Source organism: Felis catus, chromosome B4 (assembly GCF_018350175.1).
Source record: "Felis catus isolate Fca126 chromosome B4, F.catus_Fca126_mat1.0, whole genome shotgun sequence".
NCBI lineage: Eukaryota > Metazoa > Chordata > Mammalia > Carnivora > Felidae > Felis > Felis catus.
Window position 1 is genome coordinate 111,076,559 of NC_058374.1, and position 72,089 is coordinate 111,148,647.

The 72,089-nt window shown below is 37.8% G+C and overlaps 1 long non-coding RNA gene across 4 annotated transcripts; it reads right to left on the reverse strand.

Moving 5' to 3' along the window:
• Positions 1-411: 411 nt before the first annotated feature.
• On the reverse strand, positions 412-60,163 carry LOC123386668. Of its 4 annotated transcripts, XR_006600925.1 has the most exons (9): positions 60,023-60,163; positions 33,349-33,404; positions 24,771-24,833; positions 24,085-24,243; positions 22,472-22,598; positions 20,925-21,013; positions 20,531-20,605; positions 18,238-18,484; positions 412-659 (listed from the first exon to the last, which is right to left on the reverse strand). It is a non-coding gene; the product is annotated as an uncharacterized LOC123386668 (long non-coding RNA). The 4 variants fall into 4 exon arrangements; XR_006600923.1 differs by lacking the exon at positions 20,531-20,605; XR_006600924.1 differs by lacking the exon at positions 20,531-20,605 and having other exon boundaries at positions 60,053-60,151.
• Between the last annotated feature and the right edge of the window lie 11,926 nt (positions 60,164-72,089).

A 72,089-nucleotide genomic window follows, 5' to 3' on the forward strand; every position in this document is an offset into this window, starting at 1 on the left:
TCTCTATAAGCCAGTTTTCTACTGAGCAGTTTGAGTGAACTTCTTGGCATCTCTTACCTCATCTCATTAAACTTTCCATCTCCTTCGCTATACTAGAGCCATGCTGGCCTCCTTTCTGTTCTTCCAGTAGGCTAAGCCATTTTCTGCTTCAAAATTTTTGCATTTTCTCTTTCCCCTGGCTGGAATGCTCTTTCCCTAGCTCTTTGATTTTTTCAGATCTTAGCTTAAATAGCCTCTCTGTAGAGGGACCTCCTTTTAACACTTTGTCTAAATTTATTTTATTAATTCTCTAAATTCATCACTTGCTGGAAAGACTGTAAGCTCTATGAGCATATGGACCCTTGCCTATTATGTGTATCCCTAAATTGCCAGAACCTAGGACACTGCTTAGGTACTCAAAATCTATTTGAATAAAGATCTCCATCTATTTCATTCATGGAATTTAGTACAGTTCCTTTCTTGCTAACTTTTTGTTGCTGTGGTTGTTCAATGACTGTCTTCTCCACTAGAATGTAATCTTCATCAAGAGATGATAACCTTGTTATATCTCCAGTACTTAGTACGTAGCAGACACTAACTGAATCAATATTTACTAGTGATTGTTTCTTGAACTTAAGCAGAGACCGTCATTAATAAAGCATTCATCTTGACTCTCCCACCTGAAAAGTAGAAATTATACTAATTATTATTTGATAGGAATACCTATGTCTTGGCCAATATTTGCCATTTTGAAATAGTGATTAGAAGCGTTAATCATAAATACAAAATTGTTAGGTACAAATTCTGTAACCACATTCTAGCTTTCTTAGTCTCTACACTCCTACAGACTCCCTATATATTCGAAAAATACCAATATGTCATTATTCCTCTATTCTCTCACCCCTCAATGCCATTTTGCATTTTGTTCTTTCCATTCCTGTAGTCTCATTCCTCTCCTTTCTTTACCTAATGAATTCCTATTTACCTTAAACATAAATGTTCATTCTGTGGAAACCCTCCCCCAATTTTTTGCTCATCCTTTCCCTGCTTTCACATATTTTTACATATTCTTATGATAACACTTATTGCATTGTATTTATGTATATGTATATATATATGAATATGTATGTATCTGTGTGTATGTATCTTGTCCTTTCATTTCTGTTATCTTTCTCACCTCTGGGAACATCAGTATCTACTGTGTCACTGGCATGTAGTTGGTACCAACAGATGTTGGTGAAAACAGAGTTAATATGGCTGTCAAATCTTATCCAAAATGGGCCAGTGATATTTATTGTAATCAACCAATGGAAAAGGCAAAAAGAGTATCAGTTTATATTTTTATGTCATTTCTAATTTTCTATCCAAACACTTCCACAGCAGTTCCTTCATTTTAACCTCATAACATCTATAATAATAAATCATTACCATATTATAATGAAGCAAAGACAGATTAAGTCATTGATGTATGGTCAACAGCTAATAATTGGCATTAAAGAAAAAGACTTTTGTCTCCTGACTTTGAGCTACATACTCTTCCAACTGCACTAAGTATTCATTTTCAACCTTGGTTCAAGACAAAATTGTTAGCACTTGTACTGATATTACAGTGTTCTAAAAATGACAACTGGTTACCAAACAAGAAAAATAATACTAACTTTGAATAGTAACCAAAGAAACAAACAGAATTTTTTCCTATTAAATTAGCATCAAAGTAATACTTTTGTGAAGGGGATGTGGTAAAGTATTTTTTTTTACTAGTAGTAATAAAAATTGATTTAAAAATATCCCTTGGAAAGGAATTGACTGTATTCTATAAGAACCTTAAACTATTTAAATGCCCCCATAAACCCGCTTCTTGGAATATATATAATGAAAATAATAGGAGACGTAGTTTTATGTACTACTTTTACTGTAGATAATACAGCGTCGTTTATAATGGTAGTAAAAATTGAAACAACCTAAGTATACAACGAGGAAAGACTAAGTTATTTGAGTGTGAGGAAATGTTATGATGGCAATAATTACACTTACAAATCAATTTTAATTACAGGAAAAATTCTTATAATGTTAATTTTAATATGAATAAGATATGTTCTTATAGTCTCATACCTGTAGAAATACTCATAGAAATAAAATTTAAAATAGATTAAAAATGCAAGTAGTATTTTTTATTGTTGGGAAAAAGGGGATTTTAAATTATTTATTTGTATAATGGAGAAAGCAAAGTAAAAAACAGTTTTAACCTTTTTCAATATGTCATAAGTTCTAAAATACCACAGCTGCATACCCACTACAGCTGACAAGAAGGTTTGATGATAAAGAAAATTTTAACCTCCCTATTGTCTAAGAAATTTGATTGGTCGTTGAAACGTGGTCATTTCCATGGGAGAAAAAAGGGTCAGATTATGGAACTAGGAGGGAAAGTCAGGATTGTTACTGAGACATAAGGAGGCATGAGACCGTGGAAAAACAGATAAGAAAGAGACTTTCAAGCTGTAGAGTAAAACAAGCACCCATCTCCCCAAGAACATCAGATAATATTCAGAACAAAATTGTCCACCTGAATTATATAGAGTCCTGTGCCTTTTCTCTTATCACATTTATGCCTTCTCCAATTTTTATTGGCGTTCATATTAAACCTCCTAAATTTTCTATCTAGTGGCCAAGTAATGTGATCTTTGTAACTTCTCAGTGCCTAAAATGGTTAGTGCTTATCACACACTAAGCTCTTGAGAGTTTATGGAATTGAATTAGGTAAGCACTCCAATAAGGTTTTCAAAGCAAGGGGACTGACGATGACAGCAGATTTTTTAGGAAGGTGGGTGTGGTAGCGATGCATAAAACAATTCAAGTTCTGAGAGACTGAATTTAGGAAATGTAGATGAATCATGGCTATAGTATTTTTGGTACAGAGGGTCCTTTTAGGATGGGGTAGAGGAATGAACTAAAGCAAAAATGATAACCAACAAATTTAACAACCTGTGCAGCATGGCTACGGACCAGCCAGAAGAGAAGCTGGCTGAGTGAGGGTTGTGGGGGGGTCCTTAAAACAGGCTCAGGTATAAATCTGAAGCTGCTGGATCATGCAAGGTTGTTGGGGGGGGGGTGGCAAGAGAAAGGATAGGTGATGAGGTGGTGGTGAGTACTTAGAGAATTCAGCGCAGGGGTAGAAGAAAATATTTCAACATTTCAAACTCAGTATAGCATTCAAGTGCACACCACTTGATGTGTGCCTTGGATAGAAAGGAAGATTGCAAGGAGCATTTGGGAAAAGTGAGTTAAAAGGACTTAGAAAACAATGATGCGCAAGAGAGAAATATTAAAGAAGTTTCTAGCATATATTGGGGAGAATATTTTCCGCTTAACAAAAAAGAGGAACGGAGCTAGTTTTTATCGTTAAAATGGGATGGTTCTAGAAGTGTTTAAGTTTGAAATGATAGTAGGATATCTAAGTGGGACTAATCAAAGGAGGAGATATATGACTTAAAGGGAGAACTAGCATTTGAACATACTAAAATGGAGAATTACTGGGGTGCCTGGGTGGCTCAGTTAGTTAAGCGTCCAACTTTAGCTCAGGTCATGATGTCATACTCCGTGAGTTTGAGCCCCGCATCAGGCTCTGTGCTGACAGCTCAGAGCCTGGAGCCTGTTTCAGATTCTGTGTCTTCCTCTCTCTCTGCCCCTCCCCTGCTCGTGCTCTCTCTCTGTCTCAAAAATAAATAAAAACATTTAAAAATTTTTTTAAATAAAATAAAATAAAATGGAGAATTACTTCCACACAGAGATGCTAAGTCGGGAAGCTGAGGGAGGGGAACCCACTGGGGTCTGCAGAAAGAGGGAAGAAGAGATCTTAGCAGATAGCAACTCTGCTCAGGTTAGGGGCATTTGAAGAGTTGTTTTCTTCTGTATTTCTGACATTTCCATATTTTCTGTAATAATCATGGCATTCCTTTTATAAATAGGGGAAATATTTACTTTTAAATCTGATTTTATTTTCACCATAAAAATTATCTAGAGCAGTATAACTCAAAGTGTGATCTAAATCACAGAGTTAGCTAATTCAAATTAGTAGTAGTAGTAGTAGTAGTAGTAGTAGTAGTAGTATTTTGGTTTCAGGCTTAATGAATCAAGATCTCAGTGGATGGCACCCAGGAATCTGAATTTTCAACAAACTTCCTAGGGGATTTTTATGCACACTGAAGAACCAATGACCCAGAGCACAGTCAAACAGCACCTAGGTACGTTTCCTTATCTCTCTTGGCACTGATGCTAATCAGTCTGCATTGCTCCCATCTGGAGCTTGGGGCCTGGTTCAGCTTCACTGAGCACAGAGATTTCTTGAGTTCCCAAATTCTTTTTAGAATGTCTACCATGTTCCTGCCTGAGAGAGATTACTCAGTAAACTATCTTGGTTAATGTGTTCCAGGTAGACTTAGATAAATCAATTGGCCCATTAAAATCCTTTGCCCTATATTCTCTCCTTTTTTAATGTTTATTTATTTTTGAGAGAGAGAGAGAGAGAGAGAGGGAGGGAGAGAGAGAGAGAGAGAGAGAGAGAGAGGCAGAGAGAGAGGGAGACAGAATCCAAAGCAGGCTCCTGGCTCTGAGCTGTCAGCACAGAGGCCCACACAAGGCTTGAACCCACAAACAATAGGATCATGACCTGAGCCCAAGTCGGATGCTTAACCGACTGAGCCGCACAGGCGCCCCTTGAATTTTAAGTTATTCTCTTGACCTGTTATCCTGGTCTTAAGTCTCATGTTGGTACAAACTGAATCCTCTACTCTTTGAATTTCTCTATTAATAATGGTTAAAAGAAATGCCAAAACAAACCCGGCATACCGAAACATGCTCATCGCAAATAATGAGATGACCTTGCAGTGGATCAGGTCTGCCTGCCTTTGAATAAAATAATGAACAATCAGTGTTTAATGATTTCATTTATACACACACACAACACACACACTGCATATAGCCCTTGTCCAGGACCTATTATCCTTCATCCTAACCTGGAGGGGAAAAAATGTAAAAGATAATAAGAACTTTTCTAACACAATTATGATAAATCATTAAAAGCAATGTAATTCTTGCTTGGAAAAAAACAAGATTTAAATACAAATTTTTGAGAGGGTCATTCATTAAAATGTGTAAAATCACTCTTACTGGGAAAAAGCATTTTAAACAGCTCAGGTTTCCTTTTTTCTCCATCCAAATGTAGATATTCTCTTGAAGATTAAAACACTTTTTGAAATTGTATAGTTGGGAACTAAAGAGCAGTATTGAAATCACACATTGAGCTATGCTTGCAAATAGCTGTAAGGGTTATTTCCTCACATCAGTGCCCTCCAGCAAGATCAGAGACAAGGTTATATATTCCCAAATGGAACCAGTTAGCTGTGGTATCCAGCGTGTGGTACTAATGAAGCTGAGGTCAGGGTTCAGTTCCAAAACAAGCTGGTTAGCGTGACAAGAGCGATGGCCTCCCCAACCTGGCTGTGCAAAGCATTAGTCACCTAGGGATTTTTTTTTTTAATTTTTGTTTGTATTATAAGTTTCTGGGCCTTATTCCAGACCAACCAAATCACAATTTCTGGGAGCGGGGCAAGGAACCTATACTTTTAAAGAAATATCCATGTAATCCTTATACAGTCAGGATTTTGAAATTGATAAGCCCAGAAGAGCCAGCCTGAGCAAGAAATAACCCAGTATGACTACTTGGTGTTCTTTGAAACACAAAGCTGCAAATTCTAAAACTCGATATCAATTGGGAACCCTCAGAATTTCCAGAAAGGGTTTCCTTCTGCTCCCATGGGTTGGATTTCTCTGGCGAAGCCATGAAGACATGAAAACTTCAAGTCTTTTTGTTTTTTACATTTATTTATTTTTGATAGAGAGAGATAGAGCACAAGTGGGGAAGGGGCAGAGAGAGAAGGAGACACAGAATCCAAAGCAGGCTCCAGGCTCCCAGCTGTCAGCACAGAGGCTGACGTGGGGCTCGAACTCATGAACTGCAAGATCATGACTTGAGCCTACATCAACCAACTGAGCCACCCAGGTGCCCCTGAAAATTTCAAGTCTTAATGACAAAGAGCAGTCCTGGCATCTTAAAAAATAGCTCTTCTACATGCTTCTTTTCATGTACATTTCACTGAGCTTTTAAATGCTGACTGACAAAACTCCCCTTTCCTCATACAACCTAAGACACACGAAAGAGACCTCTCTCCCACCCCACCACCCCTCCCCATTCTGGGAAACAGACACCGACTGCAAATTCAATTCTCTAAGATACTCTGCTCCGAGAGCACTGATCATTTCCCCTGAACTTTCCCAGATATGCTTCTGAAGGAATGAGAAAGAAAGATATCTCTTCTGGAGAATGCGGAAGGTTTTTCATGGCTGGGGTACTTCCAAAACACAAAAATCAGTTCCTGGCTAAGACCAGAACAAACCGCAGTGTTGTTGAAGGTTTGTGAAACCAAACGGAATGATAGATCTATGTCTCTGTAGAGAAGTTGTGTTAGAACAGAGAGGAGAGGCTCAGTATGTACACAGTAGGGCAACAGCAGGTGGGCAAAATGAAAAGCCAGAAAATCTGGTAAATGGAGTAGAAAACAAAACACCAGCAAAATAAAAGAATTTGTCACTTTCTGGCCAGCTGTGCTAAGGAAAAGTATATATATTAGAACTGTATTTGTTACATATTTTAAGTCAAATGGATAACAAAAAGCTTTCAGACTTATACATAAATGAATTGAGATGAAGAAATGCAATTTATCTTAAGGCATAAAATAAAATTCAACTCTTTTTTTTATGGTTTTAAGGCAACTTTTTTTTTCAGTTTAGATTTGGAAAAGCTCGGTTTTAAAAGGTTCCTCCCACCTCTGAAGCTGGTATTAACCTCCTTTCTGTGAGAAATTGGATGTGTAAACTCCTCACCAGCAAAACCTTCAGACCTAACCCAACTGGCTCAGCAAATACTTTCTTAGATGCAAATAACACTACCCATTTCCACTGTCATCTAGCATGCTAAATCCAAAGCCAATGAGATCTGCCTTTGCAAATTTGGCAACTGCAATCGACATTTATCCACCATCCCGTCTGTTACATATTTCGATACTTTAATTGGGGGACTGGGGGAGAGCTGGCACACAGCATTACACACTTCGAAAGTCACCAGGCACCTAGCTCAAGAATCAATACTTATTTTTTTAATTAAAAAAAATGTTTAAGTGTATTTATTTACTTTGGGCACAAGAGAGAGAGTGCTGGGCAAGTGGGGGAGGAGCAGAGAGAATCCCAAGCGGGCTTCACCCAGCACAGAGCCTGACACTGGGCTTGAATCCGTGAGATCTCATGAACTATGAGAACCATGAGATCACAACGCCAGCTGAAATCAAGACTCGTCATCTGACTGAGCCTCTCAGGCACCCCAAGGGTCAATATTTTTAATTCAATGTCCTTCTCTAAAGAATCTTAACATTAAAGGAGCCCCCACTCTGTTATTAGAGCAAATTGGTGCATAAAATCATCTCTTTCCTGAATTCAGCAGGGTCCTTGACATGTCAGGCTACAAAAAGAGAAGCTTGGTTACTGTCATTTCGAGACAGCCAAATGGTTCACAAAAAAGGAGGAAGCTGTGGGTAGATGAAAGTCCTGCCTATAAGGTGGATGTTACTGCAGTGCCTTGTGGTTATATGATGTGTGCCCGAAGGATAAAGAATTTGGGTGTGAAGCGGTGGGGCAAGAGTTGCAAATTAAATAAGCCATGCTTTGGAGGTTGTTTCCTTTAGTGTGCTGCGGGAACATGCCCATGGCTCCAGGGAACTGTGTGACTAAGTCCAAACAAAGCACTCATGCCTCATGTTAAATGTAGCAGAGGAGAGGTTATTAAATATTTCATGGCAATTAATTACCTGAGATAGGCCTTTTTTTTCACAGCTTTGGTTTCAGGTATGTGGGAAAGTTGAAAATATTTAATTGCACCTAATTTGTTGCCGTAGTTTAGTCATCCACCTAAGCATTGTACTGAAGTCTGTAATCTGTGTGGAGAATTTGTAAGGGGGCTTCATTTTAACACCTCCAAAGGATGGGATTTTTTCTTTTTTTTTTTTACTTTTGTGCAATAATCATACTTGATCTTTGATCTGTCTTTGAAATTAAGACAATTATGAAAACCTGCCAAACATGTAATGGGTTAAGTACAATTTGGAACGAAAATCCTTCCTACTGCTTCTGCAGTCTTCTCTTAATTAGATCCAGCCATTTTCCTCATGTCCACCAACTTGGTCCAGCTCCTGAGAGAAATTCTTTCCCAGAAAGAAGCTAAAAGAGAGATAAAGGGGAGACATCCCTTCGCATCTGGCCTTTTTGGATATATTCTGCTGGCCACTCTTTTATCATCAATCACCAGAGATCTGATTACTCCTCCAAATATTGTTGGCTTACTGTTTGCTAGACCTCTTAGTTAACCAGTGCTTTCAAGCAATTTCACCTGCTGGCTTCAAGACAGTCTTCTCTTCAGACGCTCTCTACCTTTCTTCATAGCACTTGGCAATATCTAAAATCATATTATTTATTTATTTGATGACAACTATTTTTCATTTATCTTCTTTCATTAGAAACCCCATGAGAGAACAGAATAGAGCCTGTTCACTGTTAAATGTCCATGGCTATTCCAGGATCTAACACAGAGTTTGTGCTCAATAAGTATTGGATGGATGGATGGATGGATGGATGGATGGATGGATGGATGGGAAGCTGACTTTTTCTAGGTTCTATTCTGGACTGGTTCATATCCCTGATCAACCCTGATAGTATATACCCTTCATAGAATTCAGACTATATGGTATTTTTTAGGCACTTGCCTAAGTCTTTGTATATATAGTGCACACAAAGAGAGAGAGAGAGAGAGAGAGAGAGAGAGAGAGAGGGAGAGAGAGAAAGAGAGAGGCTTAAAGAATTTAAAATCTGCTAAGAAAGCCCAAGATGAAAGTAATATGAGAATAACATCTGAATGACAGTTGACCAGAAAAAGGCATCAATATGACAGCAGATGAGACTGGCTCAAGACCATGAGTCTTGGGAGAGGAGACTAAGCATCAGAGCTGACCCTCACGCCTTTGCCTTAGAGGCAACAAATAGAAAATAAGTCATTGATTTCCCAATCAAACTGAATCAATATCTTTCATTCAGTGGTACATCCAGGCCAAGCATAAATAAGAGCAACAGTAAGCATTTTAAGCCAAAAGTTTTAGCTAGATAGAAGCAAATATAGAAAGATGATGAAGGGCTCTTTCAGCCAGCATAAGATTTCACTTAATCTCCATAAGAAAACTATCAACAAAACGAGGCCCAATTTTATAGGGAACTAAAGCTCAGATGGGCTTATTAACCTGTTCCAGGTCACACAGTAATAAAAATGAGATTCAAACTCAGATAAGTGCTCTTTTTTACTATACCAGGAAAGGAAAATGAGTATCATTTTTCCTTTCATTCTGGCTGATTGGTAGCAACAACTTTAAGGCCAGTGTTGAGAAGCACTCTGAGATTACAGCAGGATCTGTGGCAAGAGCTGGTGAGGTCGGCCATGTCTGTTATGAGAATGGCAGCAAGGACTGGCAGCACCTATGCACTTAGCCATTATTGCCCATGTTGCTTCATCGTAAGACCTTCCAGACAGGGTTTCTAAGGTGTTTGGTAATTTAGGGGAGAAATTTACTATAGGAAGAATAACAAATAGGCTTGGTATAGGCAGTAAGCCTGATGAGGTATTTCTTTCATTTAAATAGACAAATTCATGCTTTATGGGGCAAGTAGTGAGAAACTCTGGCTGGGTATAAAATGAAGTACTTATTTTAAGTTTCCTTCATTTTTATGAATTATAATGGAGTACATACAAGTACAACAACTAAAACGTTACAAAGATCTATAAAGAGTTTAAATAATCTCCCTCCACTCCACCAATCTCTCCCATTCCTACTTTGACAAACTGGTGCATTTCCTTCCCCACACACACAACCAGCATGTAAGTCAGACAAAAAATATCTGTAGCCTTTATTCTTAATACTTTGTAACCTCAGGGCTGTTCCAAGCTCTTCTGATTTTAATGTGTTATGCATACTGAGCCAAATTTGTCATCTCACATTCTTAATCAGAAGCTGTCTGTTGCACTACCCTGTCTAATGAATTACACTCCTAGCCTGATTTTCAACACTGTCAGTACTTTGGCCTCTGCCTACTTTGCCAACCTTATCCGTCACATAGCCTATAAGGTTAATCCCTTTAGGTATCTAACAGATGTTGTATACATGATATGCCTAATAAATAGTCATACAATAGCTAAATGAATGTCTCTTTAAAGAATAACATGTTGATGGGTTTGAGTATGGGAGGTAAAGAGAAGATTGACATGTTATAAAAGATTTAAATTGGGCAAAGCCTGAAATAAAGATAAAAGACCCTGGACATTATTCTACAGGTAGGGTGTATAGTAGAAAGCATACACTATTAAAAGTCAGGAAGCCTGGGTTTAAATCCAGCTCTTCCATTTTTAAATTGTGTGATTCTAGATAAATAGCTTACCATTAATCCATTTAAATTTCTTCATTTATAAAGTGTGGTAATCAGAGGTTTTAGTTTTCGTTTTAATTAGGCAAAGAGGAATTTGAGAGAGGGAAGTGCTTTCTGAGTAGAGTCTTAGAAAAATAAATTCGATAGAAGCTGATTTAGAAAGAAAGAAAGAAAGAAAGAAAGAAAGAAAGAAAGAAAGAAAGAAAGAAAGAAAGAGAAAGAGAAAGAAAAAAAAGAAAAAGAAATTTGATGGTGAGAGGGGATGGGAAGGAAAAAGAGTCTCAAGAGAGAAAAATCATTTTGGAGATCCTTGCATTGGTCAAACTATGAAGTGATGGAGTTGGAGACATCAGAAATGACATTAAGGATAAAATAGAAGGATGAGGATGTAAGCAACTCTATGAATAAGGTATTGACAGACTTTGGATCTAATTGGAGAGAGAGGAAAGACTCAGAGAGCATTACGGTTTTGAGTTTAGGAGATGGGAAATAGCTTGAAGACAATGATTAATAGGTAATGTTGGGACTTTGATTAATAACCACATAGAGTGAAATGGAAGAAGCAGTAAATGCAAAGTGAGCAGGAAACTTTTAACCTTCTCCAATCCTTTCTATTCACCACCAGAGAAGGTCCCCAAGCAAAGTGACTGAAAGGTCAGAGACTTCATCATGGCTTCCCTTCCCACCTAATTGGTTTAGAAGACTTCTATTAAATAAATATTCTCTAGATCTTAGACTAGAGATCTAAGGGCCACAGTATTCTTGTAAATACATCACTCCTGTAAGGATGTCACCTCTGTAAACATGTGTGTCAAATATATTTGAGATTTCTCTGAACAAATATACATCAAGACAAAGGGTTATAATTGCAGCATTAATCTCTTTTTCCTGATAGCTTCCCTTCCCAGCATTGTTACTGACCTGCCCTCATGACCACCACCTGCCTTCCAATCAATTGCATTTGAATATTAAAGGTTTTGAATAAAAAATGGGATGCAAATGATGGGAAAAGACTTAGAATTTAATGTTATTTTGTAGCTTCTAAAATTTTTTGAAAGGCCCTTTAGAACTACACTGCTTAATATAATAATCTCTAGTCATATGTGTTTATTGAGCAGTTGATAAAATATGCTATTAAAACTAATTTTACCTATTACTTTTTACTTTTTAAATATGGGTATGAGAAAGTGTAAAACTACATATGGTAGTTTACATTTGTGGCTCACATTTCATATCTATTGGATGGTGCTAGTCTAGGAGTCAGCTTTATTCAGAGTTGAGGGCTAACTATCATTGTATGGGAACTTCCATGTGCCAAAATTCTCTAAAGCTCTGTCTGACAAATGATCCCTGCTTTCTATTTTCTTACATATTTAAATCCCACATGCTAGAGTCTAAGACTACAACAAGAAAATGGGTATTTATATCATATATATTGATGTCATACAGAAAGAAAGAATCACCACCACCCAGGAGAAAGATAAGGAGTTCTATTGTGATGTGAGTTTGAGGTGGGACATTCAAAGAGAATATATATATATAAAAGAATTGGAGAGGAGGAATTGAAATTCTGGAATGAAGGTAGGACCTGAGATGTTAAATTAGCTGAAAGGAAGCAAAAATGGTGAAGGACTCATCAAGGCCCGTGTGTAACTATCAACCTCTCCTAATACTCAATGTTCAGTCATATATATAAATTCATTTTTCAAAAATTTTAATCCTAGTATAGCTAACATACAGTGTTATATTAGTTTCACGTGTACAATATAGTGACTCAATAATTCCATACGCCACTCAGTGCTCATCATGACAAGTGTACTCCTTAATCCCCATCACCTATTTAACCTGTTCCCTAACCTCCCTCCCCTCTAGTAACCATCAGTTTGTTCCCAAAATTAAGTGTGTTCTCTATTTGTCTCTTTCTTTATCTTTTTTCCCCTTTGCTCATTTGTTTTGTTTCTTAAATTCCACATATGAGTGAAATCATATGGTATTTGTCTTTCTCTGACTTATTTTGCTTAGAATTATATTTTCTCTAGCTCAATCCATGTTATTGCAAATGGCAAGATTTCATTCTTTTTTTATGGCTGAATAACATTCCATTATACATAATCCACTTATCCATTCATCTATCAATGGACTGTTGAGCTGCTTCCATAACTTGGCTGCTGTAAATAATGCTGCAATAAACAGGGGTGCATGTATCCCTTTGGGTTAATATTTTTGTATTTGGGGGTTAAATACCCAGTAGTATGATTACTGGATCATACATAAGTTCTGTTTTTAACTTTCTGAAGAACCTCCAGAGGCTGCCCCAGCTTGCGTTCCCACCAACAGTGCAAGAGGGTCCCTTTTTCTCCACATCCTTGCTGACACCTGTTGTTTCTTGTGTTTTTGGCTTTAGCCATTATGACAGGCGTGAGATGATATCTTATTGTAGTTTAGATTTGCATTTCCCTGATGATGAATGATGCATAAATTCGTTTTCAATTGTTAACACTCAGTTTCTCAGGGATAAAGTAGGAATAATAATCTCTGTCTTTCAGTAACAATTACTGAGCCCCTATCAGGTGTCAGGCACTGTCCTCATGCTGAAAACACTATGATGAATGAACATGGCTCATCCCTGACCTCCAGATGCTTTTGCTCTAGTCAGGGAAGCAATAGAGAAATGGGTAGTAGCAAGCTAGTCCAAGTTGTCACAGTCTGGGGAGAAACTTAGAAGCAGCAAATTCAGTCTTGAGGGGTCAAACTTCTTCACCCTGATAATTTATATTTAGATTCTTCCTTCTTCTGAGGAGCCTTCACAGTCACCTTTCCACATTCCAAGTATTCACATTTTACCCCCTAGTACACAGCTTTACTAGCATCTACAATTTATAGAGTTATTATCTTTTCTTTTTTTCTCTCTCTCTATAAGACTATGAAATCCTTGAAGGAAGGATCTGTGTTTTCTATCTCTAGATCCTTAGAACATTTTAGTGCCAAATAAATATTTTCTCTTTCTCCTTTCTTTTTTCTTTATTAGAAGTAAGAGTTAAAGCCCCCAAAGCAGGAAGTCCTGAAGGAGAGGATAAATAATGCAAAATGTAGAGGGTTTAGGAGTGTTCTTTGGGAAATTTTTCGTTTTAGGAGAAGAGAGTTCCATGTCATGGAATTTCCCAAAAAGAGGGTGGTGGACAACACTATCAAATGCTGCAGAGATATCACTAGGAATGAGATTGCAAAATGACTGTTGGATTTGGTAGCTGTATTTCATTTATAGAATAATTAAATGACATCTTCAGTTTAGCAATGATAACTGTTTTTCTACCCATGAGCATTACAAAGACCTGAGGAATATATGAGATCCTTTGGCCAAATGAGAACAAAACTGTTTTGAAGTCTGGTAGATGCCTATGGTGAACACACAGTGAGCTCTTAGCATCAAGGAAAGTCAGGCAATTCTGTGGTTAGCATGAGCTGTGATGTGACTGAGCACTCTTAAGAAAATAGCTTCCATCTCTTCCTTTAGTTATTTCTAAAAGATGACTGATGCAAAGATTCAAGAGTATGGGAACCTCAATGAATCATACATCCTCTCTTCCTCCTCAGACTTCATTCTGACCCAAAGATCTTCACCCATCAAACAAAATGCTCTGTTGAGGAAAGATGCCTGAGCTCACAGAGGCCTGATGCGGAGTCCTGGCTTTGCTACTATTTAACCAAGAGCAAGTCATTTCTGAGGGTCTGTGTTTCTACATCTGCAAAATAGGTCTTCCTGATAAATTATAAACTCCTTGAGATTAAGCACCAACTTTCATTTATTTTTTTATCCTCAAACCTTACATAGTTTTTTACATAAACTAGGCACTAAGAACTTAAAAATGACTTTAGATCCCTAGTTTTAATGTTCAGTATCTGAAGTTCAGATATTTACTTAAAATTTTTAAATATTTTTTGACTAAGTAATAGCCAGATATATTTGTTCAATGCTATAGTCTCAACAAACTAGGGCCCAAGGGCCAAATCCAGCATTCTCCTATTTTTGTAAAGTTACTCTAGAACATAGTCACATCCATCGTTTACATGTGTCCTATAACTGCTTTCAGGCTACAAAAGCAGTGTTGAGTAGTTGTAATAGCGACTGCCCAGCCTGAAAAACCTTAAATATTTACTTACTATCTGACCTTTATGGAAAAAATTTGGCAACCCCTGATACAGACCATGGTTGACTTTGAATATCTAGAAAGCATGTTAGACAAGGTCCAGGTGGGACCCCGAAGACTGCCCTAAACCCATGGGTATTCTTCCTTTCGGAGAGTACTTGAGTCTACCTTTCAACAGAATGAGGTGTAGCAGTCAGTAAACATAAGTTTATTTAAGGATGTCCTTTATCTGCATGCTCAAGGAAGCTGCCCGAATGGAACACTGAGAAGTAAAAATCAAACTTAACCCTGAAGCACTGTCAATCCAATAATATCTGAAAAGTAGGCCAAACAGCACACATGGCAAAAGCTATTTTTGCCCAGCTAATTTCTCTTCATATCCAAGAGCAAACTATATCCTCAGCAACTCTAGGAAGCACTAATGGAAGCACACCTGGCATATTTAGATTGTATATTTTCATGACTGACTCTCCTTAAGACAATGGGATCCTCAAGGGATCATCTTTCCATTCCTAGCACACAGCACAAGTCTTGGCACAGCATGTGATAGATGTTCAATAAGCGCCTTTAAACCAAGCTAAACATATGGGTTTCAGGTAGGACAAAGATGGATCTACCTTGGCCTGAGTTGTTGAATTGATAGCAAATGAGTTGAAGCTTTTCCTTCCAGAATTAGGGAAAAATACTAACTTTCCCAGGCCTTTTTCCCCATGACCTCTCACCACTTTCCAATCTGATGACAAAATAATAACAAAACCATACAAAAACCAAGTATTCACTAAACTCCTACTCTGTGCAAGGCAAATGGAAGTAGACATAATTTCCTTTGGTCTCACGATATCGTTCTTTTTCCTCCCAGATTCCCTTGAGGTCAGTTAATATCTCCCATTATGCTGAGGGCATGCAGGCCTACCATCATTGACATGGCCAGACGAAAGGATTGGCTGAATAGTCATGAGGAAAAGAAGGCAATCAGGGTCCATATCATGCAGTATTCACCCAAGGAATCAGAGTAAAACACCAGTTGCCTTCAGTTCGCTGGGTGAAACATGCACCAGTTAATGATAGGACAGCTGGTTCAGATAAAAACTTCTAATTAATGAATCATTAAGGCGCACGCTTTAGGAACATGGAAAAATCACGAGCCATGCAGCATGCCCAGAAGCAATCTTCCAGTTATGTGGCTGTGCTTAAATGCCATACTAATTTCTGGGCACCTGCCATTTGTAATAGCACTGAGATAAATCACGATGAATTTATGAATGTGATTCTGCATCGCCCATTACACAAGCCCTCCCCTGGGAAAGTGAACCATCCTGAGAGCAACTCCTAATAAGTAGAAATTAAGTGTTATTGTCCCTTGCCACCAGGAGGAAAACAAAACAAAACAAAACATGTCTGGGGGAGAGGAGGAGGGATGGATAATTTAGTTGTACATAAATAGTGAGAAGGCACCTATTTTAAGCCTTTGCAGCCTGAAGAAGCACATTCCCCGTGCTCAAAGCCAGGAGCCCTCTCACACAGTAAATAATTCAGAACCCCCACAGCAAGTGCCTGGAGAGGAGGACTGCTTCCTGAAAGCTGCCTCCTTGGCTAGTCTCAGAAAAGCGATGGATCACCCTGTAGCTCAGACAGAATTCCTGCTGTCCACCTCAGGATTCTGACCAAAACCCTTAGCCAGCATACGTCAGGAGGAAATCAACACAATCCTGTCATTGTTTGTGCTATTTATAGCTTATTGTTTGAAAAAATTGGAAATAACTTAACTCCTCATGGCAAACTTGAGATCTCGTACATGAACTTGGCAGGCACTTTTACTGAAGCAAATTTAAAAACAACTTTAATATATTGTACACTGTTCCAAGGGAGTGGCAAACCAGAAACCCCTCCTTTCTAGTATGTTTTTCCCTGTCTCTCCAGTGTCTTTTTCTGATATTGACCCAGAGTAATTTTGATGAAAGGCTAGTTGGCTTGCTTTTTCCAACTAACCCCCAATTTTTCTGTGCAAAACCCAAGGAAGCAAAAGCTCAAATATCTCCTGTTTGATTAATCTTTGGTTTAGCCTGATCTCTGTAACGCTGAGATATTGATGTGAAAGATTAATGAGACATGGTCAGTACATAATGTACAAAATACAACAATGTGTGATCTATACAATGCCATCGAGACAAGATAATCATGCCCGAAGCAACCAAAGCTGCATTTTTGAGTGAGTGAGGTGATTTGTATTTGCTACTCAGATCTCAGCCCCCAGCCACTCAAAAGTCCTATTTTTCAGGATGTCCTTAATCACCAAAGGACTTTGGTAAAGGTGATTATCAAGAAGCATGGACTAGGATTTCAGCAATAACTTTAGGTCAGTATTCACACATGTATTTTAGCATGAAGGGTGATTTCTGCAAACTTTTAAAATTATCCAAGGTTGCTGACACATTATGGTTGAATACCAAGGTGCTATTACATTATTGGCCGTAGAAAAGAAATGAGATCAAATTCCTTTGGGCCTGAAAATGTATCTCCCACCTGAAATGGCTCTATAAACCTGCCAAGCAGGCAGAGGGTATTCTCACCCCCTGCCCTGACTCCTCCACACACGACCTTAAAAAGAACAAGCAGGAGATATTCTTTTATACTTTGTATTTGCTGGTTCTGCCAAATGGTTATTTGCCTCTAGGGGGCATTTCTAAAGACTGCAAAAGAAAGTATTTCAGCTCGTGCGGCTGTCAAACCAGATGGCTCAGAAATAGGAACAGAAAAGAAGAAGAAGAAAAAAGGTCACTTTGATCCAGTCAGCTTTTATTGCCGTTAGCAGAAAAAAGGTCAAGCTGGTTTCTGAACTGAATTGAGAGATGAGAAACAATGACTTTGTAAGTTATTTATTGAAAATTTTTTATCTAGCTTATTTTCCTGGATAGACGGTCTCTGACCTTTCATCTAAGACAAATGCCATAAAAACAAAATAAGTATTATTAGGAGGATATGCTCAACACCAAGGGTTAGTATTACAAGGTCATATTAATTCACGGAAGAATATAAGAAAGATTTCACCTTGACTGAGATAAGCACCTTTTATTTCTTTTAAGCCAGTGTTCATTTGGAATAGAAGGAAAGTGTTGCAATAGTCAGAAATTCACTATTGTATATCAAAAGAGCTATTTTGAATGAGCCCTTCAAAACCCTAGTATCAATATTATGATTTAGTGTTACAACAACTTTATTATCTTCCAGGTTCTGTTGCCCAATCTCTTCATTCTATTGCATTGGCCATCACTTTTAACATCTCACTTTGTTCTTCTTTAATATATTTTTATATTTCCATACTGCCTTTTATCTCCCAGCATATTGCAAACATCAAATAACTAAGCTACCCAACATCCCTGTGTGGGTAGAGGAATCCCATTATCCTCATTTTAAAGTTGGATAAAGCCGTCTCTGTGAGGTCAGGTGACTTGCCCAGCCAGCCAGTGGAGGCAGAAGTGGCCTCTCAGTTTATAATGTCTGGTTATCTATTTAACTAGTAGACATGAACACTTCTCACCTCTCATCTCCTCATGGCTGCACATTATGTGGAGTGAGGACATCAATACTGAGGTTTGTGTGAGGAATGAGTCAAATGTTTGCAAAACACATCCGCTTCTGCTTTCGAAGCAAACAAACAAAAAAATTGACTTCTGTTGGAAAACTTCAAGAGCCCCGTCCAATATGTCAGTCTTAACTCTGCTGTCTCAGTGGGTAACTTGGCACCGAAAAGTGATTTGGTGAAGACAAACTGATCTCACTCATACCTGTGAACAGGTAAAAAAGAAATGAGTTTTTACAAAGAAAGATCCAATGAAACCAAAAGTACTCTGCTAATAATCATAAAAACTACCATTCATTGAGTTCTTGAGCTGGGGGCTATGTGCATTTTCTCACTTAATGCTGACAACTCTGTAGGGGAGGACTATTCTTGTTCCTACTTGAGAGATGAGAAAATTAAAGCACATAGAAAGGTTAAGATGAATTGTATAAGATCAGACGGCTAATAAGCAAGGGAGTCTGGACTTGAATTTAGGCGTTCTGTCTCCAGAGTCAATGCTTTGGACTATTTTGCTATAATTATCTCATTGTCTGGGTGTGATGCCACTTACCTTTTCCTCCACGTTAAAAATTGCATATTCTCTCCAACCATACAGTAAATGTTACTAGGCATTGTGCCTGCACTCTACAGCACACCAGAAGGTCTAGGGAACATAAGAGTAAGGTGCACCATTTCCTCTCAGTAACTATATGCCCTTCAGCAGATGACGTGCTAATTTTTGTTTTTAATGACTACTCCTGTATTGTAATTTTGAGGGAAGTGATTAGGTCTCCTTCCCCTCCTCCTGCCCTCCCCCAGTCTCTCAAGACAGCCCCATACAATACTAGATGCATAGCACCTTTTTCAATTCAATTGGATTTGATGGTTTCTTTCTTATTTTCTCGTAATGCCCCCATCGATGATCTTGTAATTCTGAATGCTTTCTTTTTAATTCACCATTTTACTGATATTGGCAAATAAAAAAACCCATGGCTAATCTCACCAATTAGAATTTCTGTGCCTCTTGGGACCATTCATGGAGCTGCCTATACAGCTATGGTTATGGCAGGTACAGAGGCCGAGAACACAAGCAAGGACATCCAGCTGAGGATGAGTAGTCGAGGCCACTAGAATTCATATACTCTGATTCAGAGCCTATCTCTTCCCTTTCTACTCCTTTATCCCAATGACCAAAATAATCATGACTTCTATTGAATGTTTATATTGGGTTTGACACTATGCTCAGTGCTTTACATGCATTATCTTATTGACTCCTTCTCCAAACCCTAGAAACTGTTGTTCTCCTGTAAATATAAGAAAACTGAGCTACAGAGATATTAAATAACTCTAAACATGGCACTGCTCTAAGCGTTGATGCAGGCATTTGACCCAGTCTGAGTCCAGAGCCCAAGAGTAGAATCTGTACAGTATTGTTTCTCCATCTTTTGATTCCTGGAAAGCACCCTACTACGTAAGACATTTGTACACCAAGATCCTTTGGTGTATAAGATCTTAGAATAATTAAAGTTATTCTAGGCCATTTCAATTAGTAGCTAAAGCAAACACTAAAATGTAGCTTTTAAAAAAGCACCAGGTTTTCTTTTGCAACGCAAGGTCATGGGGTTGCATTGTGTTTGCAGCTATGAAATGACAGTGGCCAGACAGAAATCCCCACAGTGCCTGTGAAGAAGGTGAGGGGAAGTAGGTCATCTTAGATGGCATCTCAAGAACAATCACAGGCAAGAAGAAGCTGATCTCCTATATTTTCAAAATCGATTCCAATACTCTTTGTAGGTGGAACCCAGTCCCTGGAAGACAAGGGGAGAAATGGGAGGGAAGCTGATTAAAATTTATATATCTAAGATGTGTGGGTTCAGCCGATTAGCAATTAAAGAGATGGCCTTTAAGGCCCCAGGGGAGGTCCGAGTTCATCCTTGGTTATCTTTTACTCCTGAATAGCTGTATAAACTCCTGGGGAGCAGAAGAAAGCTTTTCTGCAAGACAAAGGCACAGGAGTTGCTTCTTTTCTCTATCAGATGGAAGAAAAGGAACTCTAGGAATCCTTTATAGTTAACTATTAAAATTGGTCTCTCCTTTTTGCTTTTTAAACTTCTTTAACCTCAGTCTCTAAGAGCAATCAAGCTTCTAAGAGCAATCAAAACTTCTCCCCAGGTGAGCTGGAAGCATCAAGGTGGTTCACCGTATTCTCTCCTCTTCTAAAGGCTGCATCCAGAACAATGGCTTAAAAGAAAACCAGCTTGCATTCATTTACCCAAAGAGGATCTCAGGACGAGGTTATGTTTTGAGCTTTGGTGTTGACCCCGAAATATAAGGAATTCTTCAAGGTCTGTAAAAGAGGATTCAGAGTAAAGAAGCTAAGATATGTATGAGCAGCTTTATCCCCATCCAAAGAGTATACCTCCTTCCAGACCCCTGTAGCCTAGAGGGGATTACCTGAGACAACAAAAGGGATCAAGGGGAAAAAAGGGGTGGTGGGGAATCAAAAGACAGGAGAAATAGATGTAGGGGAAGCTAGAACCAAAAGAAAACAGAAATGTGTAGAGGGGACTAGTAAAAAGAGAGAGAGAGAATTTTGGCAATCATTTCAGAAGAGTAGCAAGTATTAAAAAAGGCAGGAGGAAGAGAAAAAAAAAGAAATTAGTTACCTTAAATAACAGTTCACTTGTGTCAATGATGTTATTCAGCCAATTAGCCAAAAAAAGACCATTGTCCAGGAAATCTGCTAAACAGAATGCTAAACCAGAAAGCATTCACAGTTTAGGTAGGAAGGTAAACATGTAAATAAATAATGACTATGCATATCTTAATGTTATTCTTAGTTGCACATTTTGTTCTTCAAATGCAGCAGAACTGATCCCACAAAAGGGCTTTTGCACTTGCTGGTCCTTCTGTTTGAAATGCTCTCCACACTGACTTGTATGTGCCTGGCTACTGGCCATTATTTCTCATCTCCAACCGAGTTGGACCAGCACAGCCAGCCCCTTTCTACACTAACCCATCATAACATCTGAAATAGTCTTAATCTTTAAATTTTTCAACAGGTTTAAAATTTATCATTCTCCACTAGGACATATGCTCCTTGAGAAAAGGGACTCATTGTTCAGTCATTGATGAACTTATAAATATATCTACTGATTATTTGACTAACAGACTGACATGGTATAAGAATATTATAAAAGAGACAAGCATAGGATTCTGTGGGTCCATAGGGGAAGATGCAGAAAACTCCATCACAGATGGCTTCTCCTTAAGAGAAGAATCTCTGAAGATTTTGTTGTTGACAATTTAAGGTGGAACAGGGTGTTCAACAGTGGGCAAGGGAAGCAGAGCATTCCAGGCCAAGGGCACCTATAATGACAGTCATAAATGAACATTGCTCCTTCTGGGAACTGCATTCCATTAGGTATGTCTTCCAGATAATTCTGGAAGAATATGACACTATGGCAGAGTAGTTAAAAGCATGAGTTTTGAAGACGGATTTTGAAAGTAAACCCTGGCTCTTCTACTAAGTGATTAGGTAATGTTGGGAAAGTTATTAGTCTTCCCTGTGCCTCAGTTCTCTTATCTGTAAAATGAGGATTCATGTCATGTCTACCTGATGGGATTCTCAGGAGGATTAAGTCAGTTAATACAGGTACACTATTTAGAGGAAGGTAAGTACTCAGAAATGTGCCTATTATCATTACTGGCAGAGCGTGATGGGAAAAATAACGACAGCACTATGTGAAGGCCCGGTTTCACTGTAAACACTTTATGCAGATTAACTAATTTAATACATATACACTCATGAGGAAGGTACTCTTATCACCATCTTACAGATGAGGATACTGAGGGACAGAGAGGTTCAGTAATTTGTCCAGCATCACACAGCAGTTAATTGAATGGCCAGATCTAAACCTAGGTGGTCAGGCTTTTGAATCTCACCTTCCACCATTACACTATACCACCTCTTTAAACACCTAATTCATAGGGATCCTATGAGGAAAACTGAAATAAAGTATATAAGTGACTCATCGTGGGCCCTGGCATGTAGTAAGCACTCAATACAGGATGCATTTCTTTAATGTCTACAGAACAATAGATCTATAATTAGGATAAGTCAATATTTAGAAAATACAGTTACCTGTGGATTTACTGAAAGACCCAGTAGAACCTGGAGAAGACACTTAAGGAATATCTAAGCAATAATTACCTGATTGAATTACTGCTGAACAGTAGTTGAAAGGTGAAATCGCCATAAACACTTGTTTGACCTTGATTTCTGATGGGAGTACGGAAGGCTCCTTGTACATCAGTCTCTGCCCAGCTGTACTTCCCAACTAATTAATTTTAAAAAGATCTAAGTCAATTAATTATAAAGTAATGGGTTGTCCCTTCCAGCTGCCAATTTATCTACATTGCAAACTGTAGCTAATTACTTAGCTTAGCCTTATCTCTCCCATGGAAACATATTCTTTGCCTATTTACATTAATTTATATACATAAGTTTTGTGAATAACAAGTTATATGTTTTTCCATAATAAATTATGTGACTAGTCCTTTTGTGGACATTCGCCATAAAAACACCAGAATGACAGAGGGAAAGCACCTGTAACCTGCTTAATCAAAGTTAGTAAATAAACAAGCAAGCAAATTTGGCAGGAGTTCCATAAAGGAATATGCTAAACGCCTTCAAAATGCTGTATAAAACTAACCCCAAAGTGAGTGATTTGGCACTATTAAAAGAGTCTTGACCCAATGGAAGATGGAATAAAAGCAGAATTAAAGGTAGAATTCTATTTATTTCATGTGAAGCACTGGGTAAGCTGTAATGAAATGAATTTTCTTTTACAAGGAAGCTATGATTTCCCTTTGTCTCTCTCTTCCATTCTTGCCCTCTATCTTATAGAAGGTGTCGTCCCTTCTATCCAAACCTAAACACCTCCATCAAAGCTTGGAATCTCCTTCCCTCCCACCTCTCCTGAGACTCTGCTGCATAAACGATTTCCTGTTTGGTTTTGTTTTTGGTTTATCGTTTTGCGTTATCAAGTGTTGCCTCTCTTGGCTTCTCTTCAGCCTATAAATATGCTTATATCTTTCTGCTACTGAAAACCGTTTCCTCAAGGCCTAGCACTTCCTCTCCCCCAAGCTCCCCTCCCCCACTGCAAACTGCTTCCCTAGGCTTACTTTACTCTAGGGGGAGTCTAAACTCTTGTGTCCATTTCTGAATTTGTGTAAAGCCTTTCTAGGAAGATAAGCTGCTGTATACTGCTTGAGTGCAGCACTTTGCTCCTAATTGACATAAAGCCCTTTGCATAGTAAGTACCAACAAGCATTAGATGTTATAGTTGTCACTGTCTTTCTCAGTGATGGTATGTCCCAGTGCTTCACGGTACAGGCTCCAAAATCAGTCATTGCAGCTCAAATCCCGGCCTTACCTACTTGTAACAGTGTGACCTCAGGCAGGTCACTTAAATTTTGAAACTGTTGACTTCTTAAATATATAAAATGTAGATCATAGTTGTAACCACCTCATAAAGTTGATGAAAGAAACAAATTAAATGAAGTGAGGCATATACATGCTTAACACTAGGTTGAGAACATCGTAAATACTTAAATATGCCTTTTAAATAGCCAGTATAATACTGATAGTGTATATTTTTTATTCATTTCCCTCTTTTCTGAAGAGATATGAATTTCCTTTGGAGAATAACTTTTTCCAGAGCTCAGTCCAGGAGACTGGCTTCTAACTCTGAGGAAAATGGTGAAACATGTGATTCATTTCTGGCCAATCAAGCCAATGAACTCCCTTTCTGGGAATCTTACCCAGGCCTGGTTAATCAGAGCACTGAATCCTGCAGAGTTGTTTCTATCAGAAAGGATTCCCAGATTTGAGCAGGAATTATCAGTAAGAAATATTGTCTCCTTGCCACCCAAGAGGATGTGATATGGAGAGCTTCTGGACCATCTTGCCATCTTGTCAGTCTAGGAAGAAAGTCAACCCATAGAAAAGAGTGTAACTAATTCAACACACCTGATATTGTTTGAGGACCTAAATCCAACCAAGACTGATGCCAGTCCTGTTCCTATAGATTTCATTCATTTATCAATAGATTTATTTCTAGTGTAAGCTACTTTGCATTTTTCTGTCACTTGCAACTGAAACTGGTATAAATGCTTATCATATTTTAGTCAAGCTAGACATTGAAGGTGAGCACCCCTTTCACATATTATTTTGGTGCCTCAGTAGAGCTCAGTGGATGTTCAACAAGTAGATGTTGCACAGAGATTCATGATGATGGAGGGGTATAGTCTGCACCCAACCCTCATTATCATGCTCACCATTTAGGTGAGCTCACCATTTAGGACTGCATGACTGTACAGATCAATGTAAGGGTCAGCCTAAAATGGTAGTGGTCACAAAAAGTCACAGGAAAAGCTACTCCTTCAGTGGGAAGACCATAGCAATATAGGCCTATGTCCAGAAGCAAGAAAAATCTCAAACAACCTACTTTTCATAACTTTCCCAGGGCCTGGAAAATTGTTTGCATTTGAAATGCCATCTCTTCCAGCTGCTATAAAAGGAAACAAATAGCTGATTTAACAAAGTACTTAACTGAGCACACTAGAGAACATCTTATTAACTATGTCAATAAGAATTTTCAGACAAGGTAATACCTCCCGTGACAATGGGGAATTTCATGCTTCTGGTTTTAAAAGTACTTCTTTCATGACCTTTAAAAAATTACCTTCCAGGACTGATTATTTTCTCCAAAAGCAGTATTTTCCAACTTTATAATGGGAACTAGTGGGGTGAAAAGAATAATGAAAAAAATATACTTTTCAATCAACTTTTCAAATTTCATAGTTCTTGTGGAAATTGAGATCATTATAAGGTGGTCCTGTCTACCTAAACTATGCCTAAAAATAATTTGACAGTCCTATAACTGGCAAAAAAAAATTTTTTTTTTTTCGATTCCCTCTGCTGGACATCAGGATGAGAAGGGAAGGAGGCAGGCACATGGATAAGTAAAAATAATAAAGTATTCAAAGAGAATATGTGTTTAGTTGGGGAACGTGGGGCAGCTGGAGGAGGTGGAAAATGAGGGACATTAAACTATTTATGTGAATTGTTTGTGTGAATTGAAGGCATTCAAACTAATGTTTAAAAAATGTTATTTTGGTGCAGATGGCAACAGAAATACATTCTGAGAAAAAACTCTGTGCGCCATCAAAAGCCCTGCAGGCATATTCTCCTTCCTTCTGTTGCTTTGCAGCACCAGAACACAACAAAAAGAACTGGACCCAGTTAGAAAATCATGGCAACCAGTACAACTGCCACAGAAGGGCCCTACCGATGTTTGGCTCACTCTCTGGGCCTGAGAGGGTTTTCATTCCCTGAAAGCGTTGCTGTCAGACAAGAAGCCCGCCCCTCAAGAGCGAGAAAGGTTGTGTCTTTTCAAATCGGCAACTGCAGCTGCTGGTCTTTTGAGTCTTGACTAGTCAGGGCCCCTCCTCTTTCTTGTACAAGCTGGCATCATTTTAATTATTTGTGTAAATTTTGCCCTTCATTAGCTCCACCGTGCTGCGATGTAAGGGGAAAAAAAATCTGTAATTTGAGGATTCATTAAGCAGCTGTTGTTATTTATTCCGCACAGTAGCTGCCCGAAGTGTGCTGGTTTGCTGCATTGATATAAGAAACTATAATATCCCAGCCAGGTGGGGTTTTTTTGTTTGTTTGTTTGTTTCACTTTGAGGTCAAGCCACTAGGGAACATAAATATCCAGCTGGAGAATATTTGAATATTTGTTTCTCTTTAGAAGGGTGTTAATTCATTCAACAAATATCATTGACTATGAGAGAACTCATGATTCTGCACAATTGCCATTTCACAGAGAAAACTTTGTTGTGAGAAAATCTCTTTTTTCCTAAGTTAAGTGAAAAACACTCACAGCTGGTCCCTTCTAGTATACTGGCTTTTATTTATAATCCACATAAATACATACCATCTCTCTCCTGTTTTTAAAAGTTTATTTATTTATTTTGAGAAAGAGAGGGAGAGAGAGAGCACAAGTAGGGGAGGGGCAGAGAGAGGGAGAGAGAGACTCCCAAGCAGGCTTTATGCTAACAGCTTGGGGCCCGATGTGGGGCTCAAACTCTCAAAACTACGAGATCATGACCTCAGCCAAAACTAAGAGTCCTATGCTTAACCAACTGAGCCATCCAGGTGTCCCTCTGCTTTTTACTTTCAGAATCTTAGCAAGGAGAGAGAGAGAGAGAGAGGCAAACCTTTCTTCTGAACTATATAGCTACACAGTATTGTGTCCACTCCGCCTCTAGTGCAGGAAGTCAAACATGAGCAAACACAGTGGCTTTTGGGAAGTGTGAAATCAGATATCCCTTCCTCAGTACTCTGCAGTTTTATGTCAAAGATGAGTACCTAAGACCCCATCAGAGCCAGCCTCCTCCCTCCCCCAGCTGAAGGGCAGGAGAACTCTTCACCCAAAAGCGTCATCAAAAAAATTATTACCCTCTGCCCTGGCTTTGAATTTGGAGTTGAAGAGTAGTCTGTCTGGTCAATTTTTAATAGATAAGTCTAAGATTTTGTTAAAAAAAGAAATAAAGCTCCTTTCTGATTTTTAAATATATGAAAACAGTACCTTCATGTGGCATGTCAGCTTTCTAAAATAATACAAATTAGATTCATTTCTGAAGAAAAAATGGCATTAGGGAGCTTCCTGGGTAAGACTGGCTACCTGGGGCAAAACATTTTCTCCAAACATCAAGTGATCATCTCCACAAAAGATGCTAAAATGAGTATTCAACCAGGCAGCTAGATTTCTCTCTATTGGTGAGAAATTGGCACCAACTATGAGCTAAAAAAAAATTCTTCTATAGTTCCGGTCCCCCAAAGGTCACTCTTGGCCACATTTTGTCTCTGAAGACAGAGAACTGAAATACTATTTGTTCTTGTGAATTATTTTTTTGTTCCTTTATTGGGATTCAATAGAGTAAAAATAACCGCTGCCCATTATCCATTGCCTGTCGGCTCTACCTGGGCTGAGGTGGTGGGAAAGGACAGGAAGAGCTGTTACAGATGTTGAATAGAAGAAAGCCCTTTTTGGAATGTGTTTGCATGACTCATAAAGAACAGTTATTCTTAGCCTTCCCGTCACAAGAGATAAAGCTCTTTTGTCCTATAATACAGGCTCCTACTTAAAAGGAAAACCCAAGGTCCATTCAAAGCTAGAGCCCAGTAATAAGCTGCTATAATAGTACCTGCTGCAAACCCCTGGAGTTACATTATATCACTCTTTACAAGCCCAGAAGGTAATCCAAAATTTTATTGTGTTGTGCTTTTTCATTTAGATTTGTTAGAGTTGTGCCACCCGCAACAATAGGAACTGCTTAATGTGGTAACAATAATTTTAATTCAGTTATAAGAATCACCAATTTAACAGTACAATTTAATACAATTAAATATGCTATCCTATATAGAAGATTCATCACCTTTTTGGATCACCTCTCTAGAATCAGATCACATTATCAAACTTCAATGTAATATTGATTAAGTTTTAGATAAGCCTGTCTTGATTCCCAGAACCAATAAACCAATAACATTTGGTAATGATTTACTAAAGGATAGCACAGCTCTTTGATGGATTAAATAGCAAGAGGTCAATGGAGACTAAAAGGACTTTGAATTAAAACATATCTTATTTCCAGTTTGCTTCTGAACTGGTTTCTTGCACATTCTTAGATTTCTTTCCTTTTGGATGTATTCGGCTCACTGGTACACTCTTTCCCTTTGATCATTCTGTCCTGTTTTTTATTCTTTCAACATTTATTAAACATTGTTTGACACTCTGTGCCAACCTCCAGCTGGGCATTACAGGCAAAGTAATAGAAATGTTCCAGGAGCTCTCACCCTAGAGGGGAAGACAAATAAGGAAAATGTTGTAATAGATAGTGGTAAGAGCTATGAGGTAAGAAGCTCACAGGGCTGTGTGAAACTAGAAAATAGATGCCCAGAGCTCTCCTGGGCCTAATATGCCTTTAGTAAGAGATTATCACTCTAATTCATAGAGAAGTAGGGCACCACATACATCTATCAATGATTACTGGGGTCAGTGGAAGATAGGAGGGTGGTTCTTACATGCGCTTCTTCTTCTGACTAGAAAACTTCCTTGACTATTCTGTTTGGTGTCATTTTGCCAATGATCTCAAGAAGCCCTCTCTGATGTCCTGTTTCTCAAGTCTGGATTGGGGACAGTTTCCTTACCGGCTGCAATATCACCTTGAACTTACTCCTGCAGTACTTTTAATGGGGGTAATACTGAGTATACCCAATGATTTAGCTGTCTCAAAATACCATTTTATTTTATATTATTCACCTCTGGAATTCCTATTCTTATTGATAATAGTGGGATGGGAGGAAATTTGTCAACCGAAGATAATTCAGCCTCTTTCAGCTCAAAATAGTTTTCTTTGTGAAAATATTTTGTCAGTACAAAGCTCAAATTCTGTATCAGGGCTGTGTCTGCCTTCTCAAAAGGAGGGGTCTTCCTGGACTTGTTCTTCCCCCAGATGGCATACTAAAGGAGAAGCTCATTATATTCACAGTGTCAGGGCAGAGCTCTTGTCCACATGTTGTCCTCTGGGTCTCCATTGGCCTGAAAAAAAGTCTATCATCTACATCAACATACTGGTGTCCCTTGAAGTGTGGCTAACTCTTCAGTATTGTGCATACTTCATTGTTATCTCATGATGGAGTACTGAGTAGTTACAAAGTATTTATATGTACATAAGAAATGGAAAGAACCCCAATTTACCCACCACCCAATTCAGTAAGAAGAACTACGCCTTATTTTTGTCACGGTTGTCTCCCATTTGCCTTTCACCTTACCCATTCTCCCATAGGGGGGAGCATGATGTTGAATTTTGTTGTATCACTCTCTTACCTTTAGAGTTTTACCATGTACACTGGCATCTCTAATTATTTTTTTTAATGTTTATTTATTTTTGGGAGAGAGAGAGAAAGAAAGAAAGAAAGAGCGTGCGTGCACGTATGCGCATGCTCCCAAGTTGGGGAGGGGCAGAGAGAGAGGGAGACACCGAATCCGAAGCAGGCTCCATGCTCGGAGCTGTCAGCACAGAGCCTGACATGGGGCTTGAACTCACAAACCACCAGATCATGACCTGAGCCGAAGTTGGACGCTTAACTGACTGAGCCACGTGGTCACCCCTATGCTGGCATCTCTAAATTTATTTTTTCATTAAATGTTATGTTCCTAAGTATATCCAAATTGTTGTGAATAATTGTAATTTATTAATTTTTTTCTCAAGTACATAGTACTTTGTAACAGGAAGATGTCAGAATGTGTTTACCACGTCTACTAATAATGGGTATTTTGTTAGTTTCTAGATTTGAGTTCTTGCTGTTATTTGCTTGTTTTTTTTTTTTTTTTTGGTATTTATAAATAGTATCTCCTAGTGAATATATGCAAATATTTTTCTAGATTATATACCAAACAGTGAACAGTGAAATTGCTCTATCATAGGGTCTGTACATTTTCATCCTACTAAAAAATGTTTCCTTTTCCCCAAAGTTGTTATACCCATTAATACTCTCACAAACAGTGCATAAATGCTCTGGTTGTTCCATGGCTTCACCAATACCCAACATTTTTTCTTAGTTGCTAGACATGAAATACTATCTCATTAAAGATAGTATTTAAATTGCATTTTCCATGTTGCTAATGAGGATAAATATTAAGTTACTGGTCATTTATAATCCCTCTTCTGTAACATCAAGTCTTCTCAAGTCTTTTGTCCATTTTTCATTTCTTTTGGATTGTTTTTGGGGTTGGTGGTCTGTAGGAGTTATTTATATTTTTGGTATACATCCATTTTGCATTTTGTGTTGTGCAAATACATTTTCAAATCTGTGGTTTTTCTTTTCTTATGGCATGTTTCACTGAGCATAACTTCTAATTATAATATAGTCAACTTTGTATTTAATTGAGTAGGGATAATTTGAATATCTTATTTAATATATATTTCTTAAGTCAGAGTACCTTATATGGTCTTCTCAATGTTTTATTGTTTGACTTTTACATTTAGATCCTTAATTCATCTAAAATTAAGTGAACTTACCCTATCAATTTAATGCCTATTTGGAAGGAGAAGACTTTTTTGTAAGCTGTGGGGTAAGAAATCCTTTTTTTTTTTCTATATGAAAAACCAATTATCTAGCCCTGCTTAATAAAAAACATACTCTTTCCCCAAGGATCTCAGTACAATCCATACCATAAAACAATGGTCCATACTGTCAGAGGTATGTTTCTGTATACTTTTTTTTTTTGTCCAAATGGTTCATTTGTCTGTCTCTGTACCAATGTACACTATCTTAATTATTAAGAATTTATCAGTCTTGAAAACTGATAATGGAAGATCAATCATTGATCTTTTTCTTCAGGAGAATTCTGGCTTTTCTCAGGCTTTTCTTTTCAATCTGAAATTTAAATTAATTTGCCAAGTTTCACAAAAATATCCACTGAGATTTTGAAATTCATATAGTATTGAGGTTTTGAATTCATAAGTGATATATCTCTCTATGCAAGTTTTTAAAAAATATCTTTCAATAAAATTGTATTTTTTCTATTATGGTCTGGCACATGTTATACCTATTCTTCGATATTTAATATTTCTTGAGGGTGTTATACATGGCATACTATTATTACTATTACATTTTCTTCTTCTTTATTGCTTATGCTTAGAAAAGTAATTTTTAAATTTGGTTTTGTATCCAGAAACATTGATAAACTCTATGTTACAAATAATATTTTTTTTTCTTTGTTTGCAATTCTTACACCTCTCACTTCTTTTCCTGCCTTTTTGCCTTATCATAGAATTGAACAGAAGGGGTGCTTCAAGGCAGACTTGCCTTTTATTATCTGAAAAGGAAAATTTTTAATATTCTACTATTGAAATATTTTCTGAGTATTTTGTCTAGATGCTATTTATTCATTAGAGTTTATTATTCCTTACTGAGTGTTTTTATCAACTGGTGTTCAATTTCATCAAAAGCTTTTTGTCTCTCTATTGAGGTAATAAACTAATATTTTTAATTTAAGCCTTTTATATTAAAAACTACTATCACTGACTTGCTTATGGTAAACAAGGCTTGCATTGCTAGAATAAAATTGTTCACAATATATTTGCCTTTTAATATATTCCTAGTATTTTTTGCTAGTATTATGCATAGAATTTTTACATCATGTTCACGAATAAGATGGTTCTAAATATTGTCTTTCTCTTTCTGTTCTTGCCAGGTTTGGTACCCAAGGTTAACTTAGCTTTCTAGAATTTATTTAGGGGAAGATTTCTTTTTCCATATTATATTCTCTACAGTATTTTGTATGGGATCAAAGCCTTTGTTCCTTGAATGTTTGATAAAATCTTTGCTATATCTCTGGTTATAGCCTCCTTTTCTATTTCTAGCCTCTTTCATTTTCTTTGACCAAGCTTTCCAGAGGTTTCTCAGTTTTCTTATTATTTTTTTAAGGATTTGGTTTATTTAATATGTTCTTTAAAAAAATTTTTTTTGCTAACGTTTATTCACTTTTTGAGAGACAGAGACAGAGTGTGAGCAGGGCAGGGGGCAGAGAGAGAGGGGGACACAGAATCTGAAGCAGGCTCCAGGCTCTGAGCTGTCAACACAGAGCCCGATGCGAGGCTTGAACTCACGAACTGTGAGATCGTGACCTGAGCTGAAGTTGGACGCTTAACCGACTGAGCCACCCAGGCGCCCCTACTTAATATATTTTTGATGTTTCTTTTCTATTTTTTAAATTTTTCTTTCCATTTTTATGAGGGTGGCTTATCCTGTGTTTCAAATCATTTAAGATGGAATTGTGTGGTAAATTCTATTATTATTTGCAACCATTCCTGTCACCCTTCCCTATAAAAGGATCGTAATTCCTTGTCCACTTACTGTAGTCTAAACTCTATACTTGCTTTAGAAAATGGAACATGAGCAGAAGGGACAGGGTGCCAGTTCTTTTACTTCCCATTCTGGGTGGAAGCTTTAAGAGGCATTGAGAATTGTTGGCACAGAAGCCGAACTTTCAGTCACAGAATGGGAAGACAGCAGAGCAGAGCCCGTCTTATTTAAAGCATCTAGCTGAACTGTGGGTGACCCAACATTCTGTGCAACATGAGCAAAAAATGAATTTTTGTTATAAGCACTAAGATTTTGAGCTTATTTGTTACTATAGCAAAGTTGACTAAAACAGATACTGGTATCTTAAAGTGAGGCACTCCTGTAACAACAACAACAACAACAACAACAGAAATCTGTGTGTTAACTTTGGGACCAAAAGACAAGTCATAAAGGAACGATCATTGGAGGATGGAAAAGTAGTGAGCCACGGTGTGTAGTAGCAAAGCATTTAGCAGACTCTCATCTGCAATAACTTAACAGAAAATCTCCTTAAGAATGAGTGGCTTTGGGAAAAGAGGTTTCAAAATAGAATGTTACTAGTATGACTTGGTTATTATTCGCCCCCAGGATTGTTAGGTGAACTCAGAAGAGCACTGGACTGCTTTACAAGCAGGGGAAAAACAGAAATGAGGGCAACCAGGAATTATAGGAATTGCAAAGTTGAAAAACAGACCTGTTTCTAATTAGTAAAAGATAAACAGAAATGCTTTGAGCAACAAAGACATCATTAAGGCTCAGATGAAGATCCATGCCCCAAAACGAGCATTGACATTCATAATCTTTGTTAAAAACTCTAGAATATCATATAGTGGGAATAAAATGGCTTAGCAAAAAAGAGATACTTATAGTCTCCTTAAAGCCTATTAGGTTATCTGTAAATCTAGAAAGAAAGCCACATTTCAAAAGACCAGCAGTATAGCTATTTGCACATGTGGCTGATTAAAATTAAATACAATTTTAAAACCCACATTTTAAAGAAATATTTTACCAAAAGTGCCAATAGGCTGGATTAAAAAAGGCTTACTATTAAAGGATAAAACAGTTTTGGGATCCCCACTTGCCTACAAAGAAAAATATAAGCTTACCAAGATACTCAGCTTCTCGAGATGCGTATTATTCCAGTGCTCTTATGAGATGTGGTCTAGGAGGATAATAGAAAAGAAGGCTTTTTCAGAGAAACAATTTCAGCACCTAGGAAAACATTGGACTGAGCAAAATAAAGGCCTAATCAAGTAACATTTCCTTCCATTGGGAATGCTTGTTGAGCTATCAGTCACTGCCCCAGGATTATATATTTGAGGTAAGTGCGTTTCATTTGAAAGATCTCCAAATCTCCACCCAATAGAAAGACTATCATCAGACACTAGGTCTTGATTTTTTGCTGAGACTGAATGAGACATTCAGGATTTCTTCTTTAGAGGTGGGGGTGAATATAGTTGGACTGCAGAAGGAAGGAAACTAAATATTTTTTATCAAGGTAGCAGTCAGTAATATATTTTCTTGTAATGCTTTTCAATCCATTGACTTTTGGCTTGGGCATGGGCTTGCTTTGACAACATGCCAGTTCTGAGTAAAAGCTTTGAGGTACAAATGAGTTCCCACCAGCTTTCTGGTTCCTCACCTTAGCCATAAAAACAATAACAAACTGGTCCCCAAAGAGGGTCTTGTCAGCCTGGATCTTGGAATGAGAAGACACATGGAGCAGAGCCAGAGGCCAGAGCAACACTGGGGCCAAGCAGTAGCTGACACCAAGCTCCATATAATGTGAGAAAGGAAGAAATTTTTATCATTGTAGAACACTAAGTTTCATGATTGTTGGTTACCATAGACAAACTAACCAAAATAGATGCTTAGTTCATTTTTTTCACACTTTCTTCTCTTTTCCTAATTAAAGAAATTCAAGTTATAATAGTTTATTTAAGTACTACTTTAACTGTATTTTACAAGTTTTGATATACAGTATGTTTGTAACCATTCAGTTCTAAATATTTCTACTTCCTGCTTTCATTTTTTTGTCTCATGTCTAATTTAAAATGAGTTTCCTAATGTTCAAATATTTAGGAGACTTCTAATTATTTTTTTATTGATTTATAATTTGATTGTATTTTAGTAAGAAAAGGTGGCCCGTAGTATACCAATCCTTTGAAATCTCTTGAAGCTTTCATCAGGGCTCAGTGTGAATTAATTTTAGTAAATATCACAAGTGCAGTAGAAAAGAATGCATGCTGGTACAAAGATCAAAACCAAACAGACATGTAAAACAACAACAACAACACCCATTTGTATCCTCAAAGGATTGATAAATGTGCTTCACTTAGTTACGTTTTCCAATGTGCGTCTAGGAAGTTTCATTTGGAATCAGTATCTAGAAAACCCTTTGCCCAGAGAGCAGTTTAGTGATGATAAAACTTTTTAAAACATTTGTTCATTCAAACAAGGAGTTGGTTGGGGTGGGCGGAGATTGTTGGGAGCAAGGACTGAGATAAAGGACATGGACATATTCAAATGGAATAGGAATTTGGAAATACTCCCATAGCCTCTCCTCATCCATCACACCTCTCACTTGTCCCCCACCCAGCCTTTGAAATGTTACCAGTGAGTGCTTTTCCTTCTTTCCCTCTCTCCTTTCTTCTCTTCTTTCTCAATCATTTATTAAATACTTATTGTGTACCAGGCACTGTTGTGGATATGAAGATGAATGGGTCTTGGCCTCTACCTTCAAACTGTTGCACGTTTATTAAGACACCAATAACAATAATGAAAGGCAAACTAAACACAACACACAATGTGTTGGGGAGCAAATGAGAGACCAGCCAGAGTGCTCCAGGTGGAGGAAGAATACTAAGTACCCCCAGTTTGGGATAAGAATTTGTCTGTATCCTTACAAAAATAATCACTCTGCTTTCCCTGATTGGAATATGTATGACATCAGAAATGCACCTAAGATTATCACTGAATGCGTCAGTTTCCTAGAGGAAAGAATACTTGGATCCTTATCGTGTTTTTATGCCTGCCAATGCCATAAGGTTTCCTGTATGATTACACAAGCTCTCTTTTGTTCATTAACTCTCTACTCCAGTTATAGCATACATTAATAATCTGTATTCTTTATAAAAGTTCTTTCCAATAGAAATACATAGTGAGCCACATATTTAATTCAAAATCTTCTAGTAGTAATATTTCAAAAAGTAAACAGAAACAAAATTAATTTAGTGATATATGTTATTTAACTTAACATATTCCAAATATTGTCATTCAAATATGTAAAAACCAACACAAAAATATTGATGATATTTTATCATCTTTTTTGTTGTATTACATCTGAAATTCAGTGTGTATTTTACATTTACACCACATTTTGATTCACACTAGCCACATTTCAAGTATTCATTAGTCACATATAACTAACATCTAGCATATTGGATAGCTCAGATTGGATAATTAAAGCATAGACGAATTGTTAAATATTTATATTGTTTATAACATAGGTAGGAAGGAAGAAAATATAGTCATCAGTACAACCGTTTATGAAAGTCAAAGAGGTTTATACATTAAATGTCTAAATAAACTTGAGAACAACAACAACAAAAGTAAAGGCTATGTATAAAATTCAAGTTCAGGTTCACAAATAAACAGAGATCTTTTTAAGAGACTGATAAATTATTGTTTCTCCTATTCATATGAGATTATTTTTATTTTTAATTTACGTCAATGTGTTTTAAATTATCTTGTTTACAGGGTGGAGAGTTCTTAATGTAATAAGTCATCACAATAGCAAATGCAATGACTTTTTGGCCTTGTAGAGAGGAAATCCCATACTATAAGGGGCTGCAGGACTGCAGGGTGGGGCCCTGTTATTCTGCAGAACAAGCCAGGCAAGTTAATCAAGCCTTAATTCAGAGCCAAAATGAAAATAATGGCTGCTTGGGTTAAACTTCATGTGTTCTGAGAATGGGGCACATGTTTGATCAAGTCCTAAACTTCATTAATTGAGCAACTGACATATTCAGTGCACTTTGTTAATCCCTGGGATCAGTAGTTTCATCAACCAGTTACACAAACCAGTATCTCATCCACAACTAATAAAAATATTACAGAATGTTATCAGTTTTTGTTTTTGTTATTTATGGAGAACTAAAGAATAACTCAAGTTTCTTTGTGGTAATGAGCATACCAGACTTCAATGAATGCAGAATTATTGGAAAAGAAGTAGATAGGGGTAAAGGAAACACAATTCTGTGATCTCTGTGCTTTGAAGTCTGACTGTTAATGGAAGATATGAGAAAATACCGGAATTTATGACAGAGGGGTGGACTGAGGGAGCTAGATTCATGTGAGCCATGTGACAAAGGAAGATTTAAATTGAAATTGAACTTTGAGTCCATAGTCCTTTAAAGTTTACTGAGCTTGCATTTTTCATGCTAAAAATACTGTCATTATTACTTTGTTATTCTATACTTTGTGCAGTGAGTATAAGATTTAATATTCAATTTTATGAAACAAAACAAAAAAACAATACCCAAACTTCATCTAGATACTATGAAACACAACTTAAAAATCCATTTGCCAAACTTCCTTCAGGGGCTAGGTTGTTCACAGATTGAAGAATGGCTTTCGGAGATTAAAGTTTCCAACTCATTCCTGTTTTATAATAATAGTCATATTCAGTGACAGAATATTGGTACAACACTGCGAAATTCTACGCAGTGTGAGATAATTACCAGCATTACCCAGATGGTCCTCAATGAGCCCTAATTGAATGCAAAACATAAAGGTCATATGCTAAGTAGATATAAGATAAACATCATCACCACATCCATGTAGTAGCCTCCCAGGCTTCTATGACATATGAGTAATGTTTGAATTGCTGTCATCAATATTTTTTAAAAAGTACTTGGTGTCCTTCTAAGTTTTATAAAGTATGCAGTTTGCAAAGTGAGTCCAACCTTAAATGTACCCCCCAGCCCCTCTCACTAATTATTCATTAAGCTTATTTCCCAGCCGACTTCTCATTTCCATAACCTATTTTCCTCTTCACCTTTATACCTCTCTGCTCTAGTTTTTAATTTTTTTTCTTTCTTACTTTCAGTGCAAAAGTACATTATGTCCCTAGATAGCACATTTTTTTTTTATATTCAGGTTAATATTCTTAGACTAAAACATTTATCTATACCACTATTGGTCCCTGAAGCAATCCTGAAACGGCAATCCATTTAAAGCAAAACTCCAGTCTAGATGCAAAGGCACGATCCCTCAGCTATAAAAGGTGTACAAATTTCAATGTAATTCCTATTCGTGCTATTCATTCTAAAGTCTATGGAGCCCCTTACTTAACTATATTTACAGTGTAGGAGAACATGTAACCAAAAAGGTCATCTCTTCCTTTACATTTCCGGTAAAGTAAGTGGTTGAAGAAAGTAACAGCCTTGAACAGGGAATCTTGTCCCCAGGTATAAGCCTCCAGCTAAACATTGGCTGCTGGACCATGAAAAACACGTTCAACTTCTCTAAGCCTCTGTTTTCTCATATGTAAAATAGGAATAATAAAGTAACCACATTAACGGGTTCCTGGGTGGCTCAGTCAGTTAAGTGTCTGACTCTTGCTTTGGTGCTCAGGTCATGAGCTCACCGTTGGTGAAATGGAGCCCCTTGTTGGGCTCCACACTGACAAAGGACCCTCCTTGGGATTCTCTCTCTCCCTCTCTCTGCCCCTCCCCACTAGCACAGCATGTGTACTCTCTCACTCTCTCAAATAAACAAAAAGTGTTTTTTAATTAAAAAATAAAGTACCTACAATGTTCAAAAACACAGATTGAAAAAAGGATGATCAAGGGTGCCTCGTGGCTCAGTCGGTTAAGTGTCCAACTTCAGCTCAGGTCATGATCTCTCAGTTTGTGAGTTCAAGTCCTGCATCAGGCTCTGTGCTGACAGCTCAGAGCCTGGAGCCTGCTTCAGATTCTGTGTCTCCCTCTGTCTCTGCCCCTCTCCCACTCACACTCTGTGTCTCTGTCTCTCAAAAATAAATAAACACTAAAAAAAATTTTTTTAAGAGAAAAGGATGATCAGATGGCAGGCACTGTGGCTAGGGGCTGGGAAAGGGCTGTCGCAGTTTGAACAGAAAACAAAATTAATGCTTGATTCTTTCCCTTTATTTACCAGTTTGGCACATTACATTTGGTTGATAAATCTTTTCAATCTATTTTCATTGATAGCCTCCACCATTTTAGTCTCTCAATATTTATTTGTTGGAAAAATTGAGGGATTTGACTTTAGACTTTTCCTCAGTCTGGATTTTGCTAATTGTATCCCTGTGGTATAGTTAGTAGTTTCCCGTGTTCTCTGTCAGATTTAGATTTGATTTTTTTTACACTTTTCTATAGGTGATGTATTTTTCCATCAGGGGGTACACAGTCTTCAGGCACCTGGGTGGCTCAGTTGGTTAAGTGACTGATTCTTCATTTCAGCTGGGATCATGATCTCACCATTTGTGGACTCTGTGCTGACAGTGCAGAGCCTGCTTGGGATTCTCTCTGACCCTCCTTCTAAATAAATAAACTAAAACAAAAGGAGGTACACAGTCTTTCTTTTAATTTTATAAGCTGCCGATGATGCTCAAAGTCTGGATCACTGATGGGGATCAATGGGGTACAAGGGACAGTGAAAAAGATAACACCACAATTCTATCATTCCTTCATTTGTTTCCTAGAATATTTCTATAAAGGGAAATTTCCCCTCATCTACCACTTGGTTACCCAAAGGTATGAAATAGGAAAGGCACAGTAAATGCTTGAACCCACTCTATTCTCCTATTTCTAACCAGTTCTAAAAATGAGAGTAGGTTTCCTAGCATTCTAGGACCAATACATTTTGTTGGTGGCTATTGACTTATTTTTTGTTAAATATAATTTCTAAGTATTATTAAGAACCCATTGATTTAAATGTATTTGGTATTAAAGTTATTGTAGTTTGCATCCTTACTGATGATCAACTCATTTCATCTTTTTTTTTTCTGATAACACTGATTTACTGTCATGTATGGTTACTTGCACAGTTAACTAAAAAAATAATCAGGCAGGGTGCCTGAGTGGCTCAGTCAGTTGAGCATCTGACTCTTGACTTTGGCTCATGTCATGATCCCAGGGCCGTGGGATCAAGCCCCTCATTGGGCTCCACGCTGGGTGTGGAGCCTGCTTGGGATTCTTTCTCTTTGCCTCTGCCCGTCTCCCCTACTCACGTTCTCTATGTCTCTAAAATAAATTTAAAATAAAGAATAATCAGACAAAAATCAGTAAATATAAAGAAACTTTGAAAATAAGTTTACATACTAGCATATATGAAACACTGCTCAAACGACTATACATTTTTTTCTAGTATTATTAGAATTGTACCATCTGTTGCCAGTAGGATCCTCTTTATGTTAATTCCTGAATCCTTTTAACATGACCCTCATAGTGTTTGATAACCTCCTTGCTTATTAATATGGTAAAATGTTTCAAACTCATGTGGTACATTTTTTGTTCCAAGTACTTTGGTTTATTTTAGTGGGAAACGCTATTTCAAGAAAAAAGACTGAGTGAAAGGGGCATCATTGCTCTTTGGTTAGTCATAGTTTTTAGGCCTTTCCATTAGACTAAGTAAAAGTTCTGCACACAATATCACCAGGGGGGTAAGGGGTGGGTTCCCCTATACATCTAACAAGCAATTAATTTTTAGATACCATCTGGGTGTCTATAATTCAACTCAGTTCTGACACTATCTGACTAGAGATAGCATCAGAATCTACACTACAAGACTGCACCTCAACACAAATACTTCAGATACCACTCATAAGCCCAAGTCATCACCTGTACTCCTGACTGACCTGCTAAAGATTACAGGGTCCAACAACCCCTCCTTGCATTTGATTAATTTGCTAAAGTAGCTCAGAGAACTCAGAGAAGCATTTTGCTTACTAGGTCACTGGTTTATTATATACAGGTATAATGTGGGAACAACTAAATGGAAGAGATACATAGAGCAAGGTACAGGAAAGGGTTTGGAGCTTCCATGCCCCCTCCAAGTACACCATTCTTCCAAGTCTGCACAGGTTCACCAACCCAGAAGCTCTCTAAATCTTGTCCTTTGGGGAATTTATAGAGGCTTTATTACATAGGCACAATAAATCATTGGCCATTGACAATTGTTTCAACTTCCAACCTCACTCCCCTCCATGGAGGTTCGGATTGGGGTGAGGGGGTGGGATTGAAAGTCCCAACTCTTGGGGTGCCTGGGTGGCTCAGTCGGTTAGGCGTCCGATTTTGGCTCAGGTCATGATCTCATGGTTTGTGGGTTTGAGCCCCGTGTTGGTCTCTGTGCTGACATCTCAGAGCCTGGAGCCTGCTTTGGATTCTGTGTCTCCCTCTCTCTCTGTTCCTCCCCTGCTCTCACTCTGTCTCTCTCTCTTAAAAATAAAGATTAAAAACAAAAAATTTTAAAGAGTCCCAACTCTCTAGTCACAAGGTTGGTTCCCCTGGCAAATAGCCACCATCCCTAGTTAAGGTCCAAAAGTCACCTTTATAACAGCAAATGACACCTTTCTCACTCTTACCACTTCAGAAATTCCAAGGGTTATAGGAACTGTGTGCCAGGAACAGTAGACAAAGACCAAATATATATTTCTTATTACAAATTACAATATCACACAAAGCTAGGATTTAGTTTTTAGATAAATTACATCAAGATTGCTATGGTTATGGATTGAATGCTTATGTCCCTCAAAATTCATATGTGGAGATCCTAACACCCAAGGTGATGGTTTTAGGCAGGGTACCACTTTGAGATGTGATTAGGTCATAAGAATGGTATTAGTTCCCTTAGTAGTTCCCCAGAGAGCTAGCTCTCTAGCCTGTCTTCACCACATAAATATATAACTAAGAAGACAGCCATCTGCCCACAACTGTATGATCAACTAATCTTTGACAAAGCAGGAAAGAATATCCAATGGGAAAAAGACAGTCTCCTCAACAAATGGTGTTGAGGAAATTGGACAGTGACATGCAGAAGAATGAAACTGGACCACTTTCTTACACAATACACAAAAATAAATTCAAAATGGATGAAAGAACTAAATGCGAGACAGGAAACCATAAAGATCCTAGAAGAGAAAACAGGCAGGAACTTCTCTGACTTTGGCTATTGCAACTTCTTACTAGACGCATTGCCAGAGGCAAGGGGAACAAAAGCAAAAATGTACTATTGGGATTTCATCAAGATAAAAAGCTTCTCCACAGCAAAGGAAACAATCAACAAAACTAAAAGGCAACCAATCGAATGGGAGAAGTTATTTTCAAATGACATATCAGATAAAGGGTTAGTATCCAAAATCTCTAAAGAACTTTTCAAACTCAACACCCAAAAAACAAAGAATCCAGTGAATAAATGGGCAAAAAACATGAATAGACACTTCTCCAAAGAAGACATCCAGATGGCCAACTGACAGATGAAAAAATGCTCAACTTCATTCATCATCAGGAAAATACAAATCAAAACCACAATGAGATACCACCTCACACCTGTCAGAATGGCTAAAATTAACAGCACAAGAAACAACAGGTGTTGGTGAGGTTGCAGAGAAAGGCGAACCCTCTTGCACTGTTCGTGGGAATGCAAACTGGTGCATCTACTCTGGAGAACACTATGGAGGTTCCTCAAAAAACTGAAAATAGAACTACCCTATGACCCAGCAATTGCACTATTAGATATTTCCCCAAAGGATACAAAAATACAGATTCAAAGGGATACATACACTCCAATGTTTATAGCAGCAATTTTAACAATAGCCAAACTATGGAGCGAGCTCAAATGTCTGTTGATTGACGAATGATAAAGAATATGTGGTGAACACACACACACACACACACACACACACACACACACACACACACACTCAGCCATCAAAAAGAATGAAATCGTGCCATTTGCTATGACATGGATGGAGCTAGCGTGTATTATTCCAAGCGAAATAAGTCAATCAGAGACAATACCATATGACTCCATTCATATGTGGAATTTAGAAGCAAAACAGAGGGAAACAAACCACAAGACACTCTTAATGATACAGAAAAAACTGAGTTTTGATGGAGGGAGGTGGGTAGGGAATGGGCTTGATGGGTGATGGGTCTTAGGAGAGCATTTGTGATGAGCACTGGGTGTTGTATGTAAGTGAAGAATTGCTGAATTCTACGCCTTAAACCAATATTACAATATAAACCAATATGTTAACTAAAATTTAAATTAAAAACATAAATAAAAATAATAAAAAGAAGACAGCTATCTGCAAATAAGGAACTAGGCTTTCATCAGACACCAGATCTGCCAGTATATTGACCTTGGACTTCCCAGACTCCAGAAGTATGAGAAATAAATTTCCATTGTTTAAGCCACCCAGTCTATGGTATTCTATTATAGCAGCCTGAATGGACTAAGATACCTACTGTATCTTCCTATTTAAATTAGAGACTGTAGGGCTTTTAATCTCTCCTATCTTATATTTTTATTTCCTGTCTCCTATTCTGAGGATAACAATCTGACTTTAAAGGACACAGGGATAGTTGAATTAAGTCATCACATAACTACTGATTATTAACATATAACATTCTTAGAATAAAATGCCAACACTATGCCTAACAATTATTACTGATAACAGCTTAAGATTTTTAAAAATTTTTCATTGATTACACTTTCTTTTGTCCATAGGGCATACCCCATTAGGTACATACACTCAAATTCCTGGGTTTTAAAGTCATGTGGAATGAAATACTTCTTCGTTGTATGGCTACACCACAAACTGAATATATGTATGTGGGGCTGTTAGAGTTTTTTTGTCTTTTCGGTGAATAGATTTTTTTAATCAACCAAAATGTTTAATTATGTAAAATACTTACATAGTTCCAAAATCAAATATACCAATAAGGTATATTAAAGAAGTCCAGTTTGTATCTCTGTCCTCTCCACCCTATTTTCTCCCCTTAGAGGTAACCTTTTTTTTTTAATGTTATGGGTTTTTTCTTCATTGTTTTATCTAGATAGTATATTAAGATAAATGTATACCATACACATTTTCTCCTCCTTGCTTTTTCACTTCACAATATATTTTAGACATATCCATAGTAGTGCTTGGAGATTTTTTCCATTCTTTTTAATGGCTGACTAATGCCCTCATTGGATGGTCATGATATAGTCTACTCAACCACTCCTCTTTTGAGGTACACTTGAGGTATTTCTAGTATTTTGATAAGATAAAAAGTCTTTCAACAGTTTTGAGCAGATGCTTTTTCAGTTTGTGCTAGTGTAACTTTGGGATTGATTCCCAGAAGTGGAATTTCTGGGTCAAAGGGTAAAGGCATATGTAATTTCTAGATGTTTCCAACTTCCTTCCATAAACATTGTATCATTTTGCATTCACATTGGCAGTGTATAAGAGTACCTATTTTCCTACAGCCATGCCAAGGAGCATGTTGATAAACTTTTGGATTTTTGCCCATAAAACAGGTGAGAAATTTTATCTTAGTGAGCTTTTAAAAATTTTTTTATTGTCTATTCACTTTTGAGAGATGAAGAGACAGAGTGAGCAGGGGAAGAGCAGAGAGAAAGGGAGACATGGAATCTGAAGCAAGCACCACGCTCTGAGCTGTCAGCACAGAGCCCAATTCAGGGCTCGAACTCACAAATCTTGAGATCATGACCTGAGCCAAAGTCGGATGCTTAACTGACTGAGCCACCCAGGTGCCCCTCTTAGTGAATTTTAATATGCATTTCTCTTATTATGACCAAGTATGATCATCATTTCATATTTTAAAATTCTCTTATTATGACCAAGTATGATCATCATTCCATATTTTAAAAACCTTTTACATTTTTTAACTATCCATTTTTCTAGCTCATTTTTTCTATATAATTGTTGGGTTTTTTAATTGTCTAGGTCTTTATATATTAGGAATGGTTGTGAGATAAACTGAAAGTATTTTTTTCAGTTTGTCATTTTTCTTGCATCTCAAAAAATTCTATATATATATATATATATATATACATATATATGTGTGTATATATATATATAGACATATATACAGGCATTCATATATACATATGTAATACATGTGTACAAAAATACACTTTTATCTACCCTATTGCTTTTGGATGTACAGTCATATTTAGGACTTTACCCACTTATATTTATCCACTTCTATTTATAAAGGAATTCACACATATTACCTCTGGTACACGTATGGTTTCATATTTTTATATTTAAATCTCATACATGTGGAATTTATCCTAGTGTATGGTTTGGGGAATTAATTCAGATATATCTTTTTCCATAACCTACCTTGTTATCATTTATTTTACAAATTCATCTTCTCCCATTATTTGAGATTCCATCTGTGGTAGGTAGAATAATGCCTCCCCCCCCAGAAAGATGTCCATGTCCCAATGCCTGGAACCTGTGAATTTGTTTACAAGGCAAGGAGTAATTAACTCACAGATAGAACCAAGTTTGCTAATCAGCTGACCTTAAAATAAGGAGATTACTCTTATCCAGGTTGGCTCCTCTAATCACAGCATCCTTTAAAGTGGAAGAGGGAGGCTGAAGAGGAAGTCAGAGTCAGAGAAAGATTTGAAGATACTACATTGCTGACTTTGAAGGTAAAGGAAGGAGCCAGGAGCCATAAGCTATGGAATACAAGAGCTCTGTTGAAGCTGGAGAAGGAAGTGGATTTTCTCCTAAAACCTACAAAAGGAAAGCGTCCATGCAGACACCTTGACTTTAACTCACTGAGAACCATTTTAGATTTCTGACCTATAGAACAAACTGCAAGACTACTAAATTTGTGTTGTTTTAAGTCACTAAATGTGTGTAATTCATTACAGCAGCAATGGGAAACTAGTACATCCTCTTTATTGTAAACTACATTTAGGAATTAATTTAGTTATATTTCTGGATTTTCTATTCTATTCCATCAGTCAGTCTGTTTTTCTATGTGCCAATATAGCACTTGTAATTATAGAAGCTTTGTGTAAGTTTTAATATCTAGAGATGCCCCCCTCTCCCTTTCTTCCCCACTGTTTTCCTGGCTGTTCTCACTTGTTTATTTTTCTTAATAAAAATAATCAATATTTTTATTGATTTATAATCAATTTGTCTACTCCAGGAAATTTATAATCAATTTGTCTACTCCAGGAAAAAAAAAGAAAGAAAAAACCTTGATGCTTGATGGTATTCTTAGTATCAGTAGTCTTTTGACCTTGGGAATCACATACTTGATTTATGATGGAGGCTCAGTGATTCATACAATGAAAAATAAGACCGGTGTACCTGGTATAATATGCCAGGAGCTATGGTTGAAAAGTATTTTTTAAAAATTACTTGGCAATAAGGTGTGTATACAAACAATTCCTTTGTTATTAAGTCTTTTTAATTAATGCCAAGTGACGAAACCACATTCAAACTAACTTAAGGGCAAAAATATTAATTCGCTCACACAATTGAAAATCCCAAATGAGATTGAGAGCAGGTACTAAGATGACATCACAGGCAAGTCGCTATTTCTAACCTCTTCCTTTCTCACTGTCATCTCCCTGCTTACATACACCCTCTCTGTGTATTGGATCCCAGTAGCCATAGACGTGCACTTCACCAACTTAGCAACTCCTGAAAAAAAAGTGTGCCTCTTTCTCAGTAGTTTCAGCAAAAGTTTAAAACCTTTGATCTCTCCAGCAAGGGCAGTGCAAAAAGACTTCAGATAACTATATAAGAATTCTAAAAACTAGGGGTGCCTGGGTGGCTCAGTCAGTTAAGCTTGCAGCTCGGTTTCAACTCAGGTCATGATCTCATGGTTCATGAGATTGAGCCCTGCATCAGGCTCCATGCTGACAGCATGGAGTCTGTGTGGGATTCTCTCTCTCCCTCCCTCTCTCTGCTTCTCCCCTTCTCTCTCTCTGAAATTAAATTTAAAAATTATTAAAAAAAATAAAAATAAAAAAGAATGCTAATTGGGTGTTGTATGGAAACCAATTTGACAATAAATTTCGTATATTGAAAAAAAAAAAAAGAATGCTAAAAGCTAATAATCTTTCCAAGTAAAGACAAGAGGAAGAGACTTTTTAGGAAAAAAACCATGGCAGGGTGAGAGAACATGCTACACCTGAGGGGCTCTGGGAATTCATATAGCTGTTGCAGAACTTGCACAGGAAGATAGTAGGATTCCAGACTGGGAAGCAACAGACAGATCTTTCAAGCCAGGTTAAAGAGTTTGCACCTGGTCCTAAGTGCTATCAGATGGTTTTAAAAGGGAGAGAGTTATGATGAGATTTTGTTTTAGGAGAACAACCATGTTGATTATTTAAAACTGGATTGGGCAGGGTGCCTAGGTGGCTCAGTTGGCTAAGCGTCCAACTCTGGCTCAGGTCATGATCTTACGGTTCCTGAGTTCAAGCCCCGTGTCGGGCTCTGTGCTGACAGCTCAGAGCCTGGAGCCTGCTTCGGATTCTGTGACTCCCCCTCTCTCTCTACCCTTCCTCTGCCTGTGCTCTCTCCCTCCCTCTCTCTCTCTCTCTTAAAAATAAATAAACATTAAAAAAATGGATTGGGCAGGAAGGATAAAAGCAGATGACCCGGGGGAAGGCTACCGTGGTAGTTTTCAGCAACATAACGGGAACAAAAATTAAGGAAGAGTCACTGTCTTATACCTGAAACCAATGTAATGTAACACTGAGTATCAACCATACACCCAATTAAAAAAAAAAAGTTGAAGAGAGGGGAAGGATTAGGTCATCTTTTTTTTCCAAAGAGTTTCCTAAGGAACACTAATTCAGCTGAATATTAAGGTATTATGTATTATGTTAAAAAAAATTGTAGCCAAATAAACTGACGTCACTTTGTTTACTGTAGGACTTTTCAGAATATTTAATATACTGATGTGTGTGTGCCACCATCCCAAAATAGTAACTTTGTCAATTCCATTCATTTGGGTCATCATGCTAATGGGATGTTTTTTTGGCCACTCTTTTGGAAATACTGGACTGGAGAGTAGGAAAAAAAAAGGTGGTAAGGTATAAGATATATATGATAAATAATATAATAAATAACATTAAAATAGGAAATAATATAAATAAATATATCATTTGTATTCTACTAAACATAAAATATTTCAGAATGGCTCTTCTCACTAAGACATTTGATCAGATAATCTATGACAAGTGTGTCAAAGAGCCTAAAAGCCAGATTGCAATAACTTTAAGTTGTAGCTCTTGTTGGGCTGTCCAGTAATACAACATTTTATTTAGGAAAACTCATCATATTTTGAGAGACTTCTTTCTATCCTTCAGGCACTAGTGCCCTGATGCCTCACCAAAAGCTACTGATTTTAAAAGCATTTACCACGGATATTTTTAAGAAAAACAATGTAATGTATTACCACAGCCTACTTCCCCACCCCAAATAGGTGAGTAAGACTTCTTTCTTTGTACTTCCATGTACCCAGTGGTAGCCAGCCTCCAAGAGGGGCCTCCTGGTAATGATCTTCTAAGCAACAGCCAGTGAGGAACTAAAGCCTCTTGCCAATAACCATGAGTGAGCTTGGAAGTCTCAGTCAAGTTTTCAGAGACTGTAGCCATGGTTGGCATCTTGATGACAACTTCATGAGAGACCCTGAGACAAATCAGCATGGTGTCATGTGCTTCCATTTCTGTTAATCATTCTATCAAACTTCTAGTCCCTTAGTTTCAAAATGATAGAGTCAACTTTGTTCCACTTCCTCATGCCCATGTCGGTCATAAGGTACAGCTTTCTACTGTCTCTTCCTTTGTATACTTGTGGCCCCTACTCTAGCTGAGCTCTTAATACCTATTAGTCTACTACAGTTAATCCCCAGCTCCCCTCCCTTCCCCTCATGACCCTTCATTATCCTTTTATACCGATTTATTCTGCACCCAAACCCCAGATTAGTCATATTTACTTTAGCTAGTTCAACATCTAAGGCCATGCATGCTCTTGCCCCAGCTAAATCTTCCAGATTTGACAATGAAAGAGCTAGCTTTGGGAGCCCTTACTCATGCCTATTCATTGGCTCTTGCCTGCCCCTTCCACTGCTGCCATGCCACCTCAAATATAATATATTGAGTTAAAATGGAGTGCTCACTATGTAAGTGAGACATCAAGAAGAAATCCTTAGCAACTACTTCACCAGATTTCCACCCAAGATTTTCCTTTGTGTAGAAATTCTATAGCTACCCATTTTTTCCCCATTACTTCTTATATACTGTTTCAAGTAATCTGGACTGTAGGGTACAATGGATTGAGTTCCTTTTTTCCTCATACCTAGAATCATTTTCTCACATTGATTCCACATGCAGTGCTGTGGTTAAGAGCGTGGGTGTGCTATTCACACTACCTGGGATCAAAGACCTGCTCTACCATGTACTTATTTTGTGGCCTTGGGCAAGTTAATTAACACCTCTGCACCTCTGTTTCCTCATTTGTAAAAAAAAAAAAAAGCATAATAAAAAATCTAACTTATACAATTTTTGTGAAGATAAGCAGTTAATTCCCAAAATATTTAAGGAACTCATGCACCTTAAGAGGGAAAAAAAGATTCAATTAAAAAGAGGGCTGAGGACCTGAATAGGCATTTTTCCAAAGACCTACAAATGGCCAACAGGTACAGGAAAAGATACCCCACACCACTAATAACCAGGGAAATACACATCAAAACATAAGGAGATATTACTTCACACCTGTTAGAATGGTTGTCATCAAAAAGATAAGAAATAACAAGTGTTGGAAAGAATATGTAGAAAAGGGAATATTTGTCCACTGTTGGTGGGAGTGCAAACTGGTGCGGCCACTCTGGAGAACAGTATGAAGATTCCTCAAAAAACTAAATATAGGGGCGCCTGGGTGGCGCAGTCGGTTAAGCGTCCGACTTCAGCCAGGTCACGATCTCGCAGTCCGTGAGTTCGAGCCCCGCGTCGGGCTCTGGGCTGATGGCTCAGAGCCTGGAGCCTGTTTCCGATTCTGTGTCTCCCTCTCTCTCTGCCCCTTGCCCGTTCATGCTCTGTCTCTCTCTGTCCCAAAAATAAATAAACGTTGAAAAAAAAATTTAAAAAAAAACTAAATATAGAACTACCCTCAATCCAGCAATTGCACTACTTTGTATTTACCCAAAGACACAAAAATACAGATTTGAAGAGCTATATGCACCCTCGATGTTTATAGCAGATTATCAACAATAGCCAAACTGTAGAAAAAGCTCAAATGCCCATCAACTGGTGGTGAATGGATAAAGAAGAGGTGGTGTACATATACAACGGAATATTACTCAGCCATCAGAAAGAATGAAATATCATTTGCAACGATGTGGATTGGAGCTCGAGAATATTATGCTAAGTGAAGTAAGTCAGTCAGAGAAAGACAAATACATATGATTTCACTCATATGTGGAATTTAAGAAACAAAACAAATGAACATATGGGAAGTTGGGGGAGGGGAGAAGAGAGGGAAGCAACCACAAGAAACTCTTATATTTGTTGAGAGCAAACTGAGGGTTGATGGAGGGAGGTGGGTAGGGGATGGGCTAGATGGGTGATGGGCATTAGGAGGGCCCTTATTGTGATGAGCACTGGGTATTGTATGTAAGTAATGATTCACTAAGTTCTACTCCTGAAGTTACTATTGCACTGTATATTAGCTAACTACATAGAAGTACTGACATTTTTAAAAAATACTTTAGGGGTGCCTGGGTGGCGCAGTCGGTTAAGCGTCCGACTTCAGCCAGGTCGCGATCTCACGGTCCGTGAGTTCGAGCCCCGCGTCGGGCTCTGGGCTGATGGCTCAGAGCCTGGAGCCTGTTTCCGATTCTGTGTCTCCCTCTCTCTCTGCCCCTCCCCCGTTCATACTCTGTCTCTCTCTGTCCCAAAAATAAATAAACGTTGAAAAAAAAATTTTTTTTTAATACTTTAAAAATACAATATACTTGAACCCACCGAGGGCTGCTGAAGGGGAAGTTGGTGGGGGTATGGGCTAAATGGGTAATGGACATTAAGGAGGGCACTTGTTGAGATATGCTCTGGGTGTCAAATGCAAGAGACGAATCACTGGGTTCTACTCCTGAAGCCAAGACTACACTGTATGGTAACTAACCTGAATTTAAATTTAAAAAATAAAAATATTATATACTTGAAAGTTACTAAGAGAATAGACCTTAAGTGTTCGCACCACAATGAAGAAATGATAATTATGATAGGGAATGGAGGCGTAAACTAATGCTACTGTGAAAATCATTTTGCATTATATGCATATCAAATCAATATTTGTATATCTTAAACCTATACAATGTTATATGTCAATTACATCTCAATGAAGTTGGAACAATCAATGAAAAATCTATATTGACTAAAACAATATCTGGAAAAAAAAGACCTAGAGTGAGCAGAATGAAAAATAGCAGTAACAAGAGAGAAACATGAGCCAGAAGATCCCAATTTAAATCAAGGGCAGGCACATTACATGGTTCTTAAACTAGTGACACAGAGGGTCAAGAAGTTTGCCTGGAGTCAAAGTCTGGAGAAAGGATCTAGAGCCCTGAGAACTGAGCAGAGATACATATTGGCTGCTGCCACCTTCTCCCACTGCCTACACACAAAACCCACATTCATGTAGGGAAGCAGTGGAATATGGTGGAAAGGACTCTGGACTAGGAACACATTCCTGTGAGTTAGGGGCCAGACTCTGCCACTCGCTAGCTTTGTGATCTCTGAGGACCCCTTTCCTCATCCAGGAGGGAATAATATTACTGTCTTCAAAACATGATCATAAAGGTTAAATAGTACTTCCATCGAGAGGGAGGGTAACTAGTCTCTAAATTCCTTTCTAAGACTCAGATTGTACATCTGTAATTAACTGTAACCCTATTATTTTTATTACCATCTCCCTACCTATAAGAAAGCTCAGAAGTCTTGCCCAAGTTGCTAGGCACACAATGCTCTCAGTGAATCCATTATTACATATGCAATAATGGCAGCCTAACATGAGGGGTGGCAAAATGCAAGCAGGGAACTTCTAGGAGTGTCACGAATCAACCAGTGCTGATCTTTCTGAGCATGGTCACTAAGGAAGAAAGGCGGCTTGCTCTCAACACAAACAGAGATAGTCACCTGAAAACCTCTGAATGTTTAAATGTTGGCAATAATTCAAGTATTTAGCTTGTTTAGGCCACATGAAGCCTGTCTACAGGCCCAGCTCCTGTGCCCAGCCACGAGTTTTTTCCCACCCATCTTCACCTTAATCCTTCTAGGAATTCATGTATTTCAAGAGGACAAAAGTAGTCTTCAAAAGACTGAATGGTGAATTTCCAGGTGATCCTACAGTAAAGAACATGAGACGCTTAGAGCACAACATATTTTCAGCACCCTTAAATCAAGCTTTTCTTTTACTTTGCTTGTTTGTATAAATGGAGGGCCTATTTTGAACTAGGTGGTCAGGGAGGCCTCTCTGAGGACATGACGTTTAAACTAAGAAACCATCCTGTAAAATCTGGAGGGAGACCATCATAGAAGGCAAAACCCTTCAGCAGAAGAAGCACAGAGAGCCCTAGGAAGAGGAGGGAGGCTGGTGGACAGAGAGTACAGAGGGTGACAGAGAGGGACGAGCACAGGCACCTCATGCAGGGTGTGGCAGGGAGGACGCATGGATTTTAGTTTGAGTGCAGTGGGAAGCAAGCGGAAAGCTTTAAAGAAGTAAAAACGTGACATGATTTTATTTTTGCAAGACCACTTACCACTGTGAAAAATGTGTGGAAGAGAAGCAGAAGCAGAGACCCGTGTTTCAGACCATTGCTGAACGTAGGCAAGAGAGAATAGTGACTGTAAGTAAGATGAGGTTATTGGGATTGGAGACAGGTAGATCGATTCAGCATGCATTTTGGAGAAAACGCCAATAAGACATGACGGATACATAATAACCAAAGGGAAAAATAGAAAGGAGAGGGCTGCCAGGGTCAAGTACATTTAGGAAATGCAGGTGTGTGTGTGTGTGTGTGTGTGTGTGTGTGTGTGTGTGTGTGTGTGAAATGTCCTCAGAGGCAAGAGGGTGTGCATGGAATCATTTTCCCCATAAAACACCTCTTGGGACTTGAATACCCCAGGATACACTTTGTAAAATGTCTGTCAAAGCATAATTTCAAAACATTAAAAAAAATGATGTTTATATATTCAACACTTTAATTAAGGAAACAGCAGATGGTAAAATTGGTTTGAAGAGCATTTGAAGTGGGTATTTTTACTCATTTAAATACAATTGCGGGACACCTGGGTGGCTCAGTCAGTTGGGTGTCTGACTTTGGCTTAGGTCATGATGTCACGGTTCGTGAGTTCGAGCCCTACATTGGGCTCTGCGCTGACAACTCAGAGCCTGGAGCCTGCTTCAGATTCTGTGTCTCCTTCTCTCTATGCCCCTCTCCCACTTGCACTCTGTAACTCTCTCTCTCTCTCTCTCAAAAAATAAAAACATTAAAAAAAATTTAAATACACTTGCTAAGTTAGATACAAAATTAATTAATATCCTCCAGGGTGATAATCTTTGGGATTTTCTATTTTGTGACTCAGAAATCATTTGCTTCACCACCGGACACTGTTGTGGAATGATTAATAGCATCCTGGTTTTGAAGACAAATTATATGATTTTTCTATTTACTAAGTGAACATGTAAATTCACAAAATCTGGACATTTATTATTGTTGAATAGCAAGTCTAACAATTGCCTAAATATTAGGTAAATGATTTGGGGGTAGGCCTGTTAAAGAATGTTCTCTTATAGTATTGAAAAGACATGCTGCCCCTATTTTTCTTATTTTCAAGTTTGGAATCATTTTTCTTAGCAGACGCCTTTATGATCATGAATAATCTCCAAAGATCATTCATAATTAGTCATGAATACAACACACACACGCACACACACACACACACACACACACACACACACACACACACAAAATGATGGTCTTACTGTGTTCTGGCTATCCCATTTACATAGATATAACACATGATGTTAGCCTCCTTGAATGTATAAAGCCATATAGTGTTAAGAAATTACTGAATTGTCAAATCACTATGTTGTACGCCTGAAACTAATACAACACTGTATGTCAACTATACTTCAATAATAAAGTTTTTTTTAATTTAAAAATAAAAAATTACTAATGCCAGAGAATTACCTTTCATGGGACAATATGTATAAGGAATCTAGGATTGTCCTTTGAAAAGCCTCTATGTTGTTTGCCCTTGATCCAGAGGCTACAAAACCAACCCTGAGAAATTTATCTCTATAAGTTTCATTTGCAGTACCTATACCTATGGATGAATTCCTCTCTCATCAAGGTCCCAGTATTTGTTCATGCTCCCAGCCTGACAGAGACGTAGAGAAGCCTGGGATTGGGCTTCTCTTTTGTGTTGATAATTCTTCCCTCCTAAGACAATTTATAGCTCTTAACTGTAGCACTGAACTACTTAAGAAATATCGAATGTACTGAACAAAGCTAATCATTTCTAGCATCCCTCTTTTTGTAAGGTAAAAGAATAAATTTAGTGATTGCTCTTATACTCCCTGGGAGGACTCAATATAATTTCAAGTGTAAAAGATATATTGAATTTCCCCTGCCCTACCCTGTATTTAGGGTCTTGTCTTGGAAGACAAAACAAAGGAGTTACTAAAATAGATTTGGTCGGGGCATCTGGGTGCTTGTTGAGCAACCAAGTCTTGATTTCAGCTCAGGTCATGATACCAGGGTCATGGGATTGAACCCCATGTCAGGCTCTGTGCTGGGCATGGAGCCTGCTTGAACTCTCTCTCTCTCTTTCTCTCTCTCTCTCTCTTTCTCTCCCTTTGCCCCTCTCCCCTGCTCGCTCTCTCTCTCTCTCTCTCTCTCTCTCTCTCTCCTCTCTCTCTCAAATAAATAAAATGAAAAGAATCATGGAAAAAAATAGATTTGGCCACTTGGTTAAGTTAGGATCATGGATATGTAAAAAATAAATCGTGGAACATTTGGCTATTTGTCATAAAGAATAACAATAATAGGGGTGCCTGGGTGGCTCAGTCGGTTAAGCGTCCGACTTCGGCTCAGGTCATGATCTCACAGCTCGTGAGTTCGAGCCCTGCATCGAGCCCCGCGTCGAGCTCTGTGCTGACAGCTCAGAGCCTAGAGCCTGCTTCGGATTCTGTGTCTCCCTCTCTCTCTACCCCTCCTCCACTCATGCTCTGTCTCTATCTCAAAAATAAGTAAACATTAAAAAATTTTTAAAAAAGAATAACAATAATATATTTTAAGTACACAACTGTAAGCAACATTAGCTCTTTTAAGTAAAGAGCTCTTTGCTTTTTAATAATAGCAAGATACAGAATATCTACGGAGGAAATTGCATGAAAGGTAAAGGAAAAACTTTTATTACATCTGCAAAGAGTAAAATATGCCAAGTCACACTCATAATTTTCAAAGCGAGAAAACCAAATTTTAGTGTTGCATGAATATAATGTTTAGCAGTAAAAGATACACAAGCTCCATTTTTCTAAATTATTTTTTGGATAACTCCTTCAAAGCTAAATAAATTTTGCTGAAATTTAGCATTTCTATTACTTTTTTTCAGGTTCATTATTTTTAGAGATTATAAACCAAGGAAGTAAAATTTACTTTCTAAGAGCCTTCTATAACTTCCTATATCCATGCAAATTTTGTCTTTTACTGTCCTCTTTCATATTCTGAATAACCTGACTTTACTTTGAGTCAAAACTATGCTCTTTTACCCTTGATAAACCAAGGCACATCCATTACATTGATACACAGCTGTGCTCCTTTGTCATTATGGTTTCTAACATCATCTTGATCACTGTGAAATAAAAGAAAATATATATATTGGTCTCTGCCACTGGTTCCTAGCACAGAATTTCTAAAACCCCTGTATTTCCTAACTGATAAGAGCACTAAGGCATTTTTTGTCCTAATATTTGGTCTTTGACCCTGGTTCCTGACACAGAGCTCCTAGATTCCTTGGAATATCCTGTATGATAGGAGTGTCATTTACTCTAATGAGGTGACTCTTGGTGGGCTCCTAAAGGAATGCCGGAAAGACCAAGCCCTGATTATAAGCTTGAAACTTTCAGCCCTACCCCCCATTCTCCAGAGAGAAGCTGGAAGTTGAGTTAATGATCTGTAATGCCTATGTGATGAAGCCTCCATAAAAATCCCTAGAGTATGGAGTTTGGAGAGCTTCTAACATTTACATATTAGAAAAGTGGAGCACCCTAGCTCCTGCTCCTGCACTTGGGACCCCTCCAGACCTCACCCTATGTATGTATCTCTTCATCTGGCTGTTCATCTGTATCTTTTACCATGTGCTTTACTGTATAATAAACTGGTAAACATAAGTGTTTTCCTGCCTTCTGTGAGCTGTTCTAGCAAATAATCACATCCAGGGAGAAGGAGGTCATGGGAAACTCTGATTTGTAACCAAGTCAGACATAAGTTGTGGGTAACCTGGGGACCTCCTACTTGCACCAGTGGGGCAGTCCTGTGGGGCTGAATTCGTGTCTATCCCAACTCCAGATAGTGTCAAAATTGAATCAAATTGTAGGATGCCCAGCTGATAGCACAGAGAATTGCTACGGTGTAGGGGAAAAAAAGCCCATATACCTGGTGTCACAAGTGGTGTGAGTGTGGTGGAGTGTGAAGTAATAGGAGAAACACAGAACAAAGAGTGAGGTTTTCCTTTACAATTGCCCATATTAGTTATAGTTTTAGCCAGATGAACTACTTTGCCACCGAAAGACCTGGGAGATAGGTAATTGATAACTGTGTGTCATAAACAAGCATTTTAGCATATTAACAAGCCTCATGAATGGAAAGGAATAAAAGTTTCTCTTGGAATAGAATAATACCACTCCCTATGGCCACACCAATTCCTTTCTTTCCTTCTTTCTTTTTCTTTCTTTCTTTCTTTCTTTCTTTCTTTCTTTCTTTCTTTCTTTCTTTCTTTCTCCTTCCTTCCTTCCTTCCTTCCTTCCTTCCTTCTTTTCTTTCTTTCTTTCTTTCTTTCTTTCTTTCTTTCTTTCCTTCCTTCCTTCCTTCCTTCCTTCCTTCCTTCCTTCCTTCTTCCTTCCTTCCTTTCTTTCGCTTTTGAGAGAGAGTGTGTGTAATAGGATAAGGGCAGAAGAGAGAGTCCCAAGCAGGCTCCACACTGTCAGTGCAGAGCCCAATGTGGGGCTTGAACTCACAAACCATGAGATAATGACCTAAACAGAAACCAAGAATCTGACGCTTAACCAACTGAGCCACCCAGATGTCCCTACACCAATTCCTTTCATACCTTCTTTAAAGCAAAAATGTATCAATATGACCATGACATGTAAAAATAAAAATATGGCAAAATAATATATGTATTAAAACAATGTTTGGTGGCCAATGTTTTAGTATTCTACATTACTTAAAAATTATCTATGGATCCAAGATTTTCCTTGAATTACCCTGGTATAATACTACTTAAAGAATTTTTGACAAAATAATTAACTACAGATTTTGGAAATTTTATTTAAGCTGACAGACTACAGAATATAATTACTATTTATATAAAAACATTTGTTAAAAGTGTAATTCAGTTCAGTTGAACACATGATTTTACTTTTTTTTTTTTTTTTTTTAATTTTCAGTGTAGGGGCGCATAGGTGGCTCAGTCAGTTGAGCGTCCAACTTCAGCTCAGGTCATGATCTCACAGTTGGTGAGTTCTGGCCCCACGTTGGGCTCTGTGGTGATAGCTCAGAGCCCAGAGCCTGCCTCAGATTCTGTGTCTCCCTCTCTCTGCCCCTCCCCCCACCATGCTCGCTAGCATCCCGCGAGTGCTCGCTCTCTCTCTCAAAAATAAATAAACTTTAGGGGCGCCTGGGTGGCTCAGTCGGTTGGGCGTCCAACTTCAGCTCAGGTCACGATCTCACGGTCCGTGAGTCCGAGCCCTGCGTCAGGCTCTGGGCTGATGGCTCGGAGCGTGGAGCCTGCTTCTGATTCTGTGTCTCCCTCTCTCTCTGCCCCTCCCCCGTTCATGCTCGCTCTCTGTCTCAAAAATAAATAAACTTAACAAAAAATAAATAAACTTTAAAAAAAGATTAAAAATTTTCAATGTTATATGGAGGTAGCAGTAGGAAATAATGTTTTCTTATCTGATTGGTAAAACAGTATTGGAATGTTAAGGAGTCCAGATTAACTAATTTCTTCAATTAAAAAAGGCAAATGTCACATGAAATAAAATATATGCTTGTATTCTACTCCACATTGATAAAGTCCAGAAAAGACACTACCCAAAATCATTTTATAAAGCAAAATGATTAAATCCATATACTTTGTCCTAAGATTCACCCTATTTATATGAATTTGGATTATTATTTAAAGTATAAGATATGAGAATATAAAAATGTGGAACTTGGGGAATAGTAGATTTATATAAACATTCATGGATCTCTATTAGCCAATAAGAACAGAGAACTTTTATTTTGATATTTTAGAATTTAATTGATTACTATCCTCTAGAGACAGGAAGATACTTCACATTCATATGATTAGAGACGCTTCAGTTATTTATTGCTGCTTAACAACCCAGGATAAAACATAGCAGCTAGAGACAATAACTATCAGTTAGTTATCTGGATCACTAATCTACAATTTGGGCAGAACTTGGCAGGCAGTGTTGGTTGGGGTAGCTTGGCTGAGGGTTGGAGGATGCACTTCTCACATGCTAAGCGACAGTTGGCTGTGAGCTTAACAAGGGCTGAGAGCTGGGACATTGGTTCCTCTCATGTGGGTCTTTCTACATGAGTGGCTTGGGCTTTCTCACAGCATGGTGGTGGGCCCCATCTTAGGAACATATCATATCACCTTTTATCAACTAGCTTTACAAGTCATATGATGTCATACCATAGTACAAATCTGCTCAAATTTAAGGGTGCAGAATATAGACCTCACTTCTCAAAAGGAGGAGTGCCAAGAACATGTTGGATGAGAGAAACTGTTGTGGCCATTTGAGGAAGATACAGTCCGTCAAGAAAAAGTTCAGGCTTTTCTCAAACACAGTCACTTAGAAACACAGAGAACTTATTGCGCAACCTCAGCCGTGGGTCAAAACTAAAGACAGAACTAAAGACAAACAAAACTAAAGACAGACAAAAACACACTTGTCCACATCTCAGTGTATTCTCCTTTCCAAAGGGACTGAAATATTTCCTTAAATAACTTAAGTTCACAAATGGACAAACAGCCAAACAAATTTTCAAAAGGTTAACGGGCGCCTGGGTGGCTCAGTCAGTTAAGCCTTTGACTCTTGATTTTGGCTCAGGCCATGATCTCACGGTTTGTGGGATTGAGCTCTGCATTGGGCTCTGTGCTGAGTGAGGAGCCTGCTTGGGATTCTCTCTCTCTCTCTCTCTCTCTCTCTCTCTCTCTCTCTCTCTCCATCTCTGCCCCTCCTCCCTCCCCCCCAAAATAAATAACTATAAACTTTTTAAAAAAAGTTTAGCAAGGGATGCCTGGGTGGCTCCATCAGTTAAGTGTCCGACTTTGGCTCAGGTCATGATCTCATGGTTTGTGGGTTTGAGCCCCATAGGGCTCTGTGCTGACAACTTGGAACCTGGAGCCTGCTTCGGATTCTCTGTGTCTCTCTCTCTGCCCCTCCCCCATTTGCATGTATGCATGCTCTCTCTCTCTCAAAAATAAATAAACATTTAAAAAAAGTTTAACAAAACAGATTCTGTGTCTTTTCTTGCCACTTGCCTGAGATCTCTGAAAGATTAGATCATAAAACCAGATTTCCCATCATTGCTGCCACCAGTGGCAAATAACTCATTAGCCATATGCCTCTGACCTACTGGGAGTAATTGTTAGCTTGCACGAGTAAAAGTGGCCTTAAGTGCACCCTCAGGAAAATAGAGCGTGTTTCAATTTCACAGTTAAACCTTACTTTCAAAAATGTTTTCTAACAAGAATCCAGTCTTAGCAAATATGATTTTTTAAACTTCTAATCAACAAAAGTTATATCTGGCTAATAAGAAGCTAAACAGAAATGATATTAATTTTTAAATAATTTTTCCAAATTTGTGGCCACTGATAAACTTTTGGTCATTAGCAATAAAGTGCAGGAGTTGGAATTTCGGTATGGATGCAAGTACTGTCTCTACTGTATACTAGCTATGTGTTTTTGGGCTCCTCTATGGCCCTTAGTTTCCTCCTTTCCACCTTTTGGTGGGCAAAAAGGGAATAATAACTCACATAGATTCACATGCGTATCAAGTAAATCAACTTAAGTAAAACACTTAGCGTGGTGCCTGGCGCAAAATAATCCCCGGAAATGCTAGATATTAGTACAATAACAATTACTACATGGTAGTAACATAATATAATATATGTTATACATATAATATAGCATATAGTATGTTATATACCATGTACACAACCATATATACTATGTATATAATATAGTGTATATAATAGCTATATTATTATGCCTATAATATTATAAGCATTAGTATAATCCCCTTATTCATACCCCTACATATGACATCAAGACATCATTGAGACATTGAGAGAGCTGTTAATTTGACTTTTGGATTGTACAAAAATTAAAGTAATAATAGTAAAGTGATCACAAACATTTAATATTTCAACCATAAAGCTAAAGGAGAATACATTGTCATTCAATACCTTTCATCTAAATTTACATGTGGTAGGTACCTTTACACTGTGCTTTTGCAGGTATTTGAATCTCCTTTGGTTTGAAACTACTTCAGAAAGAACACGTCATTTTTACTGCTGGCAGTTGAGGAATTCTTACTACCTGAAAACAGAAACCTAGATACAGCCCCTTATTACACATGTCATTCATTTGTTCCAAAAGCCATTGTGACGCATTGAGATTTGTGACCATATCAATGCAAGGCTGATCCCTGCTCCTACAGACAGCTACACATACAAATAGAATTCTAGCCCTTTCTCCTTGATGTAAGGGGTGCACATGTGTTCCCAAGCAAAGGCAGCATTTTGTAAAACGTCTCTCTTTACAAACTGTAGAGTCTCCCATGTCAAATCCCTACAGGATCTCAGAGCCTTTCACATGGAGATTAATGAAAACTCTGAGAAAAAAGGTAAACAGTTAATATACTGAATCCCCACCACTAGCTTTTCTCAAATATCCTCTTCATAACACAGAGCTCTACATCCATATACAAAAAAAAAGACCTAGGGGAAACATAATGATAATAGGAAAACAAAACTGAGGATTTTGATGGCATAATGTTTTCTATTTTTGATAGATGACCAATAAACTAAAAGCACTTCAATCCAACATCCTCATTGTTTGCACAAGAAGGACGACTAGTGGTGAGAAGCTGTACTCGTCACTTCATTTCTCATGCCTTGAATCCATGGAATCAAATACTTGAAATTATATTTATTACAGATAATTTAGTTTAGGTTTATCATTGAGGAAACATGAAGTCATGAAAAGGAAAAGTGGAACTAATTACTGGGGCTGTCCTGTCTATCGAGTGGCAGATCCAGGTCTCTGTCTAATATGTAGCCTCTCTTAGGTCAAATTTTGTCTGTGGATATGAAGTATAAAATAATTAGCTCAGTTTCCTTTGGTGTCGTTCAGAAGAATTTGGTTCTTTGTGCAAAGACTAACTATAACCAGTATGCTCAAGCCCTGGGAACCTTACACCCTCGTCTTCCTAAAGAATTTTGGTAGAGATTTGTCTTAGTTGCTGTCTGGTTTTTGAATCTTCTGAAAAGGGGTCAGTATTATGTATCTATGTTGGTCCATTTATGTCATTGAAACTTTTCTTATGGAGTTACTATTTAATAAGTAGATGGACACTTGAGATGCTAAAACAGAATGAAACTCCTTTCCTTCTATCCATATACCTAAACATCTCAGGAACCCAGTCACCAGAGCCCTGCATTCCTCAGTGTCAACTGAGTTTTGACACTCTTGCCTGAGTGTGTCTCAGAATAACTGTGTACCAACAAGTTCATACTTTTTAGCTAAATTTAATTGTGTTTCAGAAACTTAGAACAGTGACTGGGTAACAAGTATGTCTGAGAGTAATTGTTTTCAATTCAGAACTTAAAGATCTTGGCAAATGATCTAGGCATTTGCTTTTCATCATTCAATCAAAATATTTCTTAATTTTAACACAAAATTGTCCTGTGGGCAGAAAACCCCTACAGAAGAGAAAAAAAATATTCTTAGAGGTAGGTAATATAAAAACTATACAGAAAGATAAAAGGAAGGAGAACTAAGAAATATTCTCTTGAAAGTGAACTGGCTACTGAATTTGTAGCCAAGAAATGTGTGGGAATGAAGTAATTATGGCATTTCTGATCTTCTACTCAAATATGTTCCACATTTCACATTTTCTTGTGTATACACCCTCAACAGTTCTGTCCACAGTGACCACTTTTTCTGGTATAACCAACAAACACAGGGGCTCTGAGGGATGAATAAAGTCTACCCTTGAACTGTATGGGTTTGAACTGTGAGGGTCCACTTACATGTATTTTTGTTTTCAATAAATACAGTACATCATTGTAGGTGTTTTTTCTCTTATGATTTTTGCAATAACATTTTTTTTCTTTTCTCCAGCTTACCGTATTGTAAGAATATAGTTTATAATACATATAACCTACAAAATATGTGTTGATCAACTGATATGTCATCAACAAGGCTTCTGGTCAATAGGATATTAGTAGTTAAGTTTGGGGGGACTCGAAAGTTATATATAGATTTTTTAACTGTGTTGGGGGGGTTAGCACCCCAACCTCCATTTTATTCAGGGGTCAGCTACTATTTATGATGGAAGGACTGTGAGATATCACAAAGATGTGACAAGAGGGAAAAGAATCCTCCTCATGCAAGCCAATCAAATGAGTAAAGGTTGGTGGTAGAAAACACCATACTACGTCTTGAAGCATTTTCTTGCACATGCCACTGAAAGCACTCTTTTTGCCTTTTTTAATCCTCAATCTTTACCAATATCCCTAGTACAAAAAGGGTAAATGCTTGACCAAGGTGGTAGGTGGTAGCATATCCTGATCGATTTACTCAACATTCATGGAACACTTACAGTGTGCCATGAGCTATTCTGGGTGCTAAAGTCATTAAGAAGTTGAAAGTCTAATAAAGAAGCCAAATTTGTACAAGTTCCAATGCAATGGTATATATACTCTGATGATGTATACATACCAACCCAATGGTGTGTATATATTAAGCAAACATTTATTGATAGGAAGATCATATGTTCCAGCTTGCCCATCTTACATCTGTTGTCCCAATGGAATGATGAATAGCATTCCAGGTTGGAAGGCAAGTTATATAATTATTGTATTTATTAAGCAACTCATGCATGCTAAGCCCTAGAGATACAAGAAAATATCTGCTCTTGAGTTAGATACCTATTAGAAGAGATAGAAAATTAAATAAGCAATTTTAATGAATGTGTTAAGTGTTATATATTATGTATATATACATAGAATTCTCTTTGAATCTTATTCATAGCATACCTGGTTCATACCCAAGGTCAGGAATACTTTACAGAGTTGAAGGGGCATATAGGATGTAGTCTTAATGAAAAAAAAATATGAGTTAGCTATGTGAAGAAAGGCTGCAAACAGAAGGAAGTATAGTTGTCAAGGCAGAAGAACAAGAGAGCACAGCGATTTTCAGGAATTAAAAGCATTGGATTCGTTTAGAGCATCTGCAAGCAGGGCAGGAGCTGGACCTGGAGAGGATAATAGATTATGAAGGAAATCACATGCAGATTTAAGGTCTGAACAAAATCCTAAGGGCTGGGAAGTTATTGTTACATAAAGTAGAGGATTGCTTTGGTTACAGCATAGAGCATAAAATAGAGGGTGGAAGACTGCAAGGAGAGGTAAGCAGATGTTTTTGGGTGGGATTTACATAAATTAACATCACTTGAGCTTAATTTGGCATGGATCTCTTTCTTCTTTTCCCCCTTTCTACTGCTTTCTGTTTGGAATAAAAATGTGATGTCTGGATTCCAGCAAACATCTTGAGACTTTGAGGAAGGAAGTGACACATAGGGAGTGAGCAAAGCAGAAAGAGTGAGCCTGGATTCCTATGACTTTGTGGATTCATATTACTAATTATAAATCACCTCCTTTGCATTACACCATCCTTTCTTGTCTGTGCTTCCCATGTGCTTCCCCATGATCCTAAAGTTGATGTGTGTCACCTCACGAATACAGTGAAACCTTGGATTGTGAGTAACTTGTTCTGCTAGTGTTCTGCCAGATGAGCAAACATTTCTAATAAATTTAACTTGATAAGCTAGCGATGTCTTGCAATACAAATAGTACTTAATGCCAAATGTCACTTGATCACAACTAAGCTAATGGTTCTCTATCTCATTGCGGGATTGTGGGTGATTGTCTCCTGTGCTCGGATGCTTGATCTCAGGCCATGGTGTTCAGCAAAAATCAGTGACTTTTCAGAATGTTGGAAGGTGTCCACAGCTAGCACTAGTGTATTTTTTGTCACTTCAAACCATGTATGGACAGTCCTTTGCTTTTCCATACAAGGGTAAGCTTAGGAATGCCTTGCTTCATTCTAGGTCAGGCTGCCTGCAGATATAGACCCTTTCCTCTGCTGCCTTATTGCCAGTTGCATGAAATAGAGTACATGACAAGAGTTTATTAATACTGCACTGTAGTCAAATCTGTGTTAGAGTATACGATGGCCCCCATGCAGAAAAAGGATTCCATTGAGCCAATAAAGAGCAGTGATTCCAATAGTGATTGGAATACAGTACACTCCTCTCTCTTGTCTCCCTCACACCAGCTGCAAAGGTTTTCAGAGGTAAGTGCAGGATAATTTGTTTATTTTTCTTTATATTTTGTATTTTATTTATTATTTTGTATTATGTTACAGCATCATAATGATCTTTATATAAACATTTTTGGGTTGTGGAACAAATAATCTGAGTTTCAATGATTTTTTATGGGGAAATTTGCTTTCATATACAAGTGCTTTGAATTACAAGCGTGTTTCCAGAACAAATTATGACAGCAAACTAAGGCTTTACTGTATTTTATATTTTATCACATAAGTATTTAAAAATAAAGACATCACTTTGTGTTATAATAATTAGGATACATATTACGCTGCCATAACAAAGCAACCACAAAGTGCAATGGCTCAAAAATACCATGGCTTAAGTGAGGAATCCAGTGATAGACTTAACAACCCAGGCCAGATGGTCTTACCCATAAGGTCATCCAGGACCTAGGTCCCTAATACTGGTGCTGAATCATCGTCTTAGGTGTCTTCATAGTTGAAGTTGGTATTCCACATTTCAACCATCAGAAGGGGAAAAGAGAGGTAGTGGTGGGAGCCCAGCAGCCTTACGTGTTTAAGGATGTGGCGATGATGTTGTGCACATTTTTTGCTCACGTCACATTGTGCAGAATTTAGCTCATGGCCATACCTAGCCTCAAGGGAGGCTAGAAAATATCTAGCAATGTGGCCACATGCTCATATAATCTGCTGAATCTTGGGTGAGGGGCTGTTCTTTCATTAGAAGAAATGAGAGTAAACTGGATCATGAGTAACAATTAGTCACTGGTATGTTTTAACATTTATATTAAGTTGTTCCTGTTGTATGTATCCTAATGAAATTTTTTCTTGTTTTATGTAAACGAATGAAAATTTTTACATTCAATGTTGCATGTTTTTATATTTATCCCTATTGTTACATACAAATACATTTTAGTCATTGTAATAATTGTGTAGATATCATTATAGATATAAATCACACTTTAATTCATTTACTAATGGATGTTTAGGTGTAAAAATCCAGGAAGTAACACCCATTCTCTAAAAGAGTGTTGAAACAATTGAGAATTGATTTTATCATGTGGTAAATTATCTTAATACACTGTAAGACTCCAGGTACACCACCAGGAGAGCTATCCTAGAGGCCATCAAACAAAACACCTCACAGACCAAGTTAAGTTATTCAATTCACATGGATTATTAATCATTATAAAGCACATGAGACACAAGGGCAAATTTTCTAAAAGGATAGATTTTAAGTACTCTCATCACACGTGCACACACACACATACAAAGATATCTATGTGAGAAAGAAGAAAAACTGCATGATTTTACATAGAGAATCTAAAAACATTGAATACATAGAAGCAGAAAGTAGATTGGTGGTTTCCAAGGGCAGAGAGGTGGGGGAGATGAAGAGATGGTTAAAGCATACAAAGTTGCAGTTATGAATGATTCTAGAGATCTAATGTACAGCATTATGACTGTAGTTGATAATACTGTATTGAATACAGTTGCTTATTCTGAAATCTGTGCCTCTGGTGAAGTAGCAAGGTTTAGTAACTCATGTGGTCCACAAGAGACTGTCTATTCTGTTTAAATGTTCTAGCTGTGGGTAGTATTTCTTTCTGCTGTGCATGTGCGTGTGTGTGTGTGTGTGTGTGTGTGTGTGTGTGTGGTGTGTGAGGGGGTGAGTGTTGCAATGACAGATAATCCCATAATGCTTAATTTCACTCTCCTTCTACATCTTTGCAGAAGATTCGACAGGGTGTGTAAGCAGTTTCTTTGGTGTCTTAATTATTCCCTTTCCAGGTCTACCTCATGAAGGACTATAATTTTGCTACCCCTGAATGTCTTCTTTCTTTAAATTTACCGTCTAATTTCTGACCCAGACATTCGGTGTTCTAACGTATTCCTCCAAGTTTGTTTTTGCATTTTTTTCTTAATAAGAGATATAGAATCGGTTTGTTCTAAGCCTGTCAAAATTATCCACTGTTCAACACCTTGTTTACTTTCACCTTTCTTGGTTGAATAATGTCAGCTGAAAGACGTCTCCTTTAGCTCAACCTTTAACTAGGGCTGAAGTCAACCTATCATTGCCTGCCTATTGCTTCTTTAAACTGTTACCTTTCCTGTGCCTTCCTTTAGAGTTTTAATTCTCTAATTTTCTCACACGTGTTCCCTCTTAGAACAAGCAATTCCTGTGTCTCCACATGCAGAAACTGGCCCCTTGAAACTCTCCCAAAAGTTATTTGAATATAATGCTGATCTTCCTTGCTTTCTCCTCTGAAATCTGTCCAGATTTTTCTGCCACCACTCAAGAGAGCTGTTTCAATCTTTAAGGGGATCCAATATTTAAATTTTCCAAAGTAATATTTCAAATGACTCCATCTAAGGGACAAAACCATAGGAGGTTGCTTTTTCTAAACAACATTAAAAATTTGCCTCTTAACCGTGCCCTGGATTCTGGCCATCCCTGAGGCAACCTTTCCAGTTTGTTCCTTAAGATGTTACCTTTCTTTCCTGGGTCCCAGTCAAAGCTTCTGACAGAGCAACAGCCAAGGTGGTGTTTCCCCCTCCCCTTCCAATGGCCTCCAAGAAACTTAGTTTGAAATGCATCCTCGCTTTCTTTTAATATATTTTATATGTTCCACCCTTAAAATTGTCATTTCCCTTTTAGAAAAATTTGCCTATTCTCTAAAGTCTCCACTATTTTCCTGAAGCAATTTCTCTTTAGTCAACCTGTCTTTCTGCTCATTGTGTTTTTATTTTTTAATACACTGTATGTTTCAAACTTCTTCAGTAACTTAAATTCCTATGCAGTCCAGTCTATGGAAGTCTATGAAAGACAGATTATACCAAGCACGGTATTCTTTTGTTGTCTTCCTAATTATTAGGTCTACAATCATTTCATTGAGTTCTCTACTTCGATCCTCCCCCCAAATGTCATATTCCTTCATAATTGGTACTCTGATCCTTCTTTTGTTTAAGAATAATAGCATCTACCACAGATTGAGTCTCAATTCAGGTCCAAACACATGTAATTTCCAACTCCAAAGTGAATGTGAAAACACATGGTGGAAAAAGTAACAATTGGCTGGGGGTAGGGATGAAGAACTCTAATATGTAGGGATTACTGATTTCAGAAGCATAAATTCTCCCACTATGGCCAATTCCAAGCTACCAATCTGACATCAATTGCCTGGCAAAATTACTGAAAATTTAACAATCAGCTCTTTTGAGTTACATAAGCTAGCTTTAGCACACCACTGGGTGGCTCCTTTATCTGTGAACACTCCAGATAAATCCAAGATATCCAATATTAGCTCCTCTGAAGTTCTTTAGGGTCTTGGAAGCAAAATAGAATTGGAAACAGTGATCTGGGACTACCTACCTAGGTTTAGTGCTAAAAGTGTAAGGCTCAAATCTCTGCTAGTGTTCTATAATTCATGTGCAATGCAATTTAAAATTAGCCGGTCTATTCAAGAATGGTTTAGAAGAGCCATGATCTCCGATACCTGGTCCAGGTGTAGGCCCAGGTCAAGCTGGCAGTCTGCATTTCCAAGTCCCCCCATCATTTGATTAAGATGGCATCTGGCCTGTCTTTGCTGAAGCATACAGCCTGCTGAACAGTTGTTTTTACTCAATGGAGGGCAGGGCTAGATGATGTTTGCTTTAGGCCTCATGTGTGTAGTCCTGCCTTCCTAAAAACAATCATATGCATGGTATGTACAAAGCCACTGTAAGCTGAAGAAACCCACTAAGGTGAAAATCCCCGATGGCCACAGCCTACCATAATATCCTCAAAGCAAAGATCCATCTACCCTGGTCATCTAAGCACCTCTTTATTCATATGTTCTTTGCTCCCAAATTATATTTCTTGTTTCTCAGTGTTGATATTCAAAGGACCCAATAAATACCATACATCTATACTGACCCATTTAAGAAATAAAAGAAGGTAGCAGATGGAGGTCAGAATATCACCTTTTTAGTGATAAAACTGAACTGGATGGAGAATATGGCTTATATCTGAGGGCAAATGGGCTTCCTAATTCTGAAACCCAGAACCTAAGTCATAGGCAGCAATCACCTAGCACAATCTACCCGACACCAGCAGTGCAGGACTATAAATCTTTTGGAAGGAAGCAAAGCATAATGTGTACTTTTTGCATGGAGGTATACTCCCAAGAAAGAGAGAGAAAGGAGCCAAGCCATGCAAGTTCATTTCCGTACGTCAGACTCACCAATAATTTGTTTCTCTTCCTGTGGAGAGAACATGAGAGGCTGTGCTAATTAATGTTTGCTCCTTTGGAGCAAAACATTATCACAAGGGTATAAATGTTTATCACTTAACAATAAACAATGCATTGCCTCCCATTTTTTCCCACTATTAAAAACAATGCTGCAATGCAAATCTTTATACCTATATTCTTAAATAATGTGTACTATAGCATCCTTGGAATATACCTGGGAGAGGATTTGCTGGGTTATATTATAGTATTACATAATATATACTGTTAAGTTGATCACAATGGTTGAATCAGTTTATACTTCCACTATGAGAATATAAGTTCCCATTGATCTATATCGTTGCCAAAGGTGTATATTATGAACAACAACAACAACAAAAACCAAACCAAGAGACAATCCCCCACCACCACACAAAAACCGATGTACTAGGTATAAATGATATCTCAGTATGACAATTTGTATTTCTATTTTCTTGATGAAGTTGAATTTTATTCATGTTTACTACCATCCACATTTCCTTTCATATGATTTCCCATCCATATTTTGCCTATACTTCCATTATTTTTCTTGACTTCTTACTGATTTACAAAAGACTTCTTAAAAAATTCTGAACGCTAATCTAAGGTCAGTTATATATGTTATTAATTCTCTTTATTTTGTTTTTTATTTTTTTAGCTATATATATATATATATATATATATATATATATATATATATATATTTAGCTGTTTGTCTCCTGCATTTTAAGGCGGGTTTTTTAGGGACAGTGGGCAGAACTCTCTTTTCCTGTTGACTTATTCTATCTTTTCCTGTATCTAATCTCTAGCTCATCAATCAGATTTAAACATCAGCCAGAATGGGAAGAAGAAACACAAACTTTAGGTCAAATGTACATGATAGCAAACAACTTTACAAACATCCCTCTTTGGTTCAAATTCTTTAACTTTATTCCCTGGCCACAGGCCACCAGTCTATTACTTTTTAAAAATTCTCTCCTCATTTAGCCTCTCCTAATTGCTTTTAATTCCTCCAAGGAACTCATCTGTACCCTGACCTTAGAATGTTCATTCTGAAAACCAAAGTCTTGAAGTTAACTAAACCCTAATGCCTTAGAAGGCAATTTGATGACTGTATTTCCTCTTTTTTCAAGCAGCATCTCAAAATAGTCAGCAAAAGGGAGGGTTCTGCTGTAGGGTAGCCACCAGAAAGTTGGTCAGGACTTGCCCAGCAGTAAAGGAATTATCGCTAAAAAGAGGAAAGTCCTCAGAAAGTCAGGACAAGTAAGTCACTGTATTTTGTTTCAAGAAAACTATACATATTTTCTTCATAACAACCTCACTTTTTTTTTTCTAGGATAAATTTCTATATATGGAATGACTGGGTCAAAGAGCGCCCATTGCTTCAGGATTTTCACAGGTATGGAAAAAAGTAGCCTTCTAATATAATTGAACCTATTTTCAATCCAATAGGCAGAAACAATGATTTCTAGAGTTTTTCAGTGGGTCAGAAGAGAATCCTCATAACTTTTATGGTTGTGAAGTCTTGATGTAAACCAAAAAAGCAGGTCATAAGTACATTTCACTCTTAAACTGGTCAGAGAATAAGGCTCATGATAAGCATCACTGTGGGTCTCACACATTTACAAAGAAATTGCAAAAAAAAATTTAAAAATAAAAAAGAAGTAGCCCCACAAAGGAGTAATAACACAAACTCAGTGGTTAAGTTGGAAAAAAAACCAAAAGTATTGTGTATAAGTGATGCACATCTTCACACTAGTTGAGTAGCTGGGTTTTATGTATTTTCTGCCACTATTGGTCCTTTCTTTTCATGTAGACTGTATCCTCCTAAAAGGCATGGTTTTCTCAGTTGCCCCTGAGCTCCTAGCACCCAAATCTGTGATCACTGGAGGGCTGGATATCAGTTGACTATTCTAAGTAGGAGTCCTAATACTTTCGTCTCAACTCTTGTAGTTGGCAATAATTCTAAAACATGCTACTCCTTTTCCTGTGAGGAAAAGCAGCCATTCTGAACACAATTGAACCTTTCTTTGGTGATTATGAAGATTGGTGCCTGAGGGACATCCTCTGGAACAAGTTTCCTTTGCCCAAACCATAACTGCCAAAGGTGTGGGAGGCTGACCTTCTTAAACTTAATTCTTTATACCAGATGGTTTTCTTATCTTCCAAAGGCTGGGGGGGCGGGGGGGGGGAGGGGGGGAAGGCGCGCACACACACACACACACACACACACACACACACACACACACACAAACAACTTTCGAGAGGCATTACACCCTGGTCACTTTAAACTAAACGTTTCATATGGCCCCAAATTGTAAATGCTTATAATCTGTTCATTCCAGGTTCTTTTTTTCAGGCTACATTTGGGAATTAGAGTCACAAGCATCACCTTTGTTAAAGGATTAGCATGTCTATTCCAAGCAACCGGCTTCTTTCCTAATATGGCCAATTGCTTTGCAAAAGCATGGACAGTCAGCTATGGATGGATTCACACACATCCATCTTTGCTGAAAAAATTAACAGCTCAATGGGCATGTACTTCCATTGCTTTTTCAACATATGAAAGATTCTACTAAATATTTGGCCATTTACCTGGCACTGGGCCATTAGGTAAATAATTCAATCCAACCAACATTTATCAAATACTAACCTACCGCAGCAAGTACCTACCATTTGTTCTCAGTGTGTTTGAGGGAACTGAGAAATGAGATTTTAAAAAAAGTGCTGCAGCCTTAACTAGCTGTACACTTTGGGCAGGAGCAAGGGAAGGGACCTAGTCCCATTGTTGGAGAACAGGGAGAGCCTCCATTGTGTGTTCTGAGAGATGCTCCAAGGTCTCTCCAGAGCTATCTTCTTCCTAACCGGATGAAATTCCTACTAATAAAGTCCAGTCCCCTGGGACAATCAATAAACATGTATTCATGTACCTATTCAATTTTTTTAAAGTTATCTGTCTTCCCCTAGATAGATTATAAGCTGCTTAATAGCTTCATGAAAGGTATTCATTAATGTTTGCTTAATTAATTAATTGAGGATGAGAAAATAGAAAATAAAGGAAATGTTAAAACTCATAGTCTTTTTTTGTTTCTCCCACTGTGTCTCTTGAACTTTGATACTTCATAGCTTGAGAGTCTGTTGTTTGAATCCACATTCCCTAAGCCTCCCGATTGACAGGTTAACTATTTCCAAAAAGCAGGAATGTCCATAGGCAAATCCATAATGTACATAATGTGTGTCTAGGGCAATAATTTGCTTCTTTTCTCCTTCACCAAAGGTTTCCAGAATTCTTTAATATTATGAACAGTCCACCTAACTGAGCGAAAAATGATTGGATGAGTAACTACTATGCATAAGGCTCTGTGGCAAGCATTCTATTTATGCTATCTTGAGTCTTAATGACGATTTAGGAAGGACTATGTTGTTAATCTTGCCCTACATATGAGAGATGTGGAGGCTCACAGCAAGGTTGACTTGCCTACCCAAGGCCACAGAGCAGGAAAGTGACAGAACTGTGCTTTGAATCTCAGACTGTCTGACCTCAGAGTTCTTTGCACCTTTCACTGTTGTGGCCAACACCTTGCCCAGGCCTCAGAGTCATCTCTGCCTTGAGGGTTTGGTGTTAGATAACCTTGAGTTTTCTTTCTGA